At 46.9% G+C, this 51,932-nt stretch overlaps 1 protein-coding gene across 1 annotated transcript; it reads left to right on the top strand.

The window, feature by feature from the left end:
• Positions 1–11,119: 11,119 nt before the first annotated feature.
• ARL13A (ARF like GTPase 13A) lies at positions 11,120–32,021 on the top strand. The gene is made up of 9 exons (XM_074963105.1): positions 11,120–11,205; positions 15,141–15,211; positions 16,844–17,093; positions 18,815–18,920; positions 23,340–23,545; positions 24,843–24,936; positions 25,052–25,262; positions 28,890–28,988; positions 31,582–32,021. The coding sequence occupies exons 1-9, from the start codon at positions 11,147–11,149 to the stop codon at positions 31,656–31,658; spliced, it is 1,173 nt and encodes a 390-aa protein (XP_074819206.1). The 5' UTR covers positions 11,120–11,146; the 3' UTR covers positions 31,659–32,021.
• The last annotated feature ends 19,911 nt before the right edge of the window (positions 32,022–51,932 follow it).

The raw sequence follows: 51,932 nt of genomic DNA, 5'->3' as shown, positions 1-51,932 counted from the left end.
TGGTCAGACACAAGAGCAAACTTAGCATATTACTGTTGAACCCCACTGTGGGGCTTGTGCTCAATTCAATGAACGTTGCAGCCAAGACACGCTGGCCCTTTGTGGTGTGTAGGAGGCTTATCCACCAAGTGAGCCAGAAGGGAGAGCCTGGAATGGTTCCCCTCACATTATCTTGAGACAGAAGTGGTGTATTTTGCCATGAATTTCCCACTGCAGGCATGCATGTATGTGCACACTCCTACAAAAGCTTAGGGGGGCTTAGGCAAGTCGCCTGCAGCCACACTTTTAAAAGAAAAGGAGTACTTGTGGCACCTTAGAGACTAACAAATTTATTTGAGCATAAGCTTTTGAGAGCTACAGCTTTCTGTTGTGTGGTTGCTGGTGAGTATTTGCTTCAAGTTAGGGGGCTGTCTGTAAGCAAGGACTGGCCTGTCTCCCAAGATCTGTGAGAGTGATGGGTCGTCCTTCAGGATAGGTTGTAGATCCTTGATGATGCGTTGGAGAGGTTTTAGTTGGGGGCTGAAGGTGATGGCTAGTGGCGTTCTGTTATTTTTTTTGTTGGGCCTGTCCTGTAGTAGGTGACTTCTGGGTACTCTTCTGGCTCTGTCAATCTGTTTCTTCACTTCAGCAGGTGGGTATTGTAGTTGTAAGAATGCTTGATAGAGATCTTGTAGGTGTTTGTCTCTGTCTGAGGGGTTGGAGCAAATGCGGTTGTGTCGTAGAGCTTGGCTGTAGACAATGGATCGTGTGGTCTGGATGAAAGCTGGAGGCATGTAGGTAGGAATAGCGGTCAGTAGGTTTCCAGTATAGGGTGGTGTTTATGTGACCATCGCTTATTAGCACCGTAGTGTCCAGGAAGTAGATCTCTTGTGTGGACTGGTCCAGGCTGAGGTTGATGATGGGATGGAAATTGTTGAAATCATGGTGGAATTCCTCAAGGGCTTCTTTGCCATGGGTCCAGATGATGAAGATGTCATCAATGTAGTGCAAGTAGAGTAGGGACATTAGGGGACGAGAGCTGAGGAAGTGTTGTTCTAAGTCAGCCATAAAAATGTTGGCATACTGTGGGGCCATGCGGGTACCCATAGCAGTGCCGCTGATTTGAAGGTATACATTGTCCCCAAATGTGAAATAGTGATGGGTGAGGACAAAGTCACAAAGTTCAGCCACAGGTTTGCCGTGACATTATCGGGGATACTGTTCCTGACGGCTTGTAACATTCAAAAACCAGTCGGAGAACACTTCAATCTCTTTGTTCACTCGATTACAGACCTAAAAGTTGCAATTCTTCAACAAAAAAAACTTCAAAAACAGACTCCAAGGAGAGACTGCTGAATTGGAATTAATTTGCAAACTGGATACAATTAACTTAGGCTTGAATAAAGACTGGGAGTGGATGGGTCATTACACAAAGTAAAACTATTTCCCCATGTTTATTCCCCCCCCCCCCCCCCCCCCGTTCCTCAGACCTTCTTGTCAACTGCTGGAAATGGTCCACCTTGATTATCACTACAAAAGATTTCCCCCCTCCCCCGCCCCAGCTCTCCTGCTGGTAATAGCTCACCTTAAGTGATCAGTCTCATTACAGTGTGTATGGTAACACCCATTGTTTCATGTTCTCTATGTATATAAATCTCCCCACTGTATTTTCCACTGAATGCATCGGATGAAGTGAGCAGTAGCTCATGAAAGCTAATGCTCAAATAGATTTGTTAATCTCTAAGGTGCCACAAGTCCTCCTTTTCTTTTGCGGATACAGACTAACACAGCTGCTACTCTGGAACTTTTAAAAGAGGCCACTAACGAGGTGCTTTGGTTTGATGGGGCCTAACTTGATACCTTCTGCCTGACTTTTAAAAACACTGCAAACCATGCACACCACTTCATGTCAGTGGGAGTGGCAGGCACTCTCAGCCCCTTTGACAGTCAGACCCAAGCGGTCGCAAAACAAGGCACCTGAATCAGTGGTAACTTCTGAAAATCAGGGTGCCAAGTTCTGTAGCCCCCTTTTCCCAAGAAGGTTCTACTCCTCCCTCTCGCCAAGCTGGTGTGAGGTGAGGCTAAATAGACAAACATCTGTAAAGCACGTTGTTGTCCTTGGGGAGAAGGGACTAGAGAAGGAGAATCTATTAATTATTTTGATCAGGGTTTTTATTCAGATAAACTTTTTTAAAATGAGATCAGGGCTTTGATTCAGTTTAGTCCTCTCACCCTCCTGTGCTGGTGCACCTGTGGCGGTCCAGGCAGTCCAAAACAAGCCGTCTGTGCTAGCGAGAGGCCCACTGCTAGAAGTTAAGTAATGGCAGCTGAACTTTGAATTCCATTTGGAAACGGGCTTTTATGGACTTACCTGATCCGTAGTGTTAATTGAGGGGAGTCCAATGAACTGCTCAGGGAAAGTGGGAGGTTCTCCCTAGCATTGCTCACTCACCATCCTCCTGGCAGACCCGAGGAGAAGCAGTGAGGGGTTCAAACCTCCCTCTGCCATAGAGGAGCACTGTGAAGTGGGGCTGTGTGAGGAAGGTCCTGAGGGCTGTCAGAGGGGCCTGGAGGATGCAGGCAAATGACAATATCCAGCACATTGGCTATACATCCTTGCAGCCAAGTCTTAGCCCTAAGTGATGGGTTATTGCCCTCTCAGAAGGGGAGTTCTCACAGTGGAAGTGCTGACACCACCTAGCCCATGAACTGTAGCACAGCAGGCTTTCAGCCACAGCCTTATCCCCCCCTCTGGGCTGGAGCAGAGTCAACAAGTGGGGGAGGGCATCACATTTCCCCTGGTTGGTGACTACACTGTCCCTTCTCCAGGAGCTACATGAAAGAAGCAGCAGGAGTTTCTAGTGGATGTTTACTCAACCAAAGAGTGTGTGTATATGAGCGCTATTCAGCAGCAACATCCTGTTGGAAACTGCCTGTGTTCCTTATTAACCACCTGCCCACTCACTACATGTACATGATCTAGACTCCTGACCCATTAAACAGGGGCGCACAGCAAGGTGTGTGAGAGGAAGGATGCTGGGGACCCTGCAACACACCCAATGTATAATGAGTTACATACAATTTGCAGATTAGTGGTCAGGGGATAAAGCTGACCATATGTAGCAAGCAAGAAACATACATCTGTTGAACAGGGGGGTTGTTTACAAAGGAACAATGTCTGTTCTGAGCTTTGATTAATAAGGGACAGGCTGAAATGTATTTCTTTGTGCAGAGGCCAGCTTGCTGAAAAGAGACTGAAGATAGGCCCCCAGCCTTCACCACTAATCCCTACTTAGTCCCATTATCACTTAGCCCCATTATCACTTACCTGCCCTGGTGGCCCTCCTGCACAATTTCCTAGAGTCCCTGTTCTGAGTCCCAAGTGTTGTCGTTTCCTCCCCAAAATCTGCCCTTCTCCTTCTAGAGCTGGTGAGTGTGTGTCACTGCCTCATATCTCTGGAAGTTTGTCCCAATTCCTGCAGTGCTTAAGAGAGTTTGTTAGAAATATGGAAACAACAAATCTCTAAACTCTTCAACTCTGGATTTCCACTGTGCTCCATTAGCTGTGTCTGAGGTTCTTTATGTCCACGTTTTCTGTGTTGAATACAATGTTGGCATTAAACATTAATTAACAATAACTTTTTCTGTGCCTGCTCTGCTTGCCTCACTGATGTCAGACAATTCTACCTGGATCACTACTAGCAGTCTGAAATCTGTTCTCAGACTCTAGCTAGTCCTCTCCTGCTCCTTGCCTGCAGTCTGCTCATTAGTTCCAAAGCCATTCTACAAATTCCTCCCCAGGATCAGCCCTAAGGAAACAATGGAGTGAGGACTCCAATGGATCAGCCCACATGATCACAAACACTGATAATCTCCCAGGGCAGCTGTGACAGACTGATCATTTCCTCCCATATCCTGAATGAATTTTACCGAATTAAGTTAAACCTTATTGAATTAGGGTTAATACTTTTAGGGTCCATTTGTATTAAAAATGCGATTAGTGTATGTGTTTTGTATGTAACTTCTCTAGGAGGAGGGGGATGCTAATGTAATTCCTCTGGTTATCAGTCCTTTGAAGTCACCCATGGAAAGATACATGTATACTGGTTCAGAGGTGGAGGGAGTCCAGGGACCAACAGACAAAGCATTTTTGGATAAAGAGCCTGGTTTTAAACTGGTTCTTCCTGATCCAGCAAATGGACAGGACCCCGGTCCACAGAGGTCCTCAATATTTAGTGAAGTGATGGAAAGATTGGGCCTACTGAGACCCCAAAAGACTGTGATTGTTCTGAGCTGAAGCGGAACTTGAAACTACAAGGACACTCTTTCAGTGGGGTGCTCCTGCCAGATCTCTGGTAAGCTTATTAGCTGGTGTGCAGGTTCTTTTTCTGTTTTGGGTATGTTTTCTCTGTCCTGCTTTTTACCTTCAGAGAATAAAAGAGGCTTGCACAGGAAGTGTTGTATGGTAGGTAGCTATAACTGTGGGCAGCTGCACTGTTAAGTGTTTTGGAAGAGAAAGCAAGCACATCTGCTCAGATTGTCTTTTGCTGGGATAACACAGTTAAGGCAGGGAACTCTGCAGCCTGGAAATACCAAGGTCAGAAAGGAGAGAGATTTGGGTCTCCACCCCAGAGAGGTGACGGCTGGGGAGCTGGAAGCCTGACAGCGGGTGTCATTGCTAGAGCACTGGGGGGAAATACTGGTGTAGTTGCCCTGAACTGTGATGTATTTCCCCTTTCCCCTGGTTCTGTTGGCCTATTTCTCATTTTAACCATCTCTTTTAGTAAGTAAACCCCCTTAAGGCAGGGATCTTGCCTGGTTAGCGTCATGCACTGTGATGAGATCTTTGGATGAAAAGCAAAAACCCTAAGTGCTAAGAATTATTGGGCTATATCCTCAGCTGGAGTAAATCAGTGTTGCTCCATGGATTTCACTGGGGCTATGCTGATTACACCAGCTACAGATCTGGCCAATTGCTATTAATTTATCAATATCAGAGCAGCTTGAAAACCATCAAGGTATTCATAAGAGGCCAGAAGATAAAAGAACTGGCAGGTGCCACAGGATGGGTTGCCCCCTGGAAATCAAAATTTGCATGCCATGGTGTACACGATGCACGCTCCTCACCGTCCATGCCCTCCACCTCTGCTGAACTCAGCAGTTCAAAATAGCATTGCTGTCTTTAAACCGCTTATGTGTATCATTCTGATCCCTTCCCCGCTCTCTACAAGATGACCCTTCTTCTATCCATCTGGTTTTTGGCAGATCTCTATCATTTACATCCCCCTAACCCTACACGTTCAGTGGCCCCTCTTCGGTCCCAGCAACATCCTCCCTAACACAAAATGGCACCAGGAATACTCACGATATTCCAGATGACAGTGGGGTCTTTGGTACTTCCCCATCGCCTCTAGACTCCCATAGCCCTGTATATCGTGCAGTCAGTCACATCTTGGGCTGAGTGGCCTTCACGTGATTTCTAATTAATATTGCCCTTCTCTCCCCAGTGCCCCTTCATGTCTCCTGCTCTGTGTTCTGCTTGATTCTATTTGTCCGCTTCCATATGCTGCACTGTAAGAGCCATGTATCCAGCCCACAGATTAATCTGTCCAAATCCCTTTCAGTTTGCTCATGCTGTCCTCTCCCTTTGCTGCATCCTCATCCCTGGTGCCCTCCCTCCTGTCAAACAATTGAGCTACTGGGAAAATTGCAGCTTGGAGCCTTCTCTAGTCCTTTGTAGAGGGAATAATAGTTTAGGGGCAGGAAGCAGGGCTGTGTGGCAAAAGGAAACCTGCTGGGGAGAGATAAGAGGCTGGGAGTTAGGAACAAGCAGCCCCTCCTGTTTATCACACCTGCCAGCCCCATCGCACTGTGCTTCCTATTCCTAGAAAACAGCTTTCAGCCCACATCCTCCTGTGCTTTTAAATGCATTGTGAACAAGTCTGGTGCATAGGTGTGCAGTATCCCATGGAGCCTGAAGATCTGGTTACCCTCCATCTATGCAGTTAGTAATGTAGTCCACGGATTGTAGCCAATTTAATGGGCTGATTGCCCCTAAACAGCCCTTTCCCTTCTCAGCACTTTCTTCCCACTTTCTGTGTCAGGTTTGCAGATCTGGATTCCCATCAGTGTTCCCTGGTTTCCTTCTGAAATGAGGGAACATCAGCTTCTCTTGCTGACCCTGCTGCACCTAGCTGGGTAGTAAATTGCTTTAATCATTTCAAAAAGCATCCAGTGGAAAGTGCCAGATTGGCGGTGGTACAGCCGGAGATAGTCCATTTATCCACAGAACACATGTAGGAAAAGTAACGGCTGCATAAGCCTCCCCGCACTGCACAGCCAAAGGGTCTCAGACATAGTTCAGGCTCCATGGCCATTCAATCGCTGGCCTCTGGTTGGGCACCAGATGAGATTGCCAACTCGTGCCACCTATGATGGTGGTGTGACCCCTACACGCACCCAGTAAGAACTGCACTCCTACCTGCCAGGTTCATTTTACACAGGCCACTGAACAGCAGCAGCCAGATGGTAACAACTTTGGGCATTTCAAGCTTAGGCTGCTTATGACCTAGTTATCGCTCACCTGCACCATCCAGCCTCCTTCCCCCATCTGATTCCATCTAAGTAGCCATTTCTTCTTTGCCGTGGTGAGTTTGAACAGTTTCTCTCCAAGGTTTTATACTTACTGACCTGCATGTTCCAACCATGTGATCAGCCTCACCCTATTCTCTGGGTGACACACTTTCGCGGGCTGCTTTCAGAACATGCTGTAAGGCCATGTGTTTTGGGTAGACTGGGTTCTACCATACAGCCTTTGCTGTATTTTGGGCTCCCTTCACTGATTAATACATAACCCATTTTCCTTAATTTTTTGATATCACTTGGGAACTGTTTCCTTGCATTTGCCTGTGGGCTCCTGGGTTTTCCCCTGTCCTGGGTCCTTTGCTTCTGGCTGGTGGTCTATTCGAGCTGGTAGATCTGAGTTGAGTAATATGTCTGACTTTATCATAGAGTGTTCAGATGTTGCCCAGTAGGTGCCTTATAAAGATATTAAATAAAAGCAAATACTAGTGGATTCACAAGAGTCAGTTATAACTTATGTTTTAAAAAGTGGGGGAGCAGCAAAGACATCTCTCCCCAAGAAAGGATGCCACATGAGCAGTGAATGACTGTTGCTCTTTGCAGGTGCTACAGGGTATGAATAGTAATTGGGAGATTAGGCCAATGAGTGATCTGTGGGGTGATCTGTTACAGCAGATACTATCTTTGTTGGAAAACTGTGGTGGCCAATCCGAGTGCTCCATTTCTCCAAGCCATTTAAAAACAGAGATGGACCTGATTGTTGCTTTATTCAGTGGTCATACACATGGCCTTGTGGATAAAGCAACTCTCCCTCCAGCCTTGTAAAATGCAATGGGAGAGGCAAAGCCTTCAGAACTACATTTCCCATGCACAGACAGCCTGGTCTGAACCCATCCTGAGATTAAGAAGGCTACACGTAGTGACTAGTTTAAATCCAGATTAGATTTAGTTGAATGCTGCAGGAAGGAGGAGAGTGTGACCAGCAGCCGGACAGCAGAGGCTAACTGGTGAGAGAGACTGACGTGCACTCCTTTATCATGAGATGGTCTTGTCTCCTGGCTGGAATTGGGGCTCAATTCTGAGGAATTCTTAGCTCAGGAATATTACATGGATTCTCAGGGTGCTGCTGGGAGGGGTGTTTTTTCTCTTCAGGCCTGGGTGGCTGTGCTGGGAGTCTGTAGTCATTCTTTGGGCATTGAAAGAAAGTTCAGGGAAAGATGGTGGCATTTGACTTCAGAAGTCTGGCTGAGGCAGAAGCCAGGGCTGGTTCTACCATACAAGAACAGGCAGTTGTTTAGGGAAGCATTGTGTTAGAGGTAGAAGTATTGTGACTGAGGGGTTGTTGGGGAATGGTTACACCTGTCTGTCCTCAAAAATCCCTAGATCCATCGCTTGAGGGGAGAGGAAAAAGTCAGCTATTATTTCTCCCCCCCAAAACAAGGTTCCTTTGCCTTTCTCTGCATCCTCATAGGGACCCAGGAGCAGATTTCAATGTCCTTACACCAAGTAGTACCGTTCTCCCTGAATACACCTAGTAACCTTGGTGGAGTGAGGGGTACTCGGGGTGTCTGAGGGTGCTAGAATCTGGTGGCTGAGGCTTCTTATCAGCAGGTCACTGAGAACTCCGTTCGGTGATGGGAATTACTCTGCATCACAGCGAGTGGGGTTGGGGGGGAGTGGCTTTGCTTCACTTGTGCTGCTTGCCATCTCCAATGAGGAATGTCTGATCAGCTGCTGTTTGTTTGGAAAGAAAAATAATGACACACAAAGCTGCTGTTTGTTAGGAAAGAAAAATAATGACACACAAAGCTGCAGTGGAGTTGTTGTTACTGTTACTATTATAGTAACTATTTAATATAATAGAAATTATAGTTAATATCATTATTAAGAAATATCTGTATTATTTGTATTTGTATTGTGAAAGCACCTAGAAACCCCACTCATTGGGCAGGACCCTATTGTGCTAGGCACTGTACAAAGAGACTTGCAGCTAGTTCTGGTTATCTGGTTATTCTGTGCTCACAGGACATCTTATTTAAAATTCTGCAATAGAGCAGGAGTTTAATTTTGACTTTCTTAGATGTTACCCTTCCCTCTTGCCCTTTCCTCTCCCCATTCTCCAGACCTCCCTGCTTGTCCCAGCATCCGGTCAGGTCAGCTCTTAAACTGGTGGAAATCAGTGACTGACCTTAGTGTGGTTATGCTGATTAACATCAGCTGAGAATCTGGCCCTGTGCTTAGAGGGCAGAATGGTAAGGGCAGCAGGAGAGGGTAGCATCATAGCCCTGGTCTACACTACGAGTTTAGGTCAAATTTAGCAGCGATAGATGGATTTAACCCTGCACCCATCCACATAACAAAGCCATTTTTATCGACTTAATGGGCTCTTAAAATCTATTTCTGTACTCCTCCCCGACGAGGGAATTAGTGCTGAAATCGACATCTCCAGGTTGAATTTGAGTTCATGTGGACAAAATTCAACGGTATTGGCCTCCAGGAGCTATCCCACAGTGCTCCATTGTGACTGCTCTGGACAGCAGATGCACTGGCCAGGTAGACAGGAAAAGCCCTGCGAACTCTTGAATTTCATTTCCTGTTTGGCCAGTGTGGCGAGCTCATCAGCAGAGGTGACCATGGAGTCCCAGAATCACAAAAAAGCTCCAGCGTGGACCGAACGGGAGGTACTGGATCTGATCACTGTATGGGGAGACGAATTTGTGCTATCAGAACTCCGTTCCAAAAGACAAAATGCCAAAATATTTGAAAAAATCTCCAAGGGCATGAAGGACAGAGGCTATCACAGGGACCTGCAGCAGTGCCACATGAAACTTAAGTAGCTTAGGCAAGCCTACCAAAAAACCCAAGAGGCAAACACCCGCTCAGGGTCAGAGCCCCAGACATGCCGCTTCTATTATGAGCGGCGTGCAATTCTAGGGGGTGCCCCTACAGTTGCCCCACCCCTGTACGTGGACTTCTGCAAGGGGGGAGTCTCATGCAACAGGGATGAGGATTTTGGGGACTAGGAAGATAGTGCACACCCAGGCTAGCGGAGAAACCGTTCTCCCCGACAGCCAGGAACTGTTTATCACCCTGGAGCCAATACCCTCCCAACCCGGGCTCCCAGACCTTGAAGGTGGAGAAGGCAGCTTTGGTGAGGGTACCTTTGTAAATATAATACACGGTTTAAAAGCAAGTGTGTTTAATGATTGATTTACCCTGAAGACTTGGGATGCATTCGCGGCCAGTACAGCTACTGGAAAAGTCTGTTAACGTGTGTGGGGATGGGGCAGAAATCCTCCAGGGACATCTCAATGAAACTGTCCTGGAGGTACTCCCAAAGTCTTTGCAAAAGGTTTCTGGGGAGGGCAGCCTTATTGCGTCCTCCATGGTAGGACACTTTACCACAGCAGGCCAGTAGCACGTAGTCTGGAATCATTGCATAAGAAAGCATGGCAGCATGTGGTCCAGGTGTTTGCTGGCATTCAAGCAACCTCCGTTCTTTCTCTCTCTGTGTTACCTTCAGGAGAGTGATATCATTCATAGATTCATAGATATTAAGGGACCATTATGATCATCTAGTCTGATGTCCTGCACAATACAGGCCACTGAATCTCACCCACCTACTCCTGCAATAAACCTCTCACCTATGTCTGAGCTATTGAAGTCCTCAAATCATGGTTTAAAGACTTCAAGGTGCAGAGAATCCTCCAGCAAGTGACCCGTGCCCCACGCTGAAGAGGAAGGCGCTTAGTGCATAGTGTGGGGACACACGCAATCAACTGTATAAAATCACTGTCTAAAAAATCGACTACTATAAATTCGACCTAATTTCGTAGTGTAGACATACCCTAAGAAAAACCCAGTCACAGATTTCCATTAACTGAAGAATTGGCTTAGAATATTGACTATCCTGTCTTCTCAGGTGGACACCCAGTGTGCGGTGGCTGGCTATAGACAAACTGCTGGTGGTTCAGTTCAGAGAAACATCCCAAAGTTTGGAGGCTGCTCTGAACCACTTGGTCCTGCAAAACCAGGCCAATTATTTATTACTTTTACATTGCAGTAGCACCTAGGGGGTCCACTCCAGTACCAGGAGCTGTACAACCGCACAACACAAAGATGATCCCTTCCTGAAAGAGCTTACAGACTATTTCTTGTGGCATTTTGACCCTTTTACACATGGCTGGAAACAGGAGATTTTAGGGAGAGTGAGGCTAACACGACTCTGCTACCCCACACGTGAAAAGGGGAATTTCAGGCCAGCATGACTCTTCCCAGAAGAGAGGGGGGAGCCTAGGCCTGTTTGTGTGCAGGAGACGGAAGGTTCTAGGGATCCTGAGAAATCCCAATAAAGCCTTATCTACAGCCCATGGGTGGTCGTTCTGGATAGATGAGCATTGCTATAGCTGGGAGGATGAAGCACAGTACAGTAGAACTGGAGTGTCTGGTGGTTCCGTCCTTGTATCAGTGACGACTCCTCCCTTGGTTGCTGTGCTGGCTGGCACAGCAGTAAGGAGGGCTTGCTGTTCACTTTCTCTGGTATTCCTAGGTACAGAGGCGAGGGGCTCTCCCCTCTCTACAGAGTATGTTCCAGCTCCTCTCCCACTGCTGGTCATGGCTGCAGGCAATACAGGAACCAATCAGGTAATCCCCCAGGACCCAGTTACCTCATGACATTTTGCATGTTAACTGCCAACAGCTTTGCATTAGAAATGAATCAGTGACTTCTCTGGATGGGGCGGGTGGGAAGTCTGACCCTTTGCTTTGTCTGGGACAGGGATCTGTATCGTGTCATGCACTCTGAGGAACTTTGTCCTGATGCTGGCCCTTTGTGTGATTGTTTAACAAACTCTTTTGGATGCCTGGTACCTGGGAGAGAGCCCCATTTCTCCAGCCCATAGGACTGTCCGTATTGTCAGAGAGGGAGCATGCTGCATTGTTGTGTTTCCAAGCTCTTTGCTTTAACCATCAAAATAGTGTTTATAGATTTTAACATATTTTAACATTAAGAAAATGTTATTAAATTGAAAACCAGATGGGAAAAGATTTAAAGGTCCTATCTCACTCCTGAGCTGGACTGGCATGTTCCCTATGGTATGCATGCAGAGGACAGAAATTCCATTTCACAAAAGATTTCAAAATCTGGTGTTGTTTCAAATAGAAACAAACCTGAAAATTTTAAAATTCTCCACAGAGGAAAATTCTGAAGAATTTTCATTCCGGGTTGATTGACCTGTTTCATTTCAACCAAATCCAAAATGTTTCAATTTTGACTTTATTTTATAATATAAAATAAAAAAAATTCTAAACAAAGTAATTTAAAAATGTAAAATCAAAATGTTTAGTTTGGAAAATGAGAGAAAAGGATGTTTTGTCTTTGTTGGAACATTTTTTGTTTTCTCTCTGAAATGAAATTTTGGTGAATAGGACATGATTTCGTGAAGCGTTTCGATTTAGATGGAATTGAATCTTCTGATGGAAAATGGTTCTGTTGAAGTTTTTCTGACTAGTCTATTGTCCAGTGTTTTGTTTAGTTGTAGGCTAAAATGACCAAGCAATAAGGTTTTCACCATTTACACTGGGGAATAGCACCCCATAAGAAATAGACCTCAGTGCTGGCATATGTTCTCTGCTATTCAGCCTTTGCTCAATTTCATCCCATTACTTTTAATGGGAGCTGAATTCTGCATTTTGTGATAGTATTAGGAATTCTGGGATTCTTGCTTTTAAAAAAAAAATTCATGCAATGATGTGCCACCAGTATTTTAATTCAGGGGTCCCACAAGTGTCCCTTTAGCCTGCGATGAACCCTGTATCCCCAGCCCCAGGAATACAATTCATTGTTTTTCCCCATGTAAACAAAATCCCTGTCTCCTCGCCATGGAAGGAGACAGCTCCACTGGACAACAAACTGGTTTGAAGCTGCACTTTGCTAGAGATGTCTACACTGCTACAGCAGGGGTCACCAGGTAGCACGGTTACACATAGTCTTACACCTTTTTTTTTCTTAGCATGTGAGTAAATGTTCAGCCTCTGAAGAGATGTCATTGTTAGTTTTGTTGTTGCAGGTTCTTTAGGGGAGCTGTGGAGGCAGCAGGAGGCTTTGCCCTCTACCCTCATGTAACTAGGCAATTGTTGAGGCAGAGTTGCTCCCTGGGAACTAGGAATTGGGTAGTGGGCTGAGATTGCTGAAAGAAGGGATTGCCTGCGTGCTGTTCATGAGCCCTTCTGTTCCAGGGCTGTCATATAGGTGTAAATAAAACCAGTTACACATAAAATATACTCAGACTCAACATCACTGCTTTCTCCTCCATGGAGAAGCCTATGTGCAAGGCCCCAGACACGATACTGCTCAGCAGAGGGACAATTCTTTGGGCCGGATTCTTCTTTGTCTTACACCTTATCTAGTTATTTACACTTGTGCAAAGTGGTTGTAAAATGCTCCCAAATCAGAATGTTTCCCTCTCACACATCAGCAGGAACAGTTTGTATGCAGCCTTGCAGAGGTGCAGATGCCAGCAGAAGATGCAGGGTCAGAAGAAGAAGGCCTTTGTCCCTAATACAATAATTGAATGTGGAGGGCTGGGGACTCCTTCCCGTAGGAATGTTTTTGAAAATATCTGTCATTTGGCACTATCTAGTGGGTCAGTAAGGAAAACACTGAGCTCCTCACCAGGATCTTTGAGCCCCAAGGATAAGTAATCTCTGTCAGGGGGGATTAGCAGTGTCAAGTGAAGGGGTGAGCTTGAGCAGAGGCAGGAGAATCGCCCAAACCTCCTTCAAAATTAGTGGCGGAACTAAAACAAGGAGTCCCTTTGAGCCCCCTCCAGGTCATTGCTTGTTCATCATAGATCTTGGGAAATTTCTTGTCTGTTGGGACAATGGGTAAAGAAGAATAAAGCTCCCCAGCTTAGGCGGCTGTTGGCTCAGGTCTCAGCATCACGGGGCAAGGTGGCATTGATGCATCTTGGGGTTACAGCACAAGAGGAGAAGTGGATCTGACAGGCATTCCTGTGCCTAGGGTGCTGTGCGTGATGTATGTCTGGGGACAGAACTTTGTCAGGGCACAGCCCTGGTGGTCCTTACCCCCATTCCTATAAATGCCATTGTTTCAACTCTCTCAGGATGGATGGAGACTCTGCACTGGTGTAAGGGGAGGGTCCAGGAGAGAGGGGCTCTGTCACAGGGATTGGCCCTTTCAAGGGAGTCAGGGACCAGGTACCTGTGACAGGCCTGTAAGGGAGAACAAGCCAACCCAGACCCCTTGGCAGTAATTATATTCCTAGGTGGCTGGTTGGCAGCTGATTAGCTAATGAGCCAGATAAAGGGTTACCAGAGCTCAGCTGAGGTGGTTTCTAGAGACAGGAACTTCCAGCAGAGTGCGGGCCGGCCTGGCAGTTGTGTGCCAAGGAACAGGGAACTCCCAGGCAGTGGCAGGAAGCCTTAGGCTGTCATGAGTCCCCAGAGGAGAGCTGCAGGAGGCAAACCCCTGGCTCTGGGGAAGGATTCTGTCCAGGTAGTGGCAAGAGGCCTTGCTCCAAGGAAGGAACCCAAGCCAAGAGAACCCTGCTGAAGGGGACAATCCTGGGCTGGCCCCTAGGGAACAGACTAGGGCAGGGGTGGGCAAACTTTTTGGCCCAGGGGCCACATTGGGAAATAGAAATTGTATGGCGGGCCATGAATGCTCACAAAATTGGTGTTGGGGTGCGGGAGAGGGTGCAGGCTCTGGGGTGGGGCTGGGGATGAGGAGTTTGGGGTGTAGGAGGGTGCTCGGGGCTGGGAGCAAGGGGTTCGGAGGGTGGGAGGGGGATCAGAGCTGGGGCAGGGGTGTGGGAAGGGGTGCAGGTTCCAGCTGGAGGTGCATGCTCTGGGGTGGGGCTGGGGATGAAAGGTTTGGGGTGCAGGAGGGTGCTCCGGGTTGGGATTGAGGGATTTGGAGAGCGGGAAGGGGATCAGGGCAGGGGGTTGGGGCATGGGGAGAGGCTCAGGGGGTGCAGGCTCTGAGCGGCGCTTACCTCAAGCGACTCCCGGAAGCAGTGGCATGTCCCTTCTCCGGGTCCTATGTGGAGGCGCGGCCAGGCGGCTCTACACGCTGCCCCATCCGCAGGCATCCCCCTGCAGCTCCCATTGGAGTGCATAGGAACTGGAGCGGGGCCATGCCGTGGCTTCTGGGAGCCGCGTGGTACAGCCCCCAACCCTGCACCCCCGCCGAAGCGCCGGAGTGGGGCCAAGCCACGTGGTGCAGCCCCGACCCAGCACCCCGGCTGGAGCACCAAAGCAGGGCTGAGCTGCTGGTCCAGTCCACCCCTTGACTAAGGGTATCTTTTCTGTGTTACTCTCTTACCCTGCCCTTGTCCTCAGTTATCCACTCTATGTCCACAAAGGGCCAACTTCCTCCCTGTTCTAACCCCATGAATTCAGTGGAGTTATACCAGGGAGAACTAGACCCAATGAGCCCTTAGGATAATTGCTCACAAGATGGCTGTGATGACCATTTCAAGTCAGAGACCACAGTCCCATTGCTTGGAGGGGAGAATATCTCCTCGGTGCAGGCTAACTTTGTTTTTCTTCCTCATCAGGAAAGTGACCCTCCTTGTCATTGGCCTGGACAATACAGGGAAAACCTCCCTCATAATGGAGATACAGAGAGGTGAGGAGCCAGCTGTCTCCAGTTACTGCTGGAGTCTGGGGATATGTCTATGCTGCTGTCAGAGGCGAGAGCGGATGTGTTGACATATCCGAGCGAGCTTTGATCTAGCTAGCTCCAATTACAGCAGCACTGAAGCCACGAGCAGCAGCATGGACTAGCAACTTCTGTACATAACCAGGGTCTCGGACAGGGCTGCACAGCCCGGGCTGCCACTTGCAGTACCTCAGCTTTGCTGCTGTGTCTACCTGTGCTGCAGTCACACCCTGAGTCTCAGCTGAGCTGACATGATGCCAGAGGCAAAGAGTTTATTGTTCTTTGCAAATAAACTTCAAATCTCCCCATCGCTGAGGGGATAAATCTTTCCGTGCTTCCAATTATTCCCCTCCATCCTCTGCAGGAGGCAGCATTGTAATAATCCTGTGAGGTCAAAATTGGATCATAATTGTGTCTTTATGCTCTGGTAGGTGGGTTTGACTTTCTCACGTCTGTTTGGTAACTTTATGTAGCTGACATTGTTTGTCCGAGTCCAGCGTAGGGGATGTAGACTTGGACAATCTATATCACTCACTCTCTGTGGGACTTGAGGACCAAGCCACTGCTGAGCATCAGAGATCTGAATTCACTGCATCAGGCTGTTACACAGGATGCAGGCATACAGCGTGATGCGTCTAGATTTGCAGAGTGTCTGGAATACAATGGCCCCTTCCGCAGAACTGGGATTTAGACATCCAGGTGCAACAGAAATGTAGTACTGGGTAGCCACTCAGGTTAAACCTAGGGGATAAGATCGCCAGTGGGAAATATGGCTGGGATATCGACACGCCTCAATCCCTGGGATTCCTGGCAAGCCATTTGGCTACTTTAAAACAATCAACAGAGTCATGATTGCTTTAAGAAATATACTGCTAGGATTAACCTAACCTGCCATTGCACAATAGGAAACAGGGTGGGGCTATTCCTCTCTCCCCCCACGCCAAACCTGCCAGGATTTAGGATAGATCTATGAACAGGGGTGTCACAGAGCAAGGAGTTTGTGCTGCAGTGGCCTAAAGTCATGATGCTGACCAAGACCCACTTAATCACCTACTTTAAGACAGGAATTGGATCTGAAACAGCCACAGCCTACAGTGAACACAGTCCTAGGATTAACCTACCTACGGTATTTATCTGGCCCTCATCACTGTGCTATCTGAGCACTTTCCAATCTGTAATGCAGTTACCCTCTCAGTACTCCTGGGAGGTGGGGCCATCCTATTATTCCCATTTTACTGGTGGGGAATGGAGGCAGAGAGGGACTAAATGACTCACCTGGGTCACACTAGCCATCTGTGGCAGAGTAAGGAATTGGACCTGGGTCTCCTGAGTCCCAGGCTAGCACCCTAACCACTGGACCACTCTGCTAGCTAAGGTCCTGCAATAACCCCCTGGAGCTGTCCATAGGGAATGTAATCCTGGCGTTTCCCAGAATTGCCAGTGTATCCCCTTAAATGAGAACAGGAATGTAGCTGAAGGGGGTTAATGCTAATACAGGGGATCCTTGCTATAAACCATAGCTGGGAACAAGGAATAATAACATTCAGTGTTTGTCTGGGGGCTGCATGTGTGTTACTGTGGGTGCTGTTCTCTCTGCAGTGCTCTCGTGTGAGGTGCTCCCCACAACAAAGCCTAACCAAACAGAACTCAGAGTGGACCGGTTTGAAGTCTCCCTTGTCGACCTATCCGGGGGGCAGAGGTTGCGGGGCATATGGCGTAATCACTACGGTGACACTCACGGGATTATCTTTGTTCTGGACTCCAGCGATGTGCTGCGGATGGAAGAGGCCAGGAAGACCTTGGGCCGTGTTCTGGCTCACCCTAGGATTTCAGGGAAGCCCCTGTTACTGTAAGGCTGCCTTTCCCTTGCATTGAAATGCTCCTTGGCCATTCCAGTAAATGGGGTTGCTGCACATCCGGGCAGGAACCTCAAAGGCAACATTTGGGGATCCCAGTGCTGAAACAGCATGGGTGAGGGGAACCCAGGATCGGAACGAATGAGAAAGCTGAATTAAGAGAGGATTGTCCCTTTGGATTAGGGCTGGTGGGGTGATTAGAAAGAAGCACAGTGCAGGAGAGACTAGCAAGGAGTGAAAGTAGGGTAGTTCTGCAGACCGCACTTCTCGTGTCCTCTGCAGCGTAGAGCTGCGGGTGCCTTAGTGATGATCATTAGTTATGTTGCACAGAGATGTGCCTGGCACGTTGCAGGTGCATAAAGAAGAAGGTCCTTGCTCCATGGAGCTGTCAATCTAAACTGGGTGAAGAGAGAGTAGAGGAGAGGGGAGAGCGTTCTTGGGTTCCTACACAGAGCAGATAGTCCATCTGCTTAGTCTTGTTGGTTGCCATTGGGTCTCGTTAAGGTGTCTGAGTTTTTAACATGACTCAGCAGTTACTGAAGCATGATGGGTTATCTTCGGGAATGAGACAGGTGCAGCTTATCTGGGAGACTCTGCCAAACATTGAGGTGATGGGACGCTCCCCACAGGACTCTCTGTGCTCTCAGTTTTAACTGGGCCTGGCTGACATGATGCAGAAAGAAAAGCCCAGCCACACGGTTCTGTTCACATCAGTTTGGAACCGTGGCTTAGTGTGGCTTTGTGTTCCCTCAGCTCAGCACATCCTGAACCACTCTGGAAATGGTGGTGGCAACATGTGAACTAATAGGCCCTTGTCACTGAGCCCCTCAGTCCCAACTCATAGTGTCTCCACCAGTCCCTTGCATTCCACTGGCATGGTGTCTGCACTGCCGGGGTGGATGGGACAAGGCAGTTAGTCTGTGAAGCAGGGGGCTGTGGCAGAGCAGGACAGCGGGTTATAGGGAAAGGGTGAGGGCCCAGGCTCAGGGCTGGGGCCAGTGCTCAGGTGAAGGGGCCAGTCCTGATCCCACTGAGGTGAATGTAATTTTTGCCATTAACTCAAACAGGAGCAGGCCTGGGGTGAAGTGAATGTTAGGGATGAACAAAGCCTACCCCAAATCACGGTTCTTCATTCGGAACCATGAGCCAGTTGGGGGTTCTCCTGTCCATGTGACAGAGGCTGTGGATTCCATCCCTCTGCTTCAGCGGTCCCAAACTTTCACATGGTCCCCTCCACTCTAGAGATAAGAAGCTTGTGTAACTAAAACCTGACCCTGCCAGGCTTCTAGGGAAACTTTTGGGGGCTTTTGCCAGACTCTGCCAAACTCAAAGTGAAGCTTCTTGCTGCCTCAGATTTGTCTGAGTTTCTGTGGCTGAGTTTGGTGGGTTTGTTTGATCCCATCCCAGAGCTCGGGACAGATGGTCACAGAGTGGTGGTCTAGGCTGAACCAGACCCTTGCAAGCTCCCACAAGCTCATACGTGAATCTCGCTGGCTGTCTTTGGAATTTGCCATGTTGCCTTTGAATGAACCTCAAACTGCAGGGTTACCAAATCATTCCAACCACCCTGGACAAGCTCCCCACAGCACTAGCCTGGCTCCACCTCCCCACAGGAGTGAGGCTGAAGAAGGACAACATTGAGCTACTGTAGGAGCTCTGCTGGCCAGTGACGTCTTATTCTTTTTTCTCTTTCCTCCCTTCTCATTACTCCCAGGCTGGCCAATAAACAGGACAAGGTTGATGCCCTCCTCCCATGTGAGCTGATCGAATGTCTGTCCCTGGAGAAGCTTGTGAACGAAAACAAGTCACTGTGCCGCATCGTAAGTGTGAGAAGGGCTTGTCCAGCTTGATGTAGTTGGCACCATTCTCACCAGTCTCATAAGAACATAAGAATGGCCATACTGGGTCAGACCAAAGGTCCATCCAGCCCAGTATCCTATCTACCAACAGTGGCCAATGCCAGGTGCCCCAGAGGGAGTGAACCTAACAGGTAATGATCCAGTGATCTCTCTCCTGCCATCCATCTCCACCCTCTGACAAACAGTGAGTAGGAACACCTTTCCTTACCCATCCTGGCTAATAGCCATTAATGGACTTAACCTTCATTAAATTTATCCAGTTCTCTTTTAAATCCTGTTATAGTCCTAGCCCTCACAAACTCCTCAGGCAAGGAGTTCCACAGGTTGACTTTGCGCTGAGTGAAGAAGAACTTCCTTTTATTTGTTTTAAACCCGCTACCCATTAATTTCATTTGGTGGCCCCTAGTTCTTATATTATGGGAACAAGTAAATAACTTTTCCTTATTCACTTTCTTCACACCACTCATGATTTTATATACCTCTATCATATCCCCCTTTAGTCTCCTCTTTTCCAAGCTGAAAAGTCCTAGCCTCTCTAATCTCTCTTCATATGGGACCCGTTCCAAACCCCTAATCATTTTAGTTGCCCTTTTCTGAATCTTTTCTAATGCCGCTATATCTTTTTTGAGATGAGGAGACCACATCTGTACGCAGAATTCAAGATGTGGGCATACCATGGATTTATATAAGGGCAATAAGATATTCTCCGTGTTATTCTCTATCCCTTTTTTGATGATGATTCCTAACATCCCATTTGCTTTTTTGACTGCCGCTGCACGCTGCGTGGATGTCTTCAGAGGACTATCCACAATGACTCCAAGAGCCTTCTCCTGATTAGTTGTAGCTAAATTAGCCCCCATCATATTGTATGTATAATTGGGGTTATTTTTTCCAATGTGCATTACTTTACATTTATCCACATTAAATTTCATTTACCATTTTGTTGCCCAGTCACTTAGTTTTGTGAGATCTTTTTGAAGTTCTTCACAGTCTGCTTTGGTCTTAACTATCTTGAGCAGTTTAGTATCATCTGCAAACTTTGCCACCTTGCTGTTTATCCCTTTTTCCAGATCATTTATGAATAGGTTGAATAGGATTGGTCCTAGGACTGACCCTTGGGGAACACCACTAGTTACCCCTCTCCATTCTGAAAATTTACCATTTATTCCTACCCTTTGTTCCCTGTCTTTTAACCAGTTCTCAATCCATGAAAGGATCTTCCCTCTTATCCCATGACAACTTAATTTACATAGGAGCCTTTGGTGAGGGATCTTGTCAAAGGCTTTCTGGAAATCTAAGTAAACTATGTTCACTGGATCCCCCTTGTCCACATGTTTGTTGACCCCCTCAAAGAACTCTAATAGAGTAGTAAGACATGATCTCCCTTTACAGAAACCATGCTGACTTTTGGGCAACAATTTATGTTCTTCTATGTGTCTGACAATTTTATTCTTTACTATTGTTTCAACTAATTTGCCCGGTACTGACGTTAGACTTACCGGTCTGTAATTGCCAGGATCACCTCTAGAGCCCTTCTTAAATATTGGCATTACATTAGCTATCTTCCAGTCACTGGGTATAGTAGCTGATTTAAAGGACAGGTTATAAACCATAGTTAATAGTTCCGCAATTTCACATTTGAGTTCTTTCAGAACTCTTGGGTGAATGCCATCTGGTCCCGGTGACTTGTTACTGTTAAGTTTCAGAGTAGCAGCCATGTTAGTCTGTATCCACAAAAAGAAAAGGAGTACTTGTGGCACCTTAGAAATTAATACATTTATTTGAGCATAAGCTTTCGTGAGCTACAGCTCACTTCATTGGATGCATGCAGTGGAAAATACAGTGGGGAGATTTTATATACACAGAGAACATGAAACAATGGATGTTACAATACACACTGTAATGAGAGTGATCAGGTAAGGTGAGCTATTACCAGCAGGAGAGGAAAAAAAACCTTTTGTACTGATAATCAGTTCCTCAGATTTGTCACCTACAAAAGATGGTTCAGGTTTGGCAATCTCCCTAACATCCTCAGCTGTGAAGACTGGAAGCCGTGAAGCCGTGTCATTCATTTTCATACGTATACAGGAATCACGGCTCCTGGGAACGCATTAAGCTGTGGGTCTTTTGCCATCAGCGTCAAAGGGAATTATGTAGAGGGGAGAAAACATGGGCATGTGGAACATGCAGATCAGCACTGTCAAAAATGCCCAGTGATTTTTTGGGATGGCTCACTTTCTGGGAGCCCAACTTGAGACACCGTGGGCCTGAGCACCTGTAGCTCCCACTGACTTGCACCCCCATACTAAGGGGGCGTAAGCTGGGCTCCTGCCACACACAATCAGTGGCCACTTTTGAAAATTTTGGCCATAGTATCTTTGGAGAGACCCTTCATGCAGAGCCTTATGCTGAGTAGGGGGAGTGATGGCACCAGCTCCCAGGGCGTCTGGGAGTGCCAGGGGAGGAAGATGCGTGGCCCCATGAGCACCTCTGCATCAGTCCCAGCAGTCAGGAACTGGGCTGTGAATATGGGAGATACACAAGCAAAGGTTCCCTGGGAATTATAAACATATCTCCTCATTTTATGCCACCACCTCAGCATTGGTGAGGACATTAAAGGACGTTATTTATTCGGTATCTAGTGTCCCATCACCAGTATTTAACAGGGAGCGGCTGAGAAGCATTTGGCCTATGGAAGGGGGTGTACTCACCATCTGTAGCATCCCCTTGTGTCAAGGCGCAATGCTGCAAGGGGTCCTCATCCCCAGTGCCTCCTGCTGGATGCCTGCCTCTTGCCAGGTCTTGCGTGGCTCAGCCCTCCAGCCAAGTCAAAGTCCAAACCCTCCAGGGGCAACAAAAAGGTCTAAACAGAAGTCCTAACAAATCCAAAGTAGTAATTCCTCGGTCCCTCTTGGGCCAAACTAACATCTACCTCCTCTCCAACAGGATTCCCCATGCAGGCTCTCTTCCCCAGGGACTCTGGCAGGTTACCTCTGGGGTCTCCAAGTTACAAGGCCTGTCCCAGAACTCCTCCCACAGGGGTCAAACCAACCAGCTCCCCAAGAGTTTCTTCTAAACATTGTAGGCCCTAACTCAGGGCTTCGCCCAAGAGAGAGTCTGCTCTGCTCCCTGGGGGTTTCTTCTCTCTCCTTATTCCCTTCCCAGAAGCCAGTGTTTACATGTAGACCCTCTGGTCGGGAGGCCAAGGCCGGCTCTTTTCCCAGAGCCTAACGACAGGAACTCCACCACTGTCTCCCTTCTCCAGGGCTCCTGATGGTTCTCTTGCAGCTGTCACTGTCAACGCTGAGCCCTCGTTCAAGGCTCGCCCCCACCCAGGGCTGCTCTACCTCCTGTGGGCTCCTCCCAGCCTGCAGCAGCTGCAGCACCTTGCTTGTGAGCACTTCTTTTTCTCTCCTTTCCTTCTCGGAACTTTTCCTTTACACTGTTCTAGCTCAGCTGCTCCATTGCTGATTAGCTAAAGGGGCAGCACCTGCCTGCTCTCAGGTGTAGCCCACAGGGTCGTTGTGAGCCAGTTAGGCCCTAATTCTCCTGAAGGGGCACTGGGCCCATGACAGCCTAATAAAAATAAGGCCCAAACCCTAATCCACACCACTCAGGCTGTCTTGAAGCTAGCAGACCGCTCAGTGTGAGGTTAAGATTAGGATTCCACTGGGTGGAAGGGGAATGTCATATACAGGCAGGTGTCTGTCCCCCGTGCCCTCTACTGGACCTGTTCAAGTGTGTGACCATGTTATCAGCTAGTGACCGGAGGTCCTCAGAGGATATAAACACTGCTACAGCTGAGATTGTCCTTTGGTTTACTTGGTGGCAGCCTGTGGCAGTTTTGGAGCAGGATTCCCCATGCTGCCTGTGAGTGGCTTGGCATGCTGGGATGGTGTCAGTCTCTCTGCACTTCTAGATCTTATGTGGGAGAGGAGAAACTTCTCCACATGCTTTGCAACCAGGTCACTATTTCCTGCCAGCCCTCTCCTAGCCAGGCCATCTCATGTCAAAGGACTCAGTGTGTTTCCCCCAACTTGCCGATCAGGTGATTCTGTCTCAGATACAGAAATCTACAGTATGGCCCCAGGTCTGCAACCTGATGGCCAGACAGTAGAGCTGACTTAATCCTTAGCCTAATTGGGCAATCAGATGTGTGTCCTGTATGTTACTGCTAACCTTGATCTGGGACTCTTGTGAGTTGCTGTGCCAGTGAGCCATACAGGGACTTCCCCCGGTTGCAATAGTAGAAGCCGGGTGGCTGGCCTTCTCCCTGCGGTGAGCTGCTCTCTGCAGTTGTTCAGGTACCTTTCCTCCTCGCTGCTTTGCTGTCAAGCTGCTGCTACTGCAGATGCTGATTTGGGCTTTCTCTGCCCACAGGAGCCATCTTCAGCAACCAAAAGTCTCCATAAAAGCCAGTCCCGGACCATTCTGCAGGGACTCCGCTGGCTCCTGCACATCATTGCCATCAACTACAGTGTCCTGAGTGCCCGGGTGCAACAAGACAGCCCTGACCAGCCAGCCCCTGGAGAGCAAGAGGCTCCCAGGAGAGCAGCACGGACCCGCAGCCAAACACGGATGGAGAGGTTTGCTCTATGGAGAGTTAACGTTCTGGGCCATGCCCTGCCCTTGGTCTGACATCTGTGTATTTCCACTGTGGATCTGAGTGCAGACAGCCAGCCTAGAAGAGGGGGATTCATTCTTCAAAGCCAAAGACTGCCCTCCCCCCCGCCCCCCCCCCCCGAACTAGCACATTTCTCACTCTTCTCCTCTCCCTTACACCGGTGTAAGTCAGGAATAACTCCAGCGAAGCCCAAGGAGTTACACCAGTGAAAATGGGAGCAGAATCAGGCTCCAGGACGACACTGCACCACAACGAAAAGTGCTGCACGGAGCTCTGTAATTATAGCACTGCCCCCATCCAAGAGGGTCCTCACGATACGCAGTAACTAATGCCATTCCTAGTGATACTGGAGTAGCTGTGAACTTCCTCACGCACCTCTCAGCAGAGATGATGGGGGACAGATAGCTCAGTGGTTTGAGCATTGGCCTTCTAAACCCAGGGTTGTGAGTTCAATCCTTGAGGGGGCCATTTAGGGATCTGGGGCAAAAATTGGGGATTGGTCCTGCTTTGAGCAGGGGGTTGGACTAGATGACCTCCTGAGGTCCCTTCCAACCCTGATATTCTATGATTCTCTCTCTCCCAGCAGGGGCTGCGCCAGCATCTCCCCTGGTGCCTCAAGAGTTGGGCCTGTGTGTACAAACCAATGGGGGGAGGGGTGGCTATATTCAAAACTGGGAGCATGAAAGAGGTGGCCATTTTAGCTGGCATGGTGACAGTGGGGTGGGTGAGGTGCTTCCCTGGGACCAGATTGGGGGAGAGAACTTTGGGCAGGCCCCCCCTTCAACTAAACTACATGGGGCCTCTTGAAAAGCCCTCAGGGAACAAGAGTTGGTGTATGAGGTGTGGCTACTGCAGGTCCGTGAGCTGGGGAAGTGATGGATGCCTGCTGGGATGTGACAGAAGCACCCTTAGGCATATAGGGAGCTCTTGGTCACATGCTCAGCAGAGGCCTGGGACTGGCTTCATGGAATGGCTGGCTGGAGAGGATGCTACAGAATGTTAAGGGCCTCCATCAGCATCCGGGAACCTGAGCCTCTGAGCTCCTCAACGGGGCAAGAGCCTGGGGACAGGATTTCGCTTGAGGCCTGCAGTTGAGAGGCATCCATGCTCTGGTCTCTGAATTCCTGCTGTCTGGTGGTGTGCCCTTCCTTGCCACAGCCAGGCAGCAGGGGACACCGCAGCTAAGGGCTGTGGGAGGAAAAATACTGCGGGGGATGGGGGGTGAATTTGTTAATTTGTCTGTGCTTCCCTGTCGCTAGGGAGTTGCTGGCCAGAAGGGAGAGTTCCCAGGAAGGAAGCGCCAAGATAGGGGAGTACAAACCACTACAGCCCATCCAGAACATCCTCCCACAGGTAACCAGCCCCTCCACTCATTCCTCACCCCTTAATATTGCTGTTCCTGTGACTATCCCCACCAAACAGGGACTGACCTCTGGTAATGGACTTCCCCCACCTCTTCCCTGCACAGAAGGAGGAAGGCCCAAGGGTACCCAAGAGAAGGAAAAAGAAAGTGAGGATGAAGAAGAAAGGGTTGGTGCAGTGTGGGAACATGGCTGATGAAGAGGAAGGGAAAGCTTGGGGAGGAGAGAACAGAGCAAGTGCTGCCGTTGGGCTCCTCCACAGCAACAGAGTTGGCCAGGAGAAACCACTCCCCCAGGGGACAATTCCTCTCCCGGCAGGTAACAATATTAGTAGGCATCAGACTGAAAAAAGGCTCTAGCAGGGGTGCTGGAACAATTCATTTAGTGGGGGGTGCTGAGAGCCATTGAACCAAACTGTAGACCTACAGATGATGGACACCACTTCAAGTCAGGGGAATCGGAACAGCATATATTGCACATGTAAACACTAACTGTGTGAAAAGTTTAGCTGGAACCCAACACCTACCTCAGGTCAGGATGGGTCCAGTTTATAACCAACCTGCAGACAATCAGAGCAGGTCCATCCAGGGTGTTCCCATCACATGGGGCCCTCTGAATTTCACCTGGCATGTTTTTTTCAGATGGTGGGTCGTGATGCTGGCCTGATTCCTGCCCTCTCCTGGGGTTTGTGACCTTCTCTACTAAGCCTGTCCCCCAAATCCTGCAGTGGTATCAAGAAGCATCTGTTCCCCATTCTCTCACCATGGAATTGGGAAATCCTTGTGCTGCAGCCACTAATATAAAACAGGTGGTAGCAGATCCCTATAAGGTTTTAGTGCCATAGCAAAGGAACTTGCTCAGGTTTTGTGGAACTTGAACCTCCGAGTCAACCTGCATTGGGTGCCTTGGTGTAGGCCACCTGCCAATGAACCTGTCACTGTCTGGTCCATGTGACACAAACTCTACAGAGCTTATTCTTCTCTAGTGAGTATTTAGTTACCCCCCTGAATGCCACATGCTAAGCATAAAAACATAAGAACGGCCATAGAATCATAGACTATTAGAGTTGGAAGAGACCTCAGGAGGTCATCTAGTCCAATCCCCTGCTCAAAGCAGGACCAATCCCCAACTAAATCATCCCAGCCAGGGCTTTGTCAAGCCGGGCCTTAAAAACCTCTAAGGATGGAGATTTCACCTCCTCCCTAGGTAACCCATTCCAGTGCTTCACCACCCTCCTAATGAAATAGTGTTTCCTAATATCCAACCTAGACCTCCTGCACTGCAACTTGAGACCATTGCTTCTTGTTCTGTCATCTGCCACCACTGAGAACAGCCTAGCTCCATCCTCTTTGGAACCCCCCTTCAGGTAATTGAAGGCTGCTATCAAATCCCCCCTCACACTTCTCTCCTGCAGACTAAATAACCCCAGTTCCCTCAGCCTCTCCTTGTAAATCATGTGCCCCAGCCCCCTAATCATTTTTTTGCCCTCCGCTGGACTCTCTCCAATTTGTCCACATCCCTTGTGTAGTTGGGGGACCAAAACTGGACACAATGCTCCAAGTGTGGCCTCACCAGTGCCAAATAGAGGGGAATAATCACTTCCCTCGCTCTGCTGGCAATGCTCCTACTAATACAGGGCAATATGCCGTTGGCCTTCTTGGCAACAAGGGCACACTGCTGACCCATATCCAGCTTCTTGTCCACTGTAATCCCCAGGTCCTTTTCTGCAGAACTGGTGCTTAGCCAGTCGGTCCCCAGCCTGTAGCGGTGCATGGGATTCTTCCTTCGTAAGTGCAGGACTCTGCACTTGTCCTTGTTGAACCTCATCAGATTTCTTTTGGCCCAATCCTCCAATTTGTCACTCTGGACCCTATCCCTACCCCCCCAGCGTATCTACCTCTCCCCCCGCCCCCAGCCATGTGTCATCTGCGAACTTGCTGAGGGTGCAATTCATCCCATCATCCAGATCATTAATAAAGATGTTGAACAAAAGTGGTCAGACCAATGGTCCAGCTATCCCAGTATCCTGTCGTCCGACAGCCGCCAATGCCAGATGCTTTAGAGCAAGTGAACAGAACAGGGCAATTTACTCAGTGATCCATCCACTGTCATCCAGTCCGTTTCTAGCAGTCTGGGGTTTAGGGACACCCATAGCATGGGGTTGTGTCCCTGACCATCTTGGCTAATAGCCACTGATGGCCCTATCCTCCATGAACTTAACTAATTCATTTTTTGAATCCAGTTGTACTTTTGGCCTTCACAGCATCCCCTAGCAAAGAGTGCCACAGGTTGACTGTGCATTATGTGAAGAAAGACTTCCTTTTGTTTGTTTTAAACCGGCTGCCTGTTCATTTTATTTGGTGACTCCTAGTGCTTGTGTTATGTGAAGGGGTAAATAACACTTCCTTGTGCACTTTCTCCACCAATCATGATTTTATAGACCTCTATAACATCTCCCCCTTAGTTGTCTCTTTTCCAAGCTGAACAGCCCAAGTTTTTTTAAACCTCTCCTCATAGGGAAGCTGTTCCATATCCTTAATCATTTTTGTTGCCCTTCTCTGTACCGTTTCCAATTCTAATAGATCTTTTTTAGATGGGACAACCAGAACTACGTGCAATATTCAAGATGTGCGTGTATCATGGAGTTTTACAATGGCATTATGATATTTACTGTCTTATTATTTATCCCTTTCCTAATGGTTCCTAACATTGTTACCTTTTTTGACTGCCTCTTCACATTTGAGCAGATGGTTTCTGAGAACTATCCATGATGACTCCATGATCTCTTTCTTGAGTGGTAACAGCTAACTTAGACCCCATCATTTTGTATGTATCATTGGTGTTACATTTTTCAAGGTGCATTACTTTGCATTTATCAGCACTGAGTGTCTGCCATTTTCTTTTGCAGTCACGCAGTTTTGTGAGATCCCTTTGTAACTCTTTGCAGTCTCCTTTGGACTTAACTATCTATAATAATTTTATATCATCTGCAAACTTTGCCACCTCACTGTTTATCCCTTTTTCCAGGTCATTTATGAATATGTTGTACAGCATTGGTTCTCGTACAGATCCTTGGGGGATCCTTCCATTTATCTCTCCATTGTGAAAACTGATCGCTTACTCCTACCCTTTGTTTCCTATTTTTAACCACTTACTGATCCATGACAGGGCATTTCCACTTATCCCATGACTGCTTACTTTGCTCCTTTGCTTTGCCTTTGGTGAGGGACCTTATCAAAGGCTTTCTGAAAGTCCAAGTTCAAGCATAATCAGGGGTTAGCAGATTTCCTGAGCCACAGGACATTTCACAGCATGGTTAGACATCCTGCTACAGGGTCATGTGAGTGCCACTTCTCTGGAAGGTCATAGAAAACTTGATCTGTTCTTAAAAATAGTTACCCGAACCATCCCATTCCATATGCACTGCACAGTTTGCTTGTAGATCCACCCCACGAATGTCTTTTTGGTTAAGAGCATTTAAAAAACACAGGCCTGAAACCAATACCCCCTGCTTTGTATTACAGGACATTTCCCTCAGGTGCGTTACTAACCCTTGAAGATAGGGAGTGGTAATAGAAATAAAGCTGGTAATAGAAATATAAGTTAGTTTTTTAACATAGAAAACTCTGGTGCCTTAATAAATCAACTCTCTCTGTAACTGGACACAGAAATATCAGGTACTGCAGATCTAAACAGTGAGTTCTGAAATGTGGATAGTTTAGAGCACCTAACTGAAGTTTAGCTGCATGAGAGGATGGGAGGGGGGAAAGGAAGGGAAGACTTTGCAGAACATCTTTGCCATCCTTGGCAGGTGTTGCTGTGAGAATGAGGAGGAAAATGCTGATGTTCTCGGAAAGCTGTTGGGCAAAGTTTTCCCGGCTAGTGTAATGACCACAAAAAATCCTTGTCCCAGTGTTAAATCTAACTTAATTTCATTTAATCCAGGGCAGAGCACAAAGAAGAAGAAGAAGAAAATTAAAAATAAAATCAAGTCCCAGGAGTCCTCACTGGAGCCACAGAACGAAGGCATCTCGGGTACCTTTGGTCAGTATTTCCCAGGTGAAGTGTGTATGCAGGAGGGGATGCTGTACATCTGCTGTCCATGCTCCTGCAAAGAGTGGGAAGGGTTCGATCTGCTATCATCCGTGTTTCTTGGATCAGGAAAGCTTGTGAAATGTTATGGCCCATATTGCGTCAAGTTACTGGTGGATTTCAAACTGACCATGGGGAAGTATCTTCCCCCAACTTGCTGTTGGCCTGAGGAAGGGTTGGGAATGGTATGTTCAGTCAGCAAGAAGTTGTGAGCAGCATCGGTTTGATTTGTTTTGCAGCACAGCTTATAGCCTGGGAAGGTCCCAGACTGACCAGTGATGGTTATCTGGGTGGGTATTGGAAATCAAGGTTTAAAAGGGATAGCCAGATGTGCCCAGAGTACGTATTGAGTACATACAATGGTTCAAGGCAACTCTGATACTGTGACATACCATCATATAATCCAGACTAGTGGGTCGCTGTGTCATTCCTGTCTTGTAACCTGGGGTGCCTTGCTCCTGTAGCCTCCAACCTGGACTGCTCACAACCAGCCACACCAGCAGGCAGGCCACTCCCAGATGTGATTGTGTAACTGCTGCCTGCCAGTCATACCCTGGCTCTCACAGCCTGGTTATACTACAGGATGACCCCAACACACTCCCAGTCTTGGACTTTCCCCCAGAAATGTACGTCTTGTACTGCCCAGCCCTCTCTGGGACACTCCGCAAATATTAAGTTCATTATCCTTTTAAGGAAATAATATACAGCAGCGTATCATGATAAATGAAGTTACCTAGACACTTTAAACACACTGGATTGGATGAAACAATAAAACAAGTTTATTAGCTACAAAGAGAGATTTGAAGTGAATACAAGTAATAAGGCATGAAAGTCAGAAATGGGTACAAGAAAGATAAAATGCTTACTAGTGCCTAATTTAACAAACTGTGTTAGGTTCTAGCAAAATTTCTCACCACATGCTTCCAGCAAGATTACTGACCAAACTCTTCAGGTCAGGAGCCACTCCCCAGAGTCCAATCCCTGTTTCCTTTTGTCTTCTGAGGTGCAGAGAATGTGATGAGCATGGAGAAAGGGGGTCCGTTGGGGGTGTTTGCTCCTCATTTTATAATTTCAGTCCCCCTCTTGAAAAACATTTCCAGCTAAGAACCAGGAAATAGTCTACATAAAAGGATGTTCCCTGCTGGGTTTTTTTCCCCACCTGTTGGAGTTTTTCTTTGTTTTCCCTTTCCTTCCCTTCCTGATGACTCTGTTTACTACTTAAATGCAAATTAAGGCAAGCACACATTCCTTTGTTTAGGACAGACCTGTTTACTGACTTCTGCTTGGGTGGGGCTGTGCGGTTTGCAACAGGGAAATCTTGTAACTTCACATATGGTGTTGCCACATGTATGTTATCAGGACAATACTGACCAGTGAATTATGAGTTTTCAAATGATGCCTTACAAGGCATACCTTGTACATAGATTATTACAATAGTGTGTCGGGTGTGAATACAGCAGTGTGTTCCATCACAGATGCCCTCTATTCCTTGGGGTGAAGTCTGATTTGAGGGCTTGAGAGTGAGGCTAAAAAGGAATGGGGATAGGGGACAGCCTGTCCAGAAAGGAAGGGAATACTTCAGACCTTTAGCTGGGACTGCTGTCCTGGGATTGTCAGACATCAAAGTTCATTTGATTTTCCAAAGTTATAGCTCAAAAGTCTGCACCGGGTGGGTGACTCTACTCTCTCAGAGAACTTCTCCCCAAGAGAAGGCAGGTGTCTTGTTTTGATGGTGGTGGCTGGTGAATGATATAGATGTTTTTGCATACATTAGCTGAAGTTGCTTGTTAATGCTGTTTGGCCTTTCCACATGAGGGATGGCAGAATATCTTTAAGGTTATTAGACTGGGTTTTGGAGGTTATTTTGGCTCAGATGGGCAGTTTTTGTTTAGATGAACAAAGGGCCCCTTTAGTCATCTTCTCGCTGGACTTAAAACTACCCTTTCTTTAGAGCTAGCTTATGTGTGGCTGAGCGGTGGCAGCGAGCCAAGCAGGAAGCTACCCCAGCCACTGATGCAGAATGAACTCCTTTTCTAAACCATCCTGCAACACTTGCTGGAAAGAGGAGGAGTTGCTGCTGCTCCTCTTTATTTGAAGAGGGCTGGAAAAAGGAGTGGATAGGGAGTTATGAATTAAGGGTAAGCTCCATTGTCTGGGAAACAAGCAAGGTCTGTGCTCAGCATTATCATTATGGGGGGGGTCTCATGCTGTCATAGGGCCTGATCCAAAGCTTATCAATGTCAATGGGAGCCTTTCCATTGACTACATAGATTGTAAGGCCAGAAGGGATCATTGTGATCATCTAGTCTGTCTTCCTGCATAACACAGGCCAGAGAACCTCACCCCATAACTTCAGCATCAAGCCCAGAAATTCTGACCTAATGGGCTTTGAATTAGGCCCATAATATACTGCCCAGGAAAAGGACTCCTGCATGCTGGTAATCAGTTTTGCCCCAAGAGGTTGGTTGGTTCTTATTGTCTTGCTCAGCAGCAGGATTTACAATCTTTCCTTTGTTATTAATGATGGGTCTTTATTTTCTCTCAGACTTGTATCGAAGGGCAATGCTGGCTCTGAAAATGAGGCAAGAGCGGAGGAAGCAGCCTTCTGCTGTCACTTCCTGAAGAAAAGCTCCATATTGTTGACCGCATAAATGTGGTCTCCACCAGGCATGAGGAAGTGATGGCAGATTGTTCTGTGCTGTTATTGCTGTTGGTGTGAGGTTCTATGTTCCCCTCTCCCAGTGCAATGTATCTGTGCTCCCACTCAGAACCTCCCAAGTCCCAAAGGGTAAGTGTCCACGAGCATGTGCAGTCAGTATCGGCTCCAGCAGTGAGATTGTCTAACCTAATGGAAACTCTGCTTGAGAGACAAGATTCTCAGGGCTCGTGGGCTACAAAGGTGGAGTCTCAAGCACAAGTCTTCAAAATGTAAAGACCAATTTCCTCATCCTACGGACTGTGGGAATGTTTGGGATTCACACATGTAAGCTGAAGTGTCACACGTGTAGCGAGTTCTGCCAACAAACTGGATGTAAACATCTGAATAAAACGAAATGGAACATTTCTACACCTGACTGGTTTTCTGTGTCTCTTCTTAATGTTCTCTCTCAAACTTTCTTACCCTGTAAGACACTTGGGGGTGGGATGTGGGGAACCAGACCAAGTCCCCATATCCAGTAGGCCAGGGAAGAGGGCTGTGCATGATGCAATCTGTCGACCCGGAAGAGGGCAGCTGGTGTCCATACAAGCTTATCCTCACAGGGCTGGGGCTGAGCTGGATAATCATTCAGTCTACATCTACAAACTGGAAGATATTTTTTTCCAGTGACAAGATTAGGAAGGGATTTTTGGATCCCCTATGAGGGGGGGCCTCACTGAGTGTTCAACCATGCCAATTGAGGCTTTGTTTCTGGAGTCCTCTCCCACAGGGACCAGGTGGTGTAGGATAACCAAAGCTGTGTGTCATCTGCATATTGCTGGCACTTGAGTCCATGTTGTCTGATCAGTTCACCTAGTGGGGTGCCTGTCAATGTTGAGTAGGACTGGAGAGAGAATTGATTTTTGTGGGAATCCACAAGTGAAGGGGTCTGTTGGCAGAGGTGCACTTTACTCTGAGTCATCCCACAGAAATGAATGGGACTAGTCATGGAGTAATGCATTACTCAATGTGAGCAAGAGTGGCAGAATCTGGCCCACAGTGTTTCCATGGATTAAATTCCTTGGCTAGATGGGATCATAACCCTGTCTAGCATGTCCAGCCGCTGTGCTCTGCAGATTCCAATGTGTGTATCATCACACATCTTTTACCTGTTGTCTCCTTATGCATCCTGTAACATATTATTGCACATAAGAACAGCACGTATGATGGAGGGGGAAGGATACCTCAGTGGTTTGAGCATTGGCCTGCTAAACCCAGAGTTGTGAGTTCAATCCTTGAGGAGGCCATTTAGGGATCTGGGGCAATAATTGGGGCTTGGTCCTGCTTTGAGCAGGGGGTTGGAATGGATGACCTCCTGAGGTCCCTTCCAACCCTGATATTCTATGTGATAACAAGCCAGGAGTGTGTGGCTGCATCCAAGACATGCTTGCATACACTATAAATGCATAATGGAGAGGAGTAGTTTTTTGTTTTTCAGCTGTTAGTGTTTCAAAGCTGTGTGTATATATATATATGCATGGCTCTGAAACCTCTGAAGCCACCACAGAGATGCAAATGCACCAGCTGGATGCTTTTGACATGAAATAGCAACAGCATATTGAAGGCGTATGGTGGTTCCATCATGTTGTGAACAAGGATGTGAGGCACTGGACCAACCAGCCACCAATATCTTCCCAAATGACAATGCTGGTTCAAGTGGCTTGGCCATCTGCTCAGTGTGCTGGAGTCCCTACCAATCCGCCAGCTTTATGGGGTTAATCCAACAAAAGCTGGTTGGCGAAGACCTTGAGGAAGGTCTTGAAAATGCTGGAGGGATGTTGTGGCTTCTGATCTTACCTGCCTCTGCCTTAACATAGACATAGCCATAACATTGGTAGGAGCCAGACTCTCTGGAAACAGGCGAACTGAATTGTGCACTCAGCGCTCCACGAGCAGGAGAATTAATCAATGACTGCCCGTTAGAGTGTTTGTACAGTACGTTCACATGTTCACAGTTCCCATTGGTTTGTGGTCAGCAAGAACTGCTGGGGCAATTCAAAGTGGCCTGTTAATTGGGAGATGAACAGGAGCATTATCTGCCCCCAGTTAAAAGAAAAGGGCTATTGAAGTTCCCTTTGGTCACATGATCTTAATCATGTGCCTGAGGCGATGTGGGATCCAAGAGACATTCTGGCAGGGCCTGCACCTCTGATAAACAGATGACATCAGGGCTATCTAACTGCTTATGGCTACAGACTGGTTGTCTCTGGTACGTGACACCAGGGCTCATCCTAAAAAACACAGCTCTACCAACACCTGTCTCTCTGATGCAGAAGCCACAAAGCATTATGTTTACCAACATAGCTAAATGTGCTGCATTAGCACCTGGCGCAAGCCAGGGAAAGCAGGTAGTTCCTGGTACCTTATGTCACTGAAGAATGGGAGCACTAAGTTTGCTGCTGCTCTGAAGGAGGGCATTGAGATGTCTGCTGGCCTCCATGACAGCACTCCCAGCTGTCCGTCAGGGTGGCAGGAGCTGGGCTGTAACATCTTCCACCTGTAAAAAGAATAACTCACTAGTCCTTTTGTTTAGGTTTCCCTGTGTTTGTCTCTCTCTTCTATTAGGGTTTGTTTGACTCCATGAGTTTTAATCTACAATTAATCACTAATGTAACTGACGAACACCCAAACCCAAAGAGCTGAATAAGCCATTTATTCTCTTTGACATACAAGTTCTGCATCTGGTATGAATTTTCTAAGGGGTCGATGGTGATGAAATGTCACTTGTGCTGCTTCATGACTGTGAGAAAACTGTGGATAGAACACAAGGCACCTTCTTGGGCACTGAATCCCCTTAACTGGGAGTGGTGGACTCTGAAACAGCAGGCTCTCCTGTGGAGGAAACAAAACAGGGGTATGACATGTCTATAAGAACCATATAAACTGTGCACTCTTGCATCATATTGGCAGCCAGGGAGGCCAGTAATAAACGATGGCCAAACTCTGTATGGACAACAGTGCACTTATAGCAATTATAGATTTGATGAAATACTGTCGGGGAAAGGCTAGTTAGAGTAAGAAGGACGGTCTAGTAGGTAGAACACTGGACTAGGCCTCAGGTAGGCCAGGAGTTCAATTCCTGGCTCAACCACAGACTGCCTGTGTGACCTTGGGCAAGTCATTTAACCCACCCTATGCTTCAGTTCCCAGCCTGTCAAATAAGGATGATATGTCCCTACCTCGCTGGGGTTCTGAGAGTCTAAAAGCCATTAACAATTAGGATGCACTTAGATCAGACAGGGATGGGGGTCATATAAGTACCTAGATACCTGTTTTCTCTTCTAATGAGGAGCCTTTATTTCCAGCATCTTCGCAGGGCAAGGCAAACTGCACCATGAGAAGAGTAAAGAGTCAGTGTATGATTCTGTCTCATTCATGCTCTTCAGGGCTATACAGCTACCAAATGAATAACAGGAAGCTCTTAACTGGGATTGTGGGGGGGAGCTGTAATTCCAGCTGTGGTTCTGGTGATGTCAGGAATGACAGGAGTGAGGCTGGAGGCACTAGATGTAATTATAGCCTCTTCAGCATGCCACAGTTTTCTAAGCAGCCTCTAACCCAAGCTGCTGGACAACAAAAGAGCCGACCTTCTAGCCCAGTGCCTGGATTACTTGATGAGCACACAGGGAGCTTGAAGAAGGGAGGCTGCCATCGGGCCAGGCAAAGAAGAGCACCCTATTGATTTCCTTTAACAAATTCAATCCAAACCATTTCCTGGGGCCATGTAACTATCGGCCCTCCTCACTACTGAACCCATCCTTAAGTTAAGGTGACTACTCACATGAGCTACAGCTGTTGTATTGGCTCCAGTTTCCCCAGGCATTTGCGCTTTAGCTTGGAGCTTGTGAATTGTTATGAGTACCAGACAGGGGTGAAAGCAGCTGAGGGGGATGAAGATGTTTTCACTGAAGGATGGGAAAAGTAACAATTGACTCATGTTTTCTACTTTTAGGGTACATTGGCCCATGTCTCTGAAAATAACAAGACTGTGAGTAATGGCCAGTGGCATGGATCCCTCTGAGTATGTATGTTTGCACCCATCGGTCTGTGTGTTTGTCTCTTTTTAGGTAAATGAGACCTCAAGGCTGATCTCCACAAGGGCTGTTAATGCATAGTCAGGAGCAGACTGACCGTAAGTCCAAATCTTTCTCCTGGCTAGCAGAGACCTGCAGAGGGCAGAAAAACTGGGGCTACTGCTATTTATTGATTCTTTATGAAAAAGCCCTGAAAGAATTTTTCCAAAAAGATTTCAGTTCTTTTTTCACTTAGAAATTCAGGCCTTGTCCACCCTGCTGGCAACTGCCAAACGAGAAAAATCACAGGAGTGAAAGTTTAGCAACAGGGAAGGGAAGGGATTTTTAGCCAGACTCAGACTGGTTTTTTTGTTTGTTTTGTTTTACACTTATTTGACTCCCGTGACTAACGAACACTTGGGAGACAGGGTGTTTTTGTTAGCAGTAGCACATCACCACCCCGTCCTCTGAGGTGTAGAAGATCATAATAGACATGGACGACCCCAACCAGTTCTGTAGCAAAATCAGAGAAGACCAGGCTAGACATGCCTAATATTTTTAAAGGTTAGAGAAAAGAGGGGGTGTTTATTTGTTTTTAAATAACCCCTCCAAGTATTCTGCATCCAAGAGAAAGCAGCAGAAAAGGACACAATCCCAGGGTTTTAGAAAGTCCTTTGCAGCTCACCTTCAGTATAAAGAACAATATCTGGTTCTGATGCCATTACTAGCCTGTGGAGCCATATCCCATAAGCATTATTGGCATAAGGGGACTTTTTCCTTTTAGTCAGCCCAGGTTTGTCTTATCAGTAGAGTGGAGGGGGGAGCAATCTGTGACCCAAGCTGGCCAAGGTTTATTGAAAAGATGTTACAAGCTTACAACTTGCTGAGCTAACAGCTGGTTGGTCACAAATCCTTCCCTTCTACTTTCTCTCTTCTGACCCCTTTGGATAGGCTACTCGAATAGCTGTGTGTATTAGAAGATGATGCTGTTGTGCAGATGCATAAAATAAGGTGACTCGATTTTTTGATCACATTTGTTTGGGAGGCGGCACATACAGCCTGTACGGGTATGTCAACCATGTCATCACAGGGTGTGATGGCAGCTCGTGTATACATATCCACGCCAGCTTTAATTAGCTAGCTTGGATACTGGAGCAGCTGTGGTACCATGGAATTCTGCATGGGCTAGCCCCAGGAGTCATTGCCCAGGGTTCCAAGTGGGTTTGTATAGTGGCTTCGCTGGTCTGGGACCCAAGCTAGCTAGATCAAAGCTAGCTCGCGTATGTCAGCTCAAGTTGCAATCACACTCCAAGGTTATTCTAGACCAATGGTTCTCACCCACAGGTCCAGGCCCCCTGGGGGGCAACGAGCGGGTTTCAGGGGGTCTGCCAAGCTGGGCCAGCATTGGACTTCCTGGGGCCCAGGGTAGAAAGCTGAAGCCTTCCTCTCCACCCTGGCATGGGGCTGCAGCTGAAGCCTGAGCAACTTAGCTTCGTGGGGCCCCCTGTGGCGTAGGCCCTGGGCAGTTGTCCTGCTTGCTACCCCCTAACACTGGTCCTGGCTTTTATATGCAGAAAAACAGTTGTGGTGGCACAAGTGGGCCATGGAGTTTTTATAGCATGTTGGGGGGAAGCAGGGGCTCAGAAAGAGAAAGGTTGAGAACCCCTGTTCTAGACATACCCTACGATCCCTTCCTCCCAGCTGGCCAGTCCCAGTGAGACTCCAGTATTTTGGGGTTATTTTTTAAAAAGGCACAAGTAACACAGCTGCCTCCTTGTACAACTGACCTAGTATGTCAGTGTGACAGGAGTCCCGTCTCTGGCCCTTCACCTGACCGCACTGCTAGTGCTTGGTGGCCAGCACGGTCACAGCAGCACAAGCTGGGGCTTAGACAGTGAAGAAACATGCTTCCTAGAAGAGAGAGGAAGACGGCAGCAATCTGTCTGGGAAAGGTTCTGTCTGACACAGGAGGAAAGGGCTTGCTGATTGTACACCTTTCTGGGGGTTTAACTGCTCCTCTGCAGGTACAGAGAGTATAACAGGCAGCTGTGGGGCACTGGGGGGAGGGGCTGTAATTCCATCCTGGGTCCTGGTGATGTCAGGAATGACAAGAGGGAAGTCGCTAGATGGAATTTTAGCTCCTTATATAACATTTAAATATCCATATTTTGACTAAACTGTGGATCCATCCACCTTTGGTGTGGGAACCTCAGCTCCACCCATTCTGTTCCCTCTACTACGTCCCTCTTTCTCAGAATATCCCCAGCTTCTCTGTGCTTCCCCCTTGTTTTCTCCAACTGTCCCCACTGTGCTTCCTTCCGGCCCTCTCCTTTCTAGCCTCTCTTGCCACTCCTGATTGGATCCCCGGCTGCCTGCTCTACGATCATTGCCAAAAGCTGTATACAAGGAATACCTCTCATGTAAAACTATTTTAAAACAGATTTACCTCAGAGGTCCTTGATGTGTCTTCAGTATTCTGAGCGTGGGGCGTGTTAACATACGGGTCTGTCAACAAGAACACAGACATCGTTTGTTCAACCATCTCTAGTTTCTACTTCAAGTTCTTATACACTGCATCACTCTTCTAGCATTACCAGAGAGCAGTATCTTGCATCTTTTCTGTCTGTGTGTGTGTGTGTGTGTGTGTGTGTGTGTGTAAAAATATAGCGGGGACTGTCTTTTACCTTTAGGAGCTTTGCTTACATTCAGGGGATTTGTTACTTTCGGGGCATGTTTTTACAGTGTCTAGGACAAAGGGGCCCTAGCCTGTAGGTGCTGCCATCATAAATAAGCAACGGTAACAATACATGAAATAAGATGAGGGAACAGAGAAGAATAAACCCATAAAGACCCACTCAGTTATAGTTTATGCTCCATTTCTGCAGGTCATTAGTGGATCTTAATCATAGAAATGATGCAATTGTTTCAAGGCCTGTATCCATTTCAGCAGCCTGTACTGGTGCACCACGCTTATCAAGCACTGTGTTCCAAGGAAGCCAAAACTAATCCCCAGAAGCAGGACGTGAAAAGGAGTTCTTACTCAAACACATGCTACAGCCGATATGTTCCAAGCAACCCAAGTAAGACACCAGCCTTTGGGGATGATATCAGTCATTTCACTCCCCCGACCTTCCCAGATCCAGTCCTTGTACCCTCTGCATTTGATTCCTTCCTCCTTCACTCTGCCGAGGCCCAGCAATAAGGGCATCACAGGACAGGCAGGCTCTGTCTCATTAAGTAGGACAAGGAGCCTGGGGAGGTGTGGGGGGTGAAGATGGGAGACAGGCGGACGGGGGGGAAGACTAGAACTGGGAGTAGTCAGTGAATCTGGGACTGGCTGGCCAAGGAGACTGGAACTGGGAGCCAGAGAAAGAAATGCAGGGGAGGGGCTGGGAGCTGGTGGGTAGTTGGAGAGACTGAGATCAGCTGAGGAGCTGGGATGAGACTGAGACTGGCTGGGCAATGGGACTGGAACTGGAAACCAGTGAGCAGTAAGGCGATGCGGGGAGGGCAGACAGTTCTGATGAAGAGCCAGGGTGCAGGCGAAGAACTGGGACTGACTGGCCAAAGGGACTGGGACAAGAAGATGGGGAGTTGAAGACTGAGACTGGATGAGGGACCTGGAAAGGGAGACTGAGACTGGGAGCTAGTGGGCATAAGGAGCACAGGTGTGAGGGTGATTGGAACTGGGGCAGGGGGAGAGAGACTGATCAGACAAGGAGCCAAGTATGAGGAACGGGGACTGGATGTGAAAGCAGTCTGGAGACAAGGAGCTGGAGAATGGGTGGTGAGGAAACTGTGAATGGTAAGCAAGGAGACTGGGTCTGGGAGCAGCAGGAAGATTTGGACTGGGTCCAAAGTGGGAGACTGGACCTGGTTGGGCAACGAGGGATGAGAGGTCTAAGGAGAAGAGACTGGGACTTGCTCCGTGAGGGGAATAGGACAGGGCTGAGGAGCCAGGGGTAGGGAAGAGACAGGGCTGGGACAGGGATAGATTGGAAAAGAAGTGATAGATGAATCTGCCGGGTAAAGCACACTCCAGAGACTGGAATGGCACATAAGATTTCTGAGTCTCACCATTCCTCTGCTGTCAGCAAATATCTGTGAAGTCCACTAGCAAAGTGTCTCCTCCTCCTCTAAGCTGGTCCACGTAGAGTATAACCACCTACTATGGCAATTAGTTACTCAGTTAACTCAGGTGGCAAAGGTCTGAGCAGTGGACATAAAAGTTCTAACCCTGCTGATCACCCATGCGGGTGTCAATACGATGCCACATGACAGAATTTCTGTTTTTCCAGTTTGCTTTTTTTAAAAAACCTAGAAAACTCCACCCAAAAAGCTATATTTAAAGAATAGTACTAAGGAACAACCCCAGAGCGGGTCCGTCCCCAGGGATCTTGTGGAAAAAACAGTATTTGAACCTATAACTGAAGACTGTACCATGCATATGCACAGGGGGCTGAATTAAAGTCGCACAGGTAACCTTAATTCTGACATTTCCTAACTTTTGAGTGCTTGACTTTCCAACCTTATGTGCCATTCCAACCCACTTATGTGCCATTCCAACCTTAATAATGTTCTTTTAATGTAGTTTTTGTGTGTGCAATAGCATTTTATTGCATACAAAATATCAGTATTCAGATTAAGAAAAAGAAAAAACTTCAAACTCTCAAAAAAGTAAAAAATCAAACATTCACCTTTGTCCTGGGTCTCAGGAACTGGCAATGTTTCTTCAACACACTCACTGAAAAACAAAAGAAGACCATCATTTTGACTATAAATAAATAAATATTTGATACAGAGCTCAGTGCATCTCCATCAGTGCATAACAATTAAGCAATAGGCATTCACAGCACTTTACGCATGTTTTTTGCTCAGTCCTTCAGCCCTGACTCCAGTGAGTATTCCCACCCAAAGGCATCATGCAGTGGTGATCCAGGACTCCTGTGTTCTGTTCTCTGCTCTACCCATGGCCTGCTCTGTGTCCGGGGGAGGGGGTCTCTTTGCCTTTCTGTGTTTCAGTTCTCCTATCTGCGTAAAGCACTGTGAGATGTGTGGCTGAAATGCACTGCATAAGAGTTATGTATTATTGGGTGGCTTTTCCAAAGCACCTAAGGAATAAAGTCCCATTGAAACTCACCAGGACTTCCGACTCAAGGAATATTTCCAACATACCTCTGAACAACATCCGACTCAAGGAATATTTCCAACATACCTCTGAACAACATAAGCTATTACCAGCAGGAGAGTGGGGTGGGGGAGGTATTTTTTCATGCTTTGTGTGTATAAAAAGATCTTCTACACTTTCCACAGTATGCATCCGATGAAGTGAGCTGTAGCTCACGAAAGCTTATGCTCAAATAAATTGGTTAGTCTCTAAGGTGCCACAAGTACTCCTTTTCTTTTTGCGAATACAGACTAACACGGCTGTTACTCTGAAAGCTGTCACCAGGACTTTGATTCTTGAGCTGTTGACTTTCAATGAGACTTATGTTCCTATTTCACTTAGGTGCTTTAAAAAATGGCACCTCTTATTGGTGACTTCAGGGACACCTGATTGCAAGGTTGGGCATGTCAACTAATTATTGCCTGATAAGGAAGAAGCATGTAAAATTTGCATCAAACTCAGAATGAGGCAGGTGAACAAGAAGAAAACCCACACTCTTTTAAAAACACAGAAGGTTTTCTTTTTAAATTTCAGTTCTGCCCTGTATTTAGAGCCCAATCTGCTCCCTCTCAAGCCAATGGCAAATCTCCCACTGAAGTCAATGGGGGCAGGATCAACCCTTTGTCTACAGGGAGGGCACTGCCTGGATATGCTTGCAGAAATTTGCTTCATAAAATTAGTGTCACAAGCAACTGAAGGTGTCAGAGGGTCACTCCCAGAACTTCCTTTTCATTCCTGCTTTGGGACACATCTAGGGCTCTCTTCTGCTCGGAAACACTGTAGGGGGGGAAAGAGCACTGGGCGTTTCTTTCGTCAACCTAGCAGCAGGACAGGGTTTCAAACACCAGGCTGGGTTGCCCAGCATGGTGCAGCCACTTTGTGCCACACCACTAGAGAATTCTGAATGTACAGCTGATATATTGAGCCCCAGGAGGAATACCCCAGCACAAGAGGGAATACCCCAGCCTCCTATGCCAGCCCCCATTCTCCTTGCTGATAGCAAAGGAGGCATGGCCAGAGGAAAGGCAATATGCCCAGATTGCCCCTATGCACTGATCTCTAGCTGAGGTTTTGGCTGCTTATGCGTGCTGGAATCTGGTATAAGATAGAGCAGTACTAGAGACTGGTCCTGTAGTCAACAGCCCCTAGACTGGCAGAGTGCGAAGGTAAATTTTATGCTCCTCTACTAATGCTGTGTGCGGTTCAGCCAGACCCCAAAACCTGGCCTGTAATGTTAATCAGAGTTATATACTGAAACCAGCTAGTGCCACTGATAATTCACCATGACTGCAAAGGGGCATTGTCCGACAACTGGTGTAGTCTAGGCCCCTGCATCCTGTGTACCTCCTGAGAAGCGTTGACCCCCTCCCTTCCCCGTAAAGTCAGCTGCAGTTGAGGAGGTTCAGCACCTCACACGAGCAGCCCATGCTGCAGTCTGAAGCCTCTGCTGGAGGTGGATGCAAGGTGCACCCACACCATGCATTCCAGCTATGGCCACCATGAGCCATTTTGCCCTGGGAAGAGGGGTTAGGATGCGTGGAGAACATAGCAAAGAAACAATTCTCAAAAATAATCACCCACAAGCTTTGTCAGTGAGTATTTTCAACGGTGAGCTCTGGCTGTGTATGTTTGTGTGGAGATGGGAAGACAGAAATGAAGGATATTTCTTTAGAATAAATTAACTTTGCCAAGGAACTTAGGAGTCATTGCCATGGAGTTTGGTCCTATTGTGCAGCAGAGTAGCCAGGGCTACTGGTCAGGGCTTCAGAGCTGGTCAGATGAAGAGAGAGTTGGATGGAGCCCTGTGTTACTTCAGAAAGAGCCCCATAAAATCTAGAGACAGCCTTGCCCAGGGACCTCTGGAAACCCCCACCCTCAAACATAGATCCCTCCTTTGTTTTTAGCACCAAAGTAGTTACCTTAAACATGGGATGCCCTTGCTTAGAGCAGACAGCACCTCTATATCTGAGGATAAGCTGGCCACACTCAGTTTCGATTTAGGGCCAGCCAAGTTAGTTGATATTGTTTGTTCCATAATCTGAAAAACAATTACATTTATTTTTCACAACATTCCAATTCCTGGCTCATTCATCTCACCTGCTTCTATTCCTTGCCTCTCTAGGGCCTCTTTTTGTTCCCTTCATGATAAGATCACCTGAATAGTACTGCCTCACAGAGGAAACTCAAGTCAATAAAGGGGAGGTGGATCCATGGGGAGTTCTAATGAAAAGCTAGAAAATAATTTAGGCAACACCTGGATTAAAAAATAATCCAAGGGACAAATAATGAAGTTAGGAATAAATGGTATAAGAGAGGGGAGTGAGATTCCATGTGGAACAAGAAGTCAGGCAAAAGTCCATACCATTTAAACATGTCCTGTATGTTTCCATTGTGTAATATGATGTTCAGCTATATTTGTTGGTCTGTATCAACTTTAAATTCAATTCTCTGTTTTCTCCCTCTTCTGATCATGAAGGAGGATTTTAAACAAGACTGGACATAGCTCTGATCTCTGCAACACCTGCCTCTTATTTTTGCTCAGCCCTATGGAAAATGGCCAGACTGTGTGGGTGAGCTGCACTTTGCATCCTTGGGGGTCTGATCCTGCACGCAATGGGAGTTTTATAATTGACTTTATGAGACCAGGACTTGGCCCAGTGTAATCAGGTGAAATAGTAAAGGTTTCACGTACACCACTTACCTTGTACTGATCCTCTTTCTCAGGTGCCTGGGCAGCAATTAAATTATTCTGCATATCAGCCAAAGGGGTACTCTCAGAAGCAGGCATGATTTCCTCTTTCCCTGCTGCATGTGGCTGGCTCTCAAAAACCAAAGCAGAATCTACTTTTAGGATTTTTTCAAAATCCTCGTCCTCATCATGCTCAATATCATATGAGACAAGTCGTAAAATAAGTTCCTCCTTGCTCTTGACATCTTTTAGAAGTTCCACCCTGGTGACATCGGGTTTCTTCAGGTTCTGAAATGAATTTCTGCAAACGACCTGGTGTTGAAGAGAGAACTTTTGAAGAGAACTGTATTTCAGAGTAATTTTTCGTACAATTTGTCTACTGTTCACTAATTAGAAAACAAGACAGTACAACAAGACTGTTTTAGCCTTGCACATGGATACATTGTTTTTACTCCATTTCAGTGGGCAGGAAAATCCAGGACTTTGTATTTGAATCATTTTTTAAAATAAAAGGCCGTCCACTCTGTTGGATGAGGTGATAACCACAGGAAAGGCTATCGTAAAATAGAGGAAACATAGCAGACCCCGGGAGGATGAAATCTTGCCCTCACTGACATCAGTTGGAGTTTTGCCATTGACTTCAATGGGGACAAGATTTCACTTACAGTATCTACTAATTTACCAGAGGCTGGAGGCCAGATACTGCCACCCTTACTCAGGTGGGGTAGCATCTTACTCCAGGGGCAGTTCAATTTAAGTTAATAAGACAACTGGAGAAGTATGGTACCACTCAGCCTGAGTAAGACTATCAGAATCTGGCCCTGAGTGATTTGTTCAGGGTCACACAAGAGTCAAGAGTATTTTGGGAATATTGATCTAGGAGTCTTGACTCTAAATTCCCTTTGCGAACCTCTAGACACACTACCTCTCTTTTACTATCAGGACTAGACTTGCTACCCAGATGCCGAAGACACTTTTGAACACACTTGTGATTAAAAATCAACATTATATTCTTAGTGTACTTTGCCCACTCTGTTGTATTTAAACTTTCTGAATGAAAAGAGATGAGAATAAAATATGAAGGCAACATAAACTATCAAGTCCAAGTACAATATCCAAAACAGACTACTTGGCCTTGATTCAGCAAAGCACTTAAACATATGCTTAATTTTAAGCATATTCTGAAATCCCATTGACTTTAACGGGAAAGGAGCACATGCTTAATGTTATGCATATACTTAAGTGTTTTGCTGAATTGAGGCCCTCGGTGCCTCTGTGCGATCCCGTAAACTGCTTAAGCATATGAGTAATCTAATTGACTTCAGTGGGACTTTTGCTTAAAGTTTAAGCATGTGCTTATATGCTTTCCTGGATCAGGATCATAGTGACAGTATGATAAACAATTTTTTACCAATTTGCATATGAAAATTACTCATTCTTTTTACTTACCTCCTTTGGTTTGACATCTAGTCGTCCTAAAGCATTCACAGAGGACCGTCTTTCTCTCCTTTTCTCTATATCACTTTCAGTAGCTGTACTTAGCAAACTTGTCTTAGATAGCGATGTTTTTTTTAGTTCTGGTAGCTCTAGTCCAGAATGAGTTCTAAATGTTTCATTCCGTTTCTCGGTAGGCTCTGTTTTTATGGAAATAACTGCTAAATGGTCTGAAATAAGGTCTGGATCTATGTCTAATGGTCTGTCTCTAATATGAGGGATTATTTCAATTGGTAGCTCTTTTGCTTGTAGCAATGTTTCTGCTGAATACCCATTTACATCTCTAACTGACTCTCCAGAACTCCCTGCCTCAATATTTATTTGAATGGCGAATGATGAAAGATCTTTGTCAGCAGTACTGTCAAACTCTGTAGCACTGTAGTTCTCAGTTGGTGAGTTTTCATTAAAAGAATGTATTATCTGGCCACTGGAGACTTCATTTATTATTATACTAGCTGTTCGTTCAGGAAGAATTGTTTTGCAACTTGTTCCATCGTGATAAAGGACTGGCTGAGATCCACTTTCTTGCATGACACTATTGTAAATGCTGCAAACCACTTGATTAACAGTATCTTCATACTCTGGATTTAAATGTTGGTCTTCATCTGCAGCTCCTACAAGACTGCTTTTATTTGTGGACATTCTTTTTTTTATTGACTGTTTAAGTGTGTCTGTGATCTCATTCACTTCGGTTTTTGATAAACATCTTTTGTGTTCCAGGCTTGTGCTGCAAACGGAGTTTAAGATTGTAGACACCAATTTACTTATTATTTCTTCTACTACTATTGCAGGTAATGCACCATCCTGTAATTGTGACAGCTGATACTTGGTTTCATGTGTTGACATTAACTGGCAGTGCTCTTCAGACACCTGGCTCTGCCTTGCTTCATCTCTGGGAGATTTCATTATGCCCAGTGGAGAGAAGGATTTTCTTGGAAACTGCTTACCAATAGGGGGTAGAGTCATCCTGGAGCTAATTGCTCTTTGTTTAGTTATTGTTCCCAGCGATGGTCTAGAAGGTCTTGCTGTGGGAGCTGACATGTAGTATGCAGACTTTTTGATCACCTCTGATGTGGTGTGAGCATCCCGCGCCGAGAATTTATGGATTGTTGGACAGAGACGAGATGGAATTTCCTCTTCCATTTCTGTTTCTTCCTCAGAATAAATCACCATTCCAGGAACATTGATCGGTGGAAAGTTTTCCCTCGGGTCAATTTCTTTTAATTTTCTAGCAGGCAGTTTTAGTCCTTCTGACACTGCAACACCTTGACCATGAATTTTATTATTTCCAAATACTCGTCCAGACTTTTCCATTTCAAGATTCCCAAACTTCAATTCTGAAGTAATTTCAGTTTGACGCTGAGCACATCGATCTAATACAGCACCAGTTATCTCACCTGCCATAATGTTTTCTTCGGAGTCATCATAAAATGGGATTGTTTGCCTTTGGCTAATTTCTTTTTCTAGCTTCCGCTTGAAGATTTCAAGAACATCATTAACAGCAATTGTAGCGTAAATGTTCAATTCTGAATGGAAACCTTGCACTTGGACAATAGCACTCGCTATGCTTTCCTTTGTAATCATACTACTTACCCTTGATACATCCGATGAACTCTGGAATTGTTCTACGGTTGGCAGCGTTCTTTTACTTGTAGTTCCTGGCATTTCACGTTCAAATGCTTTAGATGATACTTCTATTTCATTTACTGTCTGGGTTGAGAGAGGCCTTAAGAATGGTGGCTGTTGTGCACTAGAAATATTTTCAGCAGGGAGTTTCACTATTTCAGAAAATTTACATTTAAAGTCATGTTTAAATTGAAAGGCTACAAATGACTCTAGTGTGAATACAACACTTTCGACCGCCTCTTTGGCTACTTTATCAATAGTAAATGAAGAAAATGTTGGGTCATAAGCAGGTAATTCAGCTTGCATGATCTTATTTTTTTCTGATTTGGACACTCTGCTCGTTCTTCGGGCAGGGACCTGGTCTTTCCTTCTTACTACCGGTTCTTGGTCTGATGCCATACTGATGCAAGACACCAAACACTTGTGAAAGTTATCAAAAACAGTTGCTACAATTTCTTTAGCAACTAATCCAATTTCTTTCTGGAAATCTTTATGAAAAGTCTCAGGAAATTCAGTTCTTTTAAAACTACTACAGAACAATCTTTCACTAAGCTCAATGGGAGCTTTCTTTAAAATGCTGACAGAATCACTTAGATCTTTTACTCTCCTAAAAACTTCCTTGACCACATTCTCGGCCACCTGTAGCATTTTCATGTTGTCATTGTCATTGGCGTCTGTTACAGTTTGCTTGTCAAACCTTTTTTTAAAAATACCTCCTTTAGGAAGATCTTGATTTAAGTCTGAAAAAATATCCTCACCAGTCAGACCTTTTTTTGGCTTGGTATCTTTTGTTGCGGATTCACGTTTAAAATAAGTTTGGCTAAAAGGAAACTTCTCTGTGTTGAAAGGCTTTGTGGGAAACTCAGACGTAGCTCCCATGCTCACAACTTCCCGGCGCAATCTTGAAATACTTTCAGTATGATAGTGAGGTGGTGTTGCTGTTTTCCCCTTGTGAACACTTTCTTTCCAAAATTCACTTTCCAGAGACCTCTGTGTGCTCTTTGACAGAATTGTGAAAGATGATTTTTGAGATTGCAATGGAGTTGGTTTCCCACCTGTCGCTATCTTGAGATCACTTGGTGAGCTGGTGGCTTTTATGCTTGTATCTGTAAAGATGACCTTTCTGGTACTGGAGGATGGAAGACTTGCAAACACATCAAAGAGCTCTTCATTACATGTGCTACAGCTACTAGAGTTGTCTGAAGAGAGTGCGGACTCTTCAGATATTGTATATGCTGTATCACTAATTCTCTCTTCATACTCGGTTACTGCTGGGTATAAGATACTTGTTACTTCAGCCACGACCCGTGTCAGGATGTTCTCTATTGTATTGTTCAGTTCTTCCCTTATGGTGTTCTGTAACAGAAGCAAACAATAATGGGCAAGTTTATGTGCTTATTCACTCCACATTTTTTTTGTTCATAAAGCCCTGTGGCAGAGATTCATTTAATTGCAAAACGAAATATGGTTCAGGAGGAAGTTGTGTTGAAAGAGCAGGTCATCCAATCAGGGAACAGAAACAATACCATGTGGGACAGGTGTTGGTATTCTCTATTATATATTGGTGAGAAGTCACAAAGCTTGACTTTTGAATTGCAAATATTCGATACTGAAAGGAATCCTGTGGAGAGTGCAAAGTTTAGAAAGACTGAGCCACTTATTGGTAGAAATTGATATGCACAAAATAATCTCAAATAGTGAGTATATCCTAAAAATCAGTCTGTTCACAGGGGAAAAAAGTTGCGTTCACTGAGTAGATATCAGAAAGTAACTGAAATACTTCTCTGATGGATTATATCTACTAAGGGACAACCCATCCTAAGTGTGCAATTACTGAGGGACAATCTACACTTATTCCAATATTTGCTTTCTACAACCAACTCTCTGTATAACTTTTCATGAATGATGTACCCCTATATTCTGATTCTAATATCTAAACTGTATTGTTAAATTTATTCATCTAAATTTGGGTCATTGCAGATTATGTGCTGTAGGCATCTTATAAGTTTTTTAACAAACTTTTTATTTGTGGATAATCTAAGCACTATACCCAGATGTACAGACACTCTTTTCTCAACCTGTGTATTATATAATTTTAACATTAGCTTTAATAAAAATTTTAAATCTGTTCACTGATTGCTAGCCCAGTTCTACTCAGCAATTATTCCCCCCACCATTCAAGTTCCCTTTCAAGTCATTTAGGGCTCTTCAGCAGTCTTGAGAATGTGTTTTGTTTCACCCCATTTTTGTCCCTTCTTGGTTTGTGAAAGAATGGTTGTTTGTTAGTTCTGAGACCAAAAAGAAAGACAGACCTTTACTGGCGCCACCAGCTGATGTCTCAAACCCTGAACCATAGTTTGCAACTACAAGAAACTGTCCAAAGAAAGAAATGACCCACCTCTATTCTGGAATGCAGTGTAGTCATCTGGTTACTCCTGCGTAACAGTACATTTCATACATGAAACACACTTACACACATCCAACAAACTGTTACTTTTTGTTTTATATTTGAGATCTGTACGTTCAATGACTTCATACCTGAAAAAGTGCTCTGTTTGTGACATTATTAGCCATCTCATCAAAGCTCTGTTGAGAGACCAGTGAAGAGAGGAACATTTGTGGAAAAGACTTTCCATTAAGTGAAGGTCGATTAGAAGAAATAGCACCTGGAGGGAAAAATGAATAAAAAACTGTTATTCACCTTCTCGTAACTGTTGTTCTTCGAGATGTGTTGTTCACATCCATTCCAATCCGGTGTGCGCACACCGCGTGCATAATCGTCGGAAGGATTTCCCTTAGCAGCACCCATTGGGTTGGCCCCTGGAGTGGCGCCTTTATGACACTCAATGTATGACCCTGGCGGCTGGACCTCCCTTCAGTTCCTTCTTGCCAGCTACTACGACAGAGGGGAAGGAGGGTGGGGTGGGTATTGGAATGGACGTGAACAACACATCTCAAAGAACAACAGTTACGAGAAGGTGAGTAACTGTTTTTCTTCGAGTGCTTGTTCACATCAATTCCAATCAGGTGACTCCCAAGCTCTACTCTGGAGGAGGGGTAGGTGTCAAGGAACCACTGATTGGAGCATGGCTCTCCCGAAGGCTGCATCATCTCTGGCGTGATGGGTGTTAGCATAGTGAGAGGTCACCGATGACCAAGTAGCTGCTCTGCGTATCTCCTGTACCAGAACTTGGGCCAGAAATGACACTGAAGAGGCTTGAACTCTTGTGGAATGAGCTGTAATAGGCGGAGCTGGGACCTCGGCCAGCTCATAGCAGGGTGTAGGCTCTGGGAGGGAGTTTAGGGGAAGGAGGGGGTGTGTGGAAAGGGGGTGGGGATACAGGCTCTGGGACAGAGTTTGGGTGCTGTGTGCAGGCTCCAGGCTGGGACAGGGACTGGGGGTCCAGGAGGGGATGAGGGGTGCAGGCTCTGGGACTGAGTTTGGGTGCAGGCTCTGGGCTGGGAGTGGAGATGCAGGCTCTGGGAGGCAGTTTGGGGATGGGGGGCAGAGGGAGGGGGTGCAGGCTCTGGGAGGGAGTTGGGGGCTGAAGCGGGGGTGCGGGCTCTGGGAGGGGGTGGGGGGTACGGCACTTACCTCGGCCTCCTAGGCAGGGCAGACCAGGAGTCTCCATGTGCTGCTACCCACAGGCACTGCCCCTGCAACTTCCCATTGGCTGCAGGGGCGCTTGGGGTGGGACACAGACCCACCCCGCGCAGGGGCTGCAGGGAGGGGCTGGCAGCCATGTGGAGGGAGCAGGCAGGAAGCTGCTCAGCTCCTCTGCGCTGCCAGTGGTGATTGGGGATCCTGGGCTGTTTTTAAAGGGCCCAGGGGATGCGTGGGTACTGGCTGACCAACATGTGGATATAACCTTTCCAGCCCCTTTCAGAAACGCCCCACCATGGGATTGGCGAATATGGAATGGCCGGATGCTCCCACGTGGAATGCCGAGATGGCCACAAGATGTACTTTAATAGAGGACGGTGCAAGGCCTTCTTGTTTCAGGTGTAGAAGGTGTTGAAGGAGCAGCAGTGATCTGTATGCTATGTATAACCTGTATGCTCAAAGGGTCTGTTACACACCCGCCCCCATTCCTTTTGTCTCCTCTCCCTCTTTGAATACCTGCCTGTTCCTAGAGAAGGGCAACAATGGTGTGACAAGATTATGACTATCAAGAGATGGCTCAGGCAGTGGTGCTATAAGGAGGGCTTTGGGATGTATGGCCACTGGGAGGCATTCATGGACAGAGGACAGTTCTCTCGGGATGGACTTCATCTAAGTAGGGAAGGAAATAGACTTCTAGGATGGAGGCTGGCACAACTGATTAAGAGAGCTTTAAACTAGGAATTTGGGGGAGATGGTTGGGAGATGTCCAGGTAATCTCCACGCCGGATTTTAGCATTGAGAGGGAAGAAAACAACGTAAGAAAGGATACAGCCATCGGTAGGAGAATGGACATAAGGAGGAAGGCAGTGTGGACAGGACCGGTGCAACCACTAGGCGAACTAGGCAGTCGCCTAGGGCGCCAAGTGGTTGGGGGCAGCGGTGGAGCAGAGGTAAGCTGGGGCAGGGGGGTGCGGGGAGGGCCGCCTACAGCAAGTAATTGGGCAGGGGGGAACGGCGCACAGGGGAACCACTCCCTGCGCCAGCTCACCTCTGCTCCCCTCCTCCCCTGAGCATTGCCCTGCTCTGCTTCCTTCTCTCCCTCCCAGGCTTCAGCGCCAAACAGTTGATTGGCGCCGCAAGCCTGGGAGGCAGGAGAAGCAGCGACGTGCTCGGGGAGAGGCGGAGCAGAGGTGAGCTGGGGTGGGGAGCTGCTGCACGTGGCTCCCCGGGCCAAGGGCGAGAGAGGGGGCGGCGAGGAGCTGCCGCGGGGGGGGCTGCCCGGGCCGAGGGGGGGGCGGAGGCAGGGAGCTGCCATGGGGGGTGCCTCAGGGCGGAGGGGGAGGGGTGGGGAGCTGCCGCAGGGGCGGGGGGGCGCGGCGCAAGATGGAAGTTTTGCCTAGGGCATGAAACCTCCTTGCACCGGCCCTGAGTGTGGATACCAGTCTAATAGGTCATACTGGCAGTATGTCTGTGCCTAATCGGGTAAAGAATGTGAGCAAGACCAAACAGCAAAAATTAAGATGTTTGTACACCAATGAGAGGAGCCTCGGTAACAAAATGGAGGAACTAGAGCTACTGGTGCAGGAAGTGAAACCAGATATTATA

The sequence above is a fragment of the Natator depressus genome, chromosome 9, assembly GCF_965152275.1.
Source record: "Natator depressus isolate rNatDep1 chromosome 9, rNatDep2.hap1, whole genome shotgun sequence".
Lineage (NCBI taxonomy): Eukaryota > Metazoa > Chordata > Testudines > Cheloniidae > Natator > Natator depressus.
The sequence above is the reverse complement of the archived record's forward strand: the minus strand, read 5'-3'. Positions and strand labels throughout refer to the sequence as shown.

What these genes read in the sequence shown, in the direction of transcription:
- ARL13A (XM_074963105.1), top strand. Translation starts at nt 11,147, where the DNA reads ATGTTCCAGCTCCTCTCCCACTGCTGGTCATGGCTGCAGGCAATACAG. An exon ending in TCCAGAACATCCTCCCACAG is followed by an intron (nt 24,937 to 25,051) that starts GTAACCAGCCCC and finishes TTCCCTGCACAG; the next exon opens with AAGGAGGAAGGCCCAAGGGT. An exon ending in GACAATTCCTCTCCCGGCAG is followed by an intron (nt 25,263 to 28,889) that starts GTAACAATATTA and finishes CATTTAATCCAG; the next exon opens with GGCAGAGCACAAAGAAGAAG.